This window comes from Melitaea cinxia, chromosome 16, assembly GCF_905220565.1.
Source record: "Melitaea cinxia chromosome 16, ilMelCinx1.1, whole genome shotgun sequence".
Taxonomy (NCBI): domain Eukaryota; kingdom Metazoa; phylum Arthropoda; class Insecta; order Lepidoptera; family Nymphalidae; genus Melitaea; species Melitaea cinxia.
The window spans coordinates 15,713,436-15,785,524 of record NC_059409.1 but is presented as its reverse complement, the minus strand read 5'-3'; the positions used below and the strand labels follow the sequence as shown (position 1 = coordinate 15,785,524).

Genomic DNA, 72,089 nt, shown 5'->3' with positions numbered 1-72,089 from the left:
AATAACGGTAACTGAAAATAGAACAGAATATGCTTTATCGAACACTACGAAATGCATTAAAAAGCCATTTAAACATACATGTGATGTACAAAGGCAGCGTTATCGCTACGTAGCGATCTCTCAGACAACGCTCAATGCCTTTAATATATATTAAGTGTCTTATAATACTAATTATTAAATAATAATACGCATAATTTTGTTTAGATGTTTTTTGTGATACCGTAATAAGCATACAGGCAGACAGGTAGATAAATATTCTAAAAAATATAATACGAACGCTGCTATTAGCCTTTCCTTACTATTTCTCATCTACAGACATCAACCGATTACAATTATAAGTACTATCTGCATATAAACAAATAAAAGTAGATTAGCAAATTGTTTTTTTAATTCAAGTTATTTTTTATTTTGTCCTTTTACTCATTGAAAACAAAAATAAAAATAACCAAAAATTTACAGAACCAACTGAACATGAACTGCCCATATTCGCAATAAAATAAAAGAAAATAAAAAATTATGTGAAGAATATATTATTTTAATTTTTTGTCTTCATATTTCATTTTCAATATTTCATTTTCCATCACTTATACATCTATCTAACATTCTTTCCTGCATGTTTTAAGGTTGGGTGGTAAATAAGGGTGTTGTGTTTTAAGTCCGCCTTACTGAATATAATAATAAGCTTTACACTCAATGACCAATCAGTAGGATAGATATTCTCCTATAGATTTCGTCCTGTGCCACGTATGTGTATAATGTAGATGTATATACAATTGTTATATATTCCTTTTTACTTATTTATATTTATATAACCTTTATTTAAATGTGCAGTAAAGTATATTATTATTACCCAAGCACCCACGATAAACATATATATGGCCAATATAAATGATTGCGCGTATGATGGAACCATTGCGTCAACGCGTCGCCAAAATGTATATTTATAATGCAATAAATTTAAAACAATAAAAAAAGCAGTGTTTACTATCAAGTTCACTCATCTCTTCAAAAATGAAATAATTTTAATGTTCCTACGATTTCAAGAACAGTAAATAAAGGCGTATTCTCCATTTACCTAGGTCTAATCAATAGTCACCCAAAGGTAACATGTACACTGTTTCCGTTAAGTAAAGGACGAATCCTGGCAGTTAATTTCGAAAGGGTCCTGTATGTTACGAGCGGAATTAGCATATTATTAAATGGAGCCAATATAACAACGGAAGTGTGGTATTATTGTAGAATTTAAATCAAATATTACTCATTTTATTAATTATTTCATTAAGGTTTTAGTGGCTTTCAGCTTTTTAAGGAAAATGCATGAAAAATGTGTCGAGTAATGTCATTTGTATGTTTGACGACGTGTTCGTGCCGTGGTCATAGCAATCAACTGATTGTCTTAAATTCAATTCCTTGAATTGACAAATGTAACGGCCATATAAATATACATACATATACATAAACATACGGTCGTCTTTGCCTACGGCAAGCGACTTAATGCTTGTGTTATAGCTAACAGCCGGCTGATATAGTTAGATTTTTTTTCTATAAATTCCTGTAAACAATATTTATATATAAATAGATACATAATATATATCACACCCAGACTCGCTGTTGGAATCGAACCCACACCCCTGAAGCAAAAAGCAGGGTCTCTGCAAACTGCGCCAACGCTAACGCGGTAGTCATGCTAAGTATTACTAAAATATTACATTAAATATAAAACATATATACTAAGACCTGGGTGTTAATGTTTGTGTGCATTCTGTTTTGTAGGACTCATGGAACAGAGTTTTCATCCGGAAGATAAGTGTTGGCTTATTTATCCAAATGAGTACCTCATAAGTTATGATCATCATTATCATCATTTCAGCCTATCACAGTCCACTGCTGGACATAGGCCTCCAAAAGTTGTGTGTTTTGCCCATAGTCACCACGCTGGGCAGTCGGATTGGTGACCGCAGGGTTGGCTTTGTCGCACCGAAGACGCTGCTGCCCGTCTTCGGCCTGTGTATTTCAAAACCAACGGTAGGATGGTTATCCCGCCATCGGTTGGCTTTTAAGTTCCAAGGTGGTAATGAAACTGTGTTATCCCTAAGTCGCTTCTTACGATACCCACGGGAAGTGAGGGAGAAGATATGATATCTCAAATTTATTAATATTTATGATATACGTGTCCTTAATAAATCGTCATTGACCTTCATGTACATATCAACAGTTAACTAATACTGTTTTCAAGCAGTATTATGTTCCTGTTGGTGAGTAAGGTGACCAGAGCTCCTGGGAGGATTGGGGATTGGGTCGGCAACGCGCTTGCGATGCTTCTGGTGTTGCAGGTGTCTATAAGCTACTACGGTAATCGCTTACCATCGGTTGAGCCGTACGCTTGTTTGCCGATCTAGTGACATAAAAAAAAAGTTATTAATCTAGAAAAAACTATCCATTTCTGAATTTTCAAGTGTCCGCTTTTAAAACAAATTTCGTCTTCGAAAATTCACCCACGCGCCCCGTTTCCCATCAACCATCACGGCCCAAAAAAGAGGTAACGGACCTTTTCATTCATAGTTTCGGTCAAGTCTTAAATTAAATCTAACATTTTTCATAACCCGATCCCAATCGTACGCCTCATTACCATTATTTTCAAATAAAACTAGGGTAGGTAGGTAGGCAGGTAGGTAGGTGTAGGTGTAGGTAGGGTAGACATAGAGATAAATTTAATGTATTATACTAATATTATAACTCTGAAGAGTTTGTTTGTTTGCTTAAACGCCCTAATCTCATGAACTACTGGTCCGATTTGTAAAAAGGAAGGCTATAAGGCTATATATCATCACGCTAAAATTAATAGTAATGGAGCACCAATGAAGAATGTTTCAAATTCGGGTTTTTTTCCTTTTGAGAGATTCCCTCAAAAGGAAAACTATTCAACGTGGAGGAATTCGCGGGCAGAAGCTAGTTATATATAATTGTGTTTTATCGAAAACAACAAAAACTGACTTCAATCTACATTGACAAATAATACGGATCGAAAAAAAGTCAATTAAACACGAATTATTAGGTATAAGTCAAAAAATAACTTGACTCTCGATCAAATTTAAGTAAAGAAGCACCAGCTTTCGATTCAAAAAATTATCATAAAAATCGGTATTACCAGTAAATAAGTTATGAGGTAAGCACGCATAAAAAATACAGTGGAAATTCGTACCTCCTCCTTTAATTCGGTTAAAAGGACACAATTGTAACTAAAAAATCGTGAATCGTCGACGCAAACAGCAATTTGGTATTCTAATTTGGAAAACAGATCCAATTCGCGTTATTTTATTAAACTCCTCAAGAGCTGGATGCCCAGCCTTTGTTCGATAATAATCCCATTACGCTGATTTATTTTTAGATTATTTGACGTCCGTGACTTCTGTACGGCACGAGCTTTCATAATTTAATTGTGTGAGGCTGATATTGGGGACCAATTGCCGTTGATTTTACGCAATATCGAGGTAATCCCAAACCGATATAAGTTTTCTCGTAAACTATTGAAAACAATCCGACCAATAATGTATTTAATTTTACTACAGGTTTCTTGTGCCTTAAGTTGCTTTAAGCTTTCATCGTCTATAATACAATCAATCCGATAAATTTGTTTTTTATTTATTTATTTATTTGAACATATTGAGTAATTATCTGTTTATATTATACTTCCGGTGTCACCTGCGTTATTAGATTCCATGAAAATGTCAGGGTATAAAGTAATCCTTATGTAAATCTGAATCTCCAGCTAACCACGAACCAAATTTCATTGTGGTTAGTTCAATATTTTTTGCGTGTATAAATCATCACAGTTATCTCGCCATCGATCGGCTTTTTAAGTTCCAAGGTGGTAGAGGAACTGTGTTATCCCTTAGTCGCCACTTACGACACCCATGGGAAGAGAGGGGTTGGTTATATTCTTTACTGCTGTAGCCATACAGCCTATAGACGCGTGCAACACCAAACGTATCCAAAGCGCATTGCCTTCCCCCGATCCATCCCCAGGAGCTCTGGTTACCTTACTCACCAGGAACACAACACTACTAGACAATAATACAACACGCTTACAGAAATAATAACAAAGAAAAATACTTTCTATTCTGAAAGCTTATGCAGAATCTTATGAGCAGTTCACGAACTATTGTTGACACTAATTAGCTATTGTTCATTCCGTAAAGAGCTTTCTTGTTCGGTTTTGTTTCAAACTTTAAAGTGTTTACTGCAAAATTAAATTCCATTGTCGATGGTAAACATTGCATAAGTTATGAAACGTTAAATTTTTCTATTTAAATTCAAGATGAAATTAGCTTAACAAATACAAAGATAGTTAACTACAGTTTATTGTGTGTTTAGGTGTAATTTTAGGGGCTTTTGTACTACACAGACACGCCTGTCCCATTGTAACTTTTACAAAATAATTGCAACAAGCACAAAAAAAAAATTAAACAAAAATACCTCAATTACTAAAATCTAATTGAATTAATCAATAAAGGATGATTTATAATAAATAGAATACTTTGCACCGCCCTAACATCGAAGTTTATTGTGTAGTTAATATTATAATATTATAAAAAAATCTCACATTTAATTACCATCAATAGAATAAAATCCTATATTGACTCTCCGGAAACACTCAACGCATAAAATCCCAGACAGTTTTAATCATTAAAAAAATTATCACCGAAACGTATGAACGCATAACTTCCAAAAGGCGAAACAATTTGGATGTTTCTTTTCTTTTGTATTCGTTATTATCAGAATAAGGTAATATATATTCACAAAAAAAAGGTACAAAGTTAGTCGATTCAACTAGTGTTAATAAAAATAATTGTTTTGTTACAAAAAAGGCTTTAAGCCCGCAATACGTGGTATTTCCGCTTGATAATAGAAGGCTTAGGTGTGCCTTAAAGCGCTTGACGCTAGATTACTGTGATTGATTAAAACAATGTATTCTTACTTATCTATATAATTATACTTAATATTTTTGTAAAAATTCATTATTTTTCTGTTCTTATTAGCGTGTCGTGTTGGTGTTAATGTTAAATAAATAAAATTAAAAAAAATATTTTATTACGTTACCGTATTTTTATAAAATTTAGAAGTATTTTAGTCATATTGAAAATTTAAGGTTCAATGAATAGAAACTATTATTTATGTAGTCAAAACTTAATGGGGTGTTCGAGGATTCGAGATTGTTTACTGATTTACGTGGTACAATGTTGTGCTAATTCGCAATATTCTTTTTTACTCCTGCGTCGCTTTCGGTATTTGTCGTTCAAATCAAACGAGTGGACGCGAGTATCAAATTGCTGTAACTTATTAAATCAACAGAATCTATTAACATTCTAGAGATGGAATTCACGGTCTATCATCTTAATAAGTAAAATTATTATTACTTATTATGTACTTTAACCAATCTAGACGGCTTGCGGGTTAGATTTCCGCTCGGGATGGATAATAATAATAATAATAATAATATATTCTTTATTGTACACCAAAATATAAACAAACAGAACTAATTACAAAAAAAAAGATGTACAAAGGCGATCTTATCGCTGAAGAGCGATTTCTTCCAGATAACCATGATATAGTAGTGACGGATAGGAAGTGTACAATATCCTTAAGGATGAATAAAAAAATAGTGTATAATAGATTCATTAGATTATTCAGATATTTGTATTAGTACAAATATTTCTTTCCGGTTTAGATGTCTGTCCGTGTGGTCCTCCCCACCGTGCCTCGGAGAGCACATGAAGCCATCAGTCCCAGTTGTTATCATAAATACCTGATAGCGATCGTTACACATACTAGGGAAAATATCCGCCAAGCCGCAGTGGAGCATAATTGGCGCCGTGGTGGATTAAGTTCCAATCCTTCTCCTACACGGAGAAATGGGCTTTTACCCAGCAGTGGGATTTTATAGGCTGAAAGCGGTGTACTGTAACCCTTTTTAAGTGGACAGACTGTAATCTAGTGTCAGATTTTTGTTATTATATTGTATACATATATAAAGTAGGTAAACATTCTGTTGGTAGCAGTTTGATAAAATATATCTTCAAATTGAAGGCAATAAAAAAAATTACAATGTAATCTATCTTAATATGAAAATTGACCACCGAACTAGGGCCGATAAGGGACAAGTAACCCCGCCCAGGCTAAGACCGGCATCGAACCCGCTAGACCATGCTGTTAGCGCAATGGTTGAATTCCTAGCCATAGTAAAAGCCAATCGAGAAGTCAACTTGGCCACATGCAAAAAGATCTTGGAGGCCCATCAGCGAGGCAGCGAAGGTCTGCTAATGGTGCTGCTCGATGAGGCAGAGGCAGCCATATATAATAACGACACGTCCCAGGTTATCAAAGGACACATGTTAGGAAAATATATGGCAGCCTATAGTGGCACGGGTGGTTTTGTGGGCACGGCCGAGGCTGCGGGGCGGGAAAACACGTCACCAAAATTTTTAACACCTCCGAGGGACCCGGTTTTGGTGGTTGCCAAGTGCACGAGAGTAATGCTGGATGACAGGATGCTTGAGATGGCAAAATCCATTTCAGTTGATCTTGATGCCGACGCGGGCCTCGTGGGCTGGCAATTGCCGAAGCTGGAGTGGATAAACGGGGTACCTGGGTGCGGAAAAACGACACACATAGTTAGGAACTTCGATGAGAATGTGGAAATAGTAGTTACCACGACGGTCGAAGCTGCCAAAGATCTTAAAGAGAAACTAGCCCGCGGCTTTGGCGACAAAATCAGGTCTAGGGTACGTACTATGGCCTCCATTTTAACAAATGGATTCAAAAGGGGCACGAAATGTAACCGTTTAACGGTGGACGAAGCCCTTATGAACCATTTTGGAGCTATAGTAATGGCGGCTCGGCTTTCGGGGGCAAGCGAAGTTGTTCTCATCGGAGATGTCAACCAGTTGCCTTATATAGACAGAGAAAATCTGTTCGAAATAAGGTACTGTAGACCTTACCTGACAATCAACATCTCACGTGAGTTGTCCTGCACATACCGGAGTCCCATGGACGTTGTATATGCCATCTGCGAGGTATATATAAACATGTACTCGGCAAATCCCACCATCCACTCCCTCAGAATGAATGGATACACTGGCGCGCCAATACCAAAACTTCAAAAGGCCACCCTATACTTGGTCTATACGCAGGAAGAGAAAAAATTCCTGATGGACCAGGGATACGGTGCTGGAGAGGGATCGCGCGTCATGACCATTCATGAAGCACAAGGGCAAACCTACAGCGAGGTCATCATCGTCCAGACAAAGACCGAGAGGCTACAAATCCACGACAGTGTGCCTCATGCGGTAGTAGCGTTAACAAGACACACTAACACCTGTGTCTACTACACTGACGACGGTGATGACGCAATCGGCAGGTTCGTTAGCCGAGCGCTGGGTGCCTCGACAAAAACAATCTTGGAGCACAACCTGAAAAGAACCATCCACAAGCGTGATATGTCGTTGGCAAGGGCTCTGCTCAAGATGCTGGGATCAGGCGTGGCTCATGATATAGTAATAAGAAAGTAGATATTTAAATATATAAATTCTTATATCCTTTTGGTTTATCAAATAGTTACAAATAGCAGTTATTTTGCATGTTGATATATTTATTTAAATTTTAGTTAAGCTAAGTTTGATTATTAATATTATCTCAACTTTACACTTTATATAAATTTGATTGATGACCTTTTTAAATGAATTTTATTATTAACATGTAGTATCTTTACTGTTAATTTTTTATGCGAAGTAATTTTAATTATACTTGCTACATGGCATTAATATAATGTGGAATGTTGTGTACCCCGTGATGGGATACATATTAGATAATAATGTAATAGTGAATTATATATAATGTTCCATATGTATTTTGTGGATGTACCTATAAAAAAAAATAAAAAAAAATAGATAAATAAATAGTTATGTAGTGAAATTTAAGTAAATAACAGAAATAGATAACTTATACATAGATAAACAAATAATAACTATATAAAAAATAATATATATATAAGAAAAAAAAAAAAATCCTTACTAACAGTAACATAGGTTAAGTGTACATTGTAAGTAGAACATAAGTGTACATATATGGTAACTATTAAATAAGTGTACATATATGATAACTAGGCAAATAAGTGTAAATATAGACATAGATAAGAAAAATAATAATGTTAGAAATTAGAAAGCAATTATGTGTATACTTCTGCATAAACAGTATTTAGTAAGGAAAAAAAAAAAAAAAAAACCGTCGGCGTCGGACCACGTCCTAGTTTTACTAGGCAGTCACAGGACTGTCGATCTGTAGTATAATAAGTAGAAAAATCGCCTGTAGTATTATAATGCATGCATGATAAACAAAGGCACGGGCATTTTGAGCCCGTGGATCAAAATTAAAAAAAAAAAAAAAAAAAATAATATGAAAATTGAAGTTTTCATAAAAAAATCAATCAGCTCTCACCTCATATTAAGAGTTAGTATATATATGGCAACACTTTTAAAGTTTTAGTAGTACACAAAGTTAGTGTATTTGAGGCTTATGAATAACTAGCTTCTGCCAGCGACTTCGTCCGCGTGGGATAGGAACAATTTTGTTATACATGATTTTTGCGAAACTTTAACTGTTTACGCAGCGCACGTGGAACGTGCGTATTCCTCGATAAATGGGCTATCTAACACTGAAATAATTTTTCAAATCGGACCAGTAGTTCCTGAGATTAACTCTTTCAAGCAAACAAACAAACAAACTCTTCAGCTTTATAATATTAGTATACACTAGCCTAATCTATAATGCTTCATTAATAATTCATTTGTAATACACCTTCCATACATAATACATGACCAACTGAGCTATTTTGATTAAAGCGATCGCTTAATATCCAGCGATTCATTCGACAATTGTCGCAGCCTACAGTCTAATTGAACAATAGCATCATAACGTATTCTCAGCACTTCCATTGGTATGGTCACACGAAATTCAGTACTGGTTTCAGGCTTTCAGCTGATATTAGATTAAACTGCACTAAGGTTTAACGGTATGCATGTATGTAAACCAAATTGAATTTACGGAAGATCTTGTTCAAGGGTTGTTTTAATTTAAGCTCTTAGAGTATTTTAGTTTAATGTTTTAGTGTTGTTATAATTATTAATATATTGCAATGCGTTGTTTAAGTAATACAAATATTCAGAGTTTATGGATAATCGTATGGATAATCCATGGGAATTTTTCCAGGGAAATCTTTTTTAGTTAATATTATCGGTAGGTATTGGGTTTGGGTTAATAATAGGCGTTTATATTCTAACTTCTCTATACTTTATTCTGTACACGCGGACTTTACAAAACCAAATACACAGCAGAGCAATTAATTAACAGACATCTTTAGTCGCCATCGATGACAAGAGAACAGTGAATGATACCATATACAATAATATAAATTAGAGTGGATGAGCACAGATAAACAAATGTTTTTATTGTACTTTATCCAACAGTAGGGAAGTCCTATATAAAAAATGGGTTAGAGCTTGATCCATAATGGTCGATCGAGAATTTTTCTACCTATCGTGAGCAATGATCGTTCTTAGTTGCTTAAAACATAAAACGAATGCGTCAGTTTTATACATTCTTCTAAACAAGGTAGGACAAGCCAAGAGGACAAATACCCACTCAGAAATAAATATTTTTAAAAGTACATTTACTACCTTATAATTACACCTTACACCTTACACCTTATAATTTAAACTCTTATTTCAAATTGAAGTTGTGTCTGTCATCTGTTTGCCACACACTATGTTTTCTGTAAACACACACTATGTATTCGATGTAATTGAAGTCGGTTTTTTCGTTTGAAACCCAATTATTCGTTGTCGTTTTTGGTCAGTTTTTTTTTTGTCAGAAAATATATATGTAAGGCAAACTATTTTGCCCAGAACTAGTATGATTAGCCTGTTCGGACATACTCGTCAATTTTAATGTTAAATTAGGTGATAATTATATTTATATATAATTGCCATATTATACTATATACTAATATAATCTGGCAAGTAATAAAAATAAATCATTTATCAAAGTATAACCTAAAATGCCTTCATTCACCAACGCTAGAGCAATGATGTTCGAGTAACATTGACACTTCACCGCCACTCCTTCGAGATTGGTTTCAGGTGAAAGCAATTTTTCCATCACTTCAGTCGAACGAAATGCAATATCACGAAATTCCTCTGCATCCGTTATATTTAATGAGATTGCATTTGCTCAGTTGAAATGTAATTTTCGTATTTCGCTGCCGTCTTAAAGAGCATTGTTTCATTTATTTGGTTTTTCATCTTCCTTTGAACTTATTATTTAACATTCACGTTTTCTCCTTGTTCTTGATTGTTGTTTATTTGATTTGAATAAAATGACAAACGAGTTAAAATAATCAGATTATTTGTTGAAGAATAAAAAGCATCTTTAAGTTTTTTCTACTGTGTAGAAATCAGAATCTTAGAGTGATTATTTTGTGTATTATTTAGAAAACCAAGTACGTTACGTTTACGTTTTTTAGTATGTATATATATTACAATAAAATGTATTATTATTTATTATTATTATATTATAAAAAAGATGTTTAATTAATTTTCGATAAAAGAGCTTAATTTATATTGACGGACACTAATTTTAAACGTAACTCTGAAGTTTTATATCGATTTGTCTCTGTAGAATTTACATTTTAAATCAATAGTTGCTTTATATAAACGATAATTAATTTATCAAAGTCTAATCTTATTTTTATTTTGCAAATTAGCGCTTTTTAAGTCTAATTCAATACATTTTTATTTTATTTTGCAGATTGTTAGAATGTTTTATTACATACTGATCCGACATTACATTTTTATTATGAATGTTTTTATCGATAAAAATAAAAATAAATATTTATTTATATAAAATTAATAATTATCGAATCATATAATAATAATAGCAAACAGAAATAATAATAACAGTCAGCACGTAACCTATACATTAGCTATAAGATTTTAGATTAACATGGGATATTTACCATGTTTTATATTTTCATTTTGCGGAGCTCGATATTTCGACATTAACTGCGAATGTCTTGTTCACTAGACTGTATAAATATGCGGGTAGATTTTGACGGCTTTAGCAATGACCATACCGGACTACCTCATTTCTCACACGTTTGCTGCGTAACACTGGTTACCACTACCGTTGTTACTTTCACTTTTATCAAATGACGAAAGTCTGGCCTTCCTGGGATCTCGGTCTACAACATGTAATACAAATAGCTTCCGTTTCATTGCCACTTAATTTGCCACGTTTATTGAATGTTAGTCATTATTTCTTCTCTCTGAATCTTTCTCCATTAGTTTCCGTGTAACACATTTCTGGAACATTCGATTATGAGATATTATGTGATAAATTACATAAACACCGTCTTGCGGAATAAATGATAGGTCTTGAACTGACTTGAAATACGAGTGAGAATTCTACTTGATTTCATGATATACTCTTCTACCTTATTACGTTTATATGTACATAGTTACATAATGTTTATTAAATGTTTTTTTTTTTTTTTAATATTATATTCATTCTTTTTTTCTCCTTTAACTGTTAAAACAAAGTTGGTAATGTCCTTATTGCCTTTTAGTACATAATGCGTATTTATTTGACTAGTTTTTCGTCTCCTTATTAACCGACTTTAAAAAGGAGGAGGTTACTCAATTCTACCGTACCTATATAACGTCTTCGATTATGAACCGATTTCGAAAATTCTTTTTTTATTGGAAAGCAGATATACCAAAAATAGTACCATTATAACAAAATCAGGATCTGGTGATGGAATCCCAGAGAAATCGAGGGGAACCGTCGAAAATCGTAGTGACGACTAGTGCGTTTGTTATTTTTTAGTCCACTTATGTTGTACTTGTCGATATAATTGGTCAATTTTTTTCGTTTGCTAGCAAACACAATTATGTTGTATTACTGGTCAATGTAAATAAAGTCGGTTTTTTTTTTCGTTTGCAAGATAACACATTTCTTTAATAGAGAGTGTTTCGCGATATAAAAAATTAAAATCTTTCAATTAAAATAGGTATATATATATATTTATATATAAAAAAAATATATTTTTTTTTTACTGTGGTACGGCACAACAGGACCCAGGAACATACCCTGATATAAATCTGAAGCAGTCTGTTTGGGGAAATTCTTCAAGCTAACAGAAGATCATATAGCTAAATAATACTCGTCTCAAGTAGTGATGTTCCTGTGGCGAGAAAGGTGACCAGAACTTCTAGGGGAGATTGGGGGTAGGGTCGAAAATGCGCTCGCAACGCTTCTGTTGTTGTTATTATTGCAGATGTATCATCACTTCGTCATCATCATCACTTCAGCCTATCGCAGTCCACTGCTGGACATGGGCCTTCACCAGCTTGCGCCAAAGTGGCGTAAACTCATATGTGTTGCCCATAATCACCACCATGACCGCAGTGAAGACACGCCTATTTACAGATATATAAGCTACGGTAATCGCTTACTATCAGGTGAGCCGTACGCTTGTTTGCCCTAGTTGCTTAAAAAATATTTATGTATGAGAACAACATTGGGTAACACAGCTAGTATATAAAAAGATTTCAAAGTACAATACGTCTTTTATTCCGTGACATATTTACATCTGGAACATTCGCACGTAGAAACTGGGGAACGAAATGGACTCCTTGGGAAATAAGATAGGTATCATGTCTCGACATATCGTCCTATTGTGTTGCCTTTTGTGGCACGTTCTAGGCTTTCGAATATAATCCGGCAAATTAAAGAGGAAAATGCATTATACGATGAAATATGTTACCTTAACATTATATAATTTCCATTTGAATTTTTTCGTGTATAGCCGGTTATTTGTCATGTGGTTTTATTTGAATTATATCGAGATTTAACTAGATCTTTTTGACTTATCTCTAATAAAAAGCATTTATCGTGTCGATGTAATTGAAGTCGGTTTTTTTTTTCGTCTGCGAGCAAACACAATTATTATATAAGTATACACATAGATACGTGTGTACTGGGAACTATGAATTAAGTATATAAATATACGAATTTGAAACTAAAACCCGACTACGATATAAAAATTAAAAGAATATAAAAATAAAAAATTAATAGGTACGTCACCTAGTCGTTTAAAGGGCCACATTCAATTGAATGTAACATCATATAGCCTATAACCAGCGAACAATTAAAGCGCTTCTAATGATACCTAATTTGTCTAAATATGACCAGTAGTTAGGGTATGAGGAAACAGATCGACACCAGCAACTATACTAAGCTAACTCGTAAAAGTGAACTTTGCAATAGAGGCTTATGAAAGGAAGAAACGTGATATCTTTTATTTTAATTACGAAACTTATTTGAAATTTGGTATCTTTAATAGTCAATTTATTATATGCAATTTCACAATTTTTTTATTACATATAAAAACACATTTTATCAAGTTCGCATTACAAAAAGCAACTTATCAAAAATTCGAGTTGGCGTTGTATAAATTGTTGGTGTCGAGATAACCATACATACCTACATAGACTGATAAAATTATAACCCTCCTTTTGGCTTTGCCGTAGTCGAGTAATCATAATTAGATAGCAGTAAAGTTTATTCTTATGGTTTCTCCACCGTGCCTCGGAGAGCACGATATGCTGTCGGTCCTAATTGTTATTATAAATATCTGATAGCAGTCGTTACTCTTCATCATTACATCATTACAGCCTATACAGTCCACTGCTAGACATAGGCCTCCACTAGTTTACGCCAAAAATAACATGAACTCATGTGTTTTGCCCATAGTCACCACGCTGGGCATGCGGGTTGGTGACCGCAGTACTGGCTTTGTTGCACCCCGAAGACGCTGCTGCCCGTCTTCGGCCTGTGTATTTCAAAACCAGCAGTTGGGTGATTATCCCGCCACCGGTCGGCTTTTAAAGTTCCAAGGTGGAAGCGGAACTGTGTTATCCCCTAGTCGCCTCTTACGACACCCACGGGAAGAGAGGGGGTCGTTACTCTTAGTAAGGAATATATCCGCCAATCCGCAGTGGACTAAGCTCGTACCTTTCTCCTACACGGAGGAAGAGGCCTATGATATCAGTGGGATTTTACAGACTTAATCTTGAAATTCGGTTCATTGAGTAATTGAACGTGTAGTTATAAACTAGTTTTCTAGTCTACGGTAATCGCTTACCACAATATAAAAAAAACAGTGTGCTTCAGACAACATGAACTGAAGTAAAACTTTTTAGTTACCCCTACAGTAATATACGAAACGTAACTCGCTCTCTTTCTTACTCCACTAACTTATATCACCCTCTCACATTCCGTTCACTTCACCCGATCACACTTTTCTCAACGCTCTCGTCAAATATTCACCAGCTTACTTCCCAACTCAAGTGTTTGTAAAGAAGTTTAACTTCAAAAATAACAAAAAACCTCCCGGGCTCCCCACTTACAAATACAAACAAATTACTGCTTTCTGCGACGGTTGAGTAGCAAAAAAATCAACAACAAGGCAGATTAATCTAAGCAAATCTAATTAATCTTAATTGACATATGATTTCTTGCCGAGTTTCGTACACCGAGTTCTTTGAACAAGATTAACCTACTTATCTTCAAGTAATTTTATATATCAATAAAATGAGATTACACATAATAAAGATAGTCACATATTTAACGACAGAATAATACAATGAAGCGTGATAAAATTAGTCGTTAGCGTGTGGACATTGGAGTAGTAAAAATGTTGTCTTATTAACTAATTATTGATGGAGATTGCATGTATGATTCGTTTTCTCTTCTTTTCTTTTCAATTAAAATAAAAAAGCGTAAAGTTTGAGACACATTATATAGTAATTTCTGTGGCTTTAATTATTTTATACTTATGACAAAAATATTATCCAAATTAAACATCTCTGTTCTTTTTTATTTGTAATTTAATTTTTTTGCAGCACATTAAAATTGAATTTCGTAAACGATTACAATTATTATGAAATTTGTTTGTAAATATTATTCTGTAATTACTTCGTTTGTCTCTTTGTGTCAAGGTGTATATTACTAAATTTGCGAAATAGTATAAAACAGGCGTGAGCAACCCGCGGCCCGAATAGAGATTTTGTGCGACCCGCCAGAGGTTTTAAAATTTTCAAAACTGTCAATTTTGTTATAATAAGGGACACCATAATTCAATACTTGTACCATCAAGTATTATTATTCTCCATCATTCTGTGCTTTTGGCCCAAATGTCAATTTTTCAAAATTTTGCGGCCCTCTAGTAAAAAGGATTCAAATAAAATTCTTTATATACATTTAGCCGGTTGCGGGTTCGATCCACGCACATGACAAACATTTGTATTGGCCATACAGTTGTTTGCCATGGTCTGGGTGTTTGTGCAGTCCTTGCCTCGGAGGGCACGTTAAGCCGTCGGTCCCGGTTGTTATCATGTACACCTGATAGCGATCGTTACTCATAGTAGGGAATATATCCACCAACCCGCATTGGAGCAGCGTGGTGGATTAAGCTCTGATCCTTTTCCTACACAGGGAGAGAGGCCTATGCCCAGTAGTGGGATATTACAGGCTGTAGCGTAATATACATCTATACAACTAAATAAAATTGGAGTGTATGTTTGTAATATTAAAATAGTCGCTTTTTACTAAATTCATATCTATGTAGATATTTGTGTAGTCACGGTACATATACCAAAATAACATTTTTTATAATTTTTATCTGTTTGTCTGTCTGTTTGTTTGTTCCGGCTAATCTCTGAAATGGCTAAACCGATTTTAACGCCACTTTCACTGCCAGATAGCTCATGTAATAAGGAGTAACTTTAGCTACTTTTATTTTAGATTTTTTTTCTTTATTTTATAACTCTGCGAACTGAACAATAACTATTTTGTTAAATTCCACGCGGGAGAAGTCGCGGGCACAGCTAGTCAAATATAAAACTGATCACACAATAGCTTGTCGTAGCTCAAGCTTGACAAATCGCTCGCTCGCTTTCTGTTTGACGTGCCTTTGCGCTCGCGGGTAGTATGAAAAATGTCAGTTAACGGAATTCAAACCGGTTTTATCCGGGTATTTCCAGGAACTCGGAAAGACGTTGATTTAAAACTAGTTCAGTGGGTTTGTTTTAAGGGATATTTATTTATTTATTTAAATTCTTAATTGTGCAATAAATACACTAATACAAGGGTGTATAAAAGGTGGATTTACGCTAATGTATTTTCTATCAGCCAACCTTCGTATGTGCAAGAAAGTATAGTGTGTAAGGTGTACAACAAAAAAAAGTAAAACAAATAATATAATGTAACATTACATATCATAACATAATACAAATAATATAATATAATAATACTAGCTGACCCGGCAAACGTTTTTTGCCATATATTTTATTAACCTTCTCAACCCCCCCTCCCTTATAACTTCGGGGTATTAAAAATAGATGTTGGCCGATTCTCAGACCTACCCGATAAGCACACAAAATTTCATAATATTTTATTAAACCACTTGTACTGTGTGGCTACGGTACTAAAAAATTTAGCCACCCCCTCTCTTCCCGTGGGTGTCGTAAGAGGCGACTAAGGGATAACACAGTTCCACTACCACATTGGAACCTAAAAAGTCGACCGATGGCGATATAACCGTCCGACTACTGGCTTTGAAATACCCAGGTCGAAGACGGGCAGCAGCGTCTTCGGTGCGACAAAGCCAGCCCTGTGGTCACCAACTCGCCTGCCCAGCGTGGGGACTATGGGCAAAACACATGAGTTCATTCAATTTTTGGCGCTAACTTGTGGATGCCTATGTCCAGCAGTGGACTGCGGCTGAAGTGAGTGAATTTATATGTGCATATCGAAAAAAAAAAAAGTAGTTATATCAGCCGACTGTTGCCTATAGCACAAGCATTGAGTTGCTTTTCTTAAGAACAGACGACCGTGAGTGTATGTTATAGATATCTGTATACACTTCATTAATTTGTTTATATATGTTGAAAATAACCGGAATCAGTGGCGTAGTATTGAGTTCTACCACAAAAGGAGCCCAACACGATCTCAGATAGCGTGAAAGTTTATCGAGGTATAAACTTCGCTAAATTGAAAATGTTACCGCTGTTACGAAAACGCAAATTCCTTTAGAAGAAGTCTCTAAAACTTCGGGTATTAGAAACTAGAAAGTACGAAGTGAATCACGTAGGCCCTGCGCACCCTTGCTTCCTTGGCAAACTCTCACATACAAATACACCCACATATATACATCTATACCAATATGATAAAGCTGTAGAGCTGAAGAGTGTGCTTGTTTAAACGCGCTAATCTCAGGATTTACTGGCTCGAATTATTTCTGTGTTGGATAGTCCATTTATCGAGGAAGCTTATAGGCTATATAATATCAATAGATTTTTCCTAAATTAACGCGAGCGAAACCGTAGGCATAACTAGTACATACATACACGAATCCCAAAATAAAACCTTTTAGGTCGGTCATGTAAAAGATAAATTTTATTTAAAACCAATTTATCGTTTGCGAAAAATCCTCGCTTCAATCTAAATAACAAATTTCCAATGTTTTAGACATAAATTACGAAGATACGGAATATAGGTATGTATATGGGATACAGATATCAAGTAAATAATTTATAAATCTCGATGTATAAATTGCATTAGAAGTTTTGTTTATTTATGAGAGGGGGGAGGGGATTATATGAATGCATATATTGTCAAATCATCATCAATGATCAATCAACGAACGAACGAAGAATTCAGCCCGACTGGGGTAGTAAACCAATCGTACAGAAGATCATCTGTCATCATCATTGGCCTTAGTTCGTCTATTTCAGACGATTTAGACAGTGTCAGACAGAAACTGTATCGCCTAGGACACTCTTCAGGAAAACGAAGAGTTACCCAAGCTCTGCGCCACCATCTCGACCTCACTAGCTAGGCCCACAGGAATGACGAGTTGATATGTCTGGAGTCAGTTCGGCTGCAGGAGTCTTTCGCATTTTAGAGCTATGCCACGAATGCTTGACGGAGACCCCATTCCGGGTTTCAAATGAAGTTTTCCTTCTCCAGGACCCTGATGATTTCGAGCCAGGTTTAGGCCTCCGTCGCCTTTTACGACCCCCACGGAAAGAAAGGGGGTGGTGCTATTCTACTCGGCTGACACCACACGGCATCGTACAGAAGATCACATCTAAATAGTACTGTTCCATAGTTGCGTATTATTTCTGTGTTGAGTAAGTTGGTCTAAGTTGGGTAAGTAAGGTCAGGGATAGGGTCGTGAACGTTAGCAACACTCTCGGTTCTGTTGACGTCCACAAGCTGTCTCGTGCGGATCGTACGTCTGTTTGTCGTCTTTGTATTAAAAGATAGTAAGCTATTTATGGTTTGATTAAATATTTATATATCTACTTTTAATCTATGCAAAGAAATTGAAACTAGCTTGTTAGCTAAGTATCTAGTCTTGAGTACTTTAGAACTCAGACTTTTTCTTATATAGTAAAAAACTGTAGCGATATAATAGTCGATCTCTTATAAAGCAAAAAATAATTTGTAACTCACTGTATCAATACGAATTTCATCTTTTTGGATAACAATAGAGGCCAAAGTAAAAGTTTTAATATTTTACGCGATGTTAAGCTATTTCGTTACGTTCTAACATTCGGTATTGAAATAACGAAAATATACACTTTCGAAGTTTCCAAATAAACAACGAGTTACGGGAACTTCAACTTTGGAATAAATATAAGTTTGGAGAATCCTGTATTGTAAAGGTCTTCCCTGTAATGTCGGAGTTTCTCGTGATATATTATTTGGAAACGAATGTGTAGCTGTAAGTTTTTAAGGATGTTTTGTTGGACAAATTGTTTCACATTATTAATATTATATGTCTGATCTTATTTTGTATAATTTATACACATAATTATGTGATAACAGTTAACATTATAATAGATAACTTTTAGATATTAAATTAAGGGGTTTTTAATGAATAATTCATGACTTATTTAATTTATTAAAAGCAAACAAAAAAAAATTAGCAAACGCACTAGTCGTCACTAGTTTTCGAGGGTTTCCCTCGATTTCTCTGGAATTACATCAGATCTTGATGTCCTTATCGTGGTACCATATTGGGATATCTCTTTTCAAATAATTTTTTTATCAAAATCGGATCATAAGCGACGAATTTATCCCCGAACATACATTAAATATATATATATATACGGTCGAATTGAGTAACCTCCTCCTTTTTTGAAGTCGGTTAAAAATAATAATAATAATAATAATAATAATAATAATACTGATGGTCGCGCGTAGATCGTGTGTATAAGCGCATACAGCATGAAAAAATATAAATAAATATATACACAATACACACACGGTCGACTGTTTCTAAAGTAAGCAACTTGCTTGTGTTTATAGGTAACAGCCAACTGGTATAGCTACTTTTTTCCGATAAACATACTTATAAATAATACATATATAAATAAATAAATATATTACACCCAGACTCGAGGTGTGTGGAATCGAACCCACTACCCCCGGAACAGAGAGCAGGGTCACAACAAACTGCACCAACGGGCTAATCGTCTTATATATAATAACTAGCGGCCCGCTCCGGCTTCGCACGGGTATAAAATATATATAAGCCTATGTCATTCACTGAAAAAATGATTAAAATCGATCCAGTAGTTTTGATTTATTCATCACTGCCCGTGGCCCGCACGCGTTAACTTTAGACTAAAACAATTCTTTTTTCCCTAAACCATGAAGATTTCCTGCTATCTTTGGAATACCTATCTAAATTCATACACTACATTTTTACTTATTTACTTTTTATACTATACTTATAGGCACGCTCCCGCCGCTCCGTCCGGCCGGAACCGCCGCAAACGCTACGTCCCGCAATTTTTAAATCTGTAATATCTTCGAAAATATTCATTTAAATTATATGCTGCGAAGGGCCATAAAGATCTATATTAAATGAACAATGTATTTAAGGTATTTAATAAGATAAGTATTAATGCTGTATTGGTTAAAATCGCTTCGAAAATTAGCCGTTATTTGTCTTAAAAAGTAAACGACAAAAAAATGTTATTGTGGGATATCCATAAGAGATAGACATATAGCATAGCAGAGTTTTCTATATACCTTTTCAATGTGTACAATTTTTAGTACATTATTTTGATAGATTTCGTAAGGTTCAGCCTGCGTTTACAATGTAAGCGGAAAAAATGTAATTATTTACGACATCACATTAGAAACCTCAAAAATAACAGTATTTCTCAACTATTTAATGTATATTATTATACATATAAACCTTCCTCTTTATACACTTTATCTATTAAAAAAACCGCTTCAAAACTCGTTGCGTAGTTTTAAAGATTTAAGCATACATAGGGACATAGGGACAGAGAAAGTGACTTTGCTTTATACTATGTAGTGATGATAGTGATAATGAATATTTACTTTGAAAGATTCGTAAGTGAATATTATAAATTTTTATGTACTTTTTTTTTAATTTGACTGCCACATTTATGTGTTTGTTTCTTTATCTTTATTTCACAATAGTGCTGATAGAAAATATTGTGTTTACTCTCATTAAGTACCTCAGTATTCAATACCCGTTTCCATCAGTCGCAGTTTCACATGTTTCAAAAGATCCTCTGAACGGTATTCGATATTCTGTTTGCTGTAGTTCGGTACTGAGCACTCACATTTTTGCATTCCCATGTTTGTGGGCGGAACAAATTGGACTCCACTATAGAGGTGAGTGGAAAAAATGAAACGAGGTATCGGACAGAAGTTTTACACGCTTCGCCGTTAGTCGGTTTAGTTGATTTTTAAGCGAGGCTAACAGGAAGTTTTTAATTTGACGAGTGTATTTCTTTTGTTTCAATGTGGATTAAATGTGTAAAATACGTGTGTGTGTCCCATGTACATGTTTTGTTACAGATCGCGTAAACTTTCACTAACAACAAGCTTTTTCTATTTTATTGATGGCGTGTAGGCCAGAGAAGCGATGACATACACAGAAAAGATATTTGAGGTAAAAGTCCCTTAAGTATTGAGTTCGACTACCCTTTGTCGCAGTTTGTAGTGGCCCTACTTTCTGTTTCGCGGGTTGCGGGTTCAATTCCCACCTAAGTCTGAGTCTTTCCATGTCTATTTATCAAAAAAAAAGTTATAACAGTCGGCTGTTACCTGTAACACAAACATTAAGTTGCTTTCCATAGGAACAGACGACCGTATGTATGTTATAATATTTAATTGAAAACTTGCTAATACTAAATTTTAATCCAAAAAAACACACATTTCAAAGTGTAAATAACCACAGGAACATAACACTGCTTAAGAGTCTTATATATCTGCTCAATGTAAAATCAATAACTTTATTTATCTTCATCATTCATCATCATCATTTCAGCCTATTACATTCCACTGCTGGACATAGGCGTCCACAAGTTCGCGCCAAAAATTGAATGAACTCATGTGTTTTGCCCATAGTCCCCACGCTGGGCAGGCGAGTTGGTGACCACAGGGCTGGCTTTGTCGCACCGAAGACGCTGCTGCCCGTCTTCGACCTGGGTATTTCAAAGCCAGTAGTCGGACGGTTATATCGCCATCGGTCGACTTTTTAGGTTCCAATGTGGTAGTGGAACTGTGTTATCCCTTAGTCGCCACTTACGACACTTACGGGAAGAGAGGGGGTGGATATATCCTTAATGCCATAACCACACAGCGAGCAGTGTTATTTATCAAAGAGCAATATTATTTAGCTGTGATCTGGAAGGTATTTCCCTAATAAGGCTGCTCCAGATTTTAAGAAGAATCCTGCTGTTCTCTACCTCAAGAGTTTAGTGTATTTTGTAAAAAAGACAAAATTTTGAGAAACTAATTAAATTAAGTAAACTAATTATATTAATTAATTATAGTTAACTAACAATACGCTGTCACAACGGTGTGACCTAACAAATCAAGAATTAACGTGACAACGTAGACAGCTTGTTAGTCAAATTACTTTGGAAACTTTGTTAATACATTTCAGAACTTCTGCTCAAAAGAATAACAATAAAATCAATTACTGATAAATTACATTAAAATTTAACAATGTTCATAATATTATTATAAACTAGTTCTGCCCACGACTTCGTCCGCGTGGAATAGTGACTTTGGATAGCATTTTTTGGATATATCTTTTGGTTTATTTTCGATTATAAACACCTTCGTTTGGGTATTTACATGTTTAACGTGATTCTTTAAATTGGCATAACTTTTTTATTTATGAACCGATTGACATAAAAGAAAACACAATATTAAGTGAAGGTGACCACAATACATTAATGAAAACAACATCTAAATCGTATAAGCCGTTTCTGAGATTAGCGTGCACGAATGCGCAGACAAACAGACCAAAAATTTAACACTCATTGTTTTGGTTGCTATTTGCGTTGTTAAAGGTCCCAATAACATTATTTCTCAAATAATTATCTGCCATGTACAGACAGCGATCCGTTACATTTTTATTATATGTATAATGGCAGTTATAAGTACTTCTGTATGGTATATCACAAAAACATTAAACAAAAGTATTACTTGATCAACGCCAACTACGGATAAGGTCTTGTGCCCAAGTTTCTTTCAAGATAAACCTCGAGTTTATACAAATAAAAGGAATTTTGTTCCATTTTCTTCAAATTTGATTAAATCTAGATTTCAGATTTCTTAAAATATCCATTTAAAAAAAATACAATTTTTTTTCTTGTTGACAATTTTATTTCTATACACATTCTAGAACCGCTTAAGTGTATTGGTGCGAGTAGTTACCTAAAACGCCAACGGTTTGCGGGTTTGATTCTCACTCGGGATGGATGTTTGTATATGAACAAATATTTCTTCCCGTTTTGGATGTATATCCTTGTGGGTTTTCCCAGCTAGTCGTCGATCCCATTTATCATATAATACCTGATAGCGATCGTCACTTATAGTAGGGAATAGATCCGGCAACTCGCAGTGGAACAGCGTGGTGGATGACGCTCCAACCTCTCTCCTATATGGAGAAAGAGGCCTATACCCAGCAATGGAATGTCTAAATCTGTGTAATAGTCTGTAGCTAAATGCATTCATATACATATTTTATATATAGCCTCTAATAGAATGAAAATGTTATGTATATTAAAAAAAAAAACGAGAAAGTAATCGGACACATCCTTCTTTCTCTGGAAAAGTAGACCTTAGCACCATAACAACACTCTGAAACAAATTCCTCTATATAAAAATTTAATATAAAAATAATAGCTGCCCCCGCAAACATTGTTTTGCCATATATGTAATAAACCCCCTTAAGTCCCCACCCCTAATAACTTAGGGGTATGAAAAATAGATGTTACGATTGATTTATCCAATATGCACACAAAATTCTTATATTGTGACACGAGAATTTTATATATAAGGTCATTTCATAAAAAAATTAGTAATCTTCTGTAAATTGTATCATTATTTTTCTTTTTCTCCTACGTTATCGACATCCAATTGCGTCAAACAAATATTTTTAATACGCCGATAAAAAAAATACTTGCCGATTAAACGCCTCTCACTTCTTAATGGATATCGGAGATCAATCTTTGACATATTGTTCGAGATGGGAAAATAAACTTGGGAAGGCTGTTGTGTTTTTATTGATTACATTTTTTTTTATTTTTTTTTATTATTATTTTTTAATATATATAGACTAGCGCTTGACTGCGATCTCACCTGAAGGCAAGTGAAGATGAAGCCTAAGGTGGTGCGCGCTTGCCTAGAAGATGCCTATTCACTCTTGATTTAAAGATACCCAAGTTATAGTTCGTTGGAAAACGGATTACATATATTACTTTGATATAATAATATATATTACTTTTACCACGACAGATATAGTTGTTTTTGATAATTATTACTAGTTAATTATATTCGAGAGAGAACGAAAGTAACCGACATATCCCACAGCATATAGCAAGCTGAAGTGGGAGTGGGCTGGTTAGCTGTGCCGCAGGACTGATGGCTGGACCAGACGTATCATGGAGAATAGACTGCGTGTTGGCAAACACAATGTGGGATGTTCTCAGGCCTATTGGACCTATGTTAGATTGCCGGTGAAGGCTAGAGGATGAGAATCATGGAAAACTGGGATGTCTGGCGAAAACTTGGGGAGGCCTATGTCCAGCAGTGGACTATAACAGGCTGAAATGATATAAATAATAATGGGTATGATGATTACCAGTTCTAAGACAGCATACATAATTTTACATAGAGTATTCTAAGACAGTGATAAATCAGTGCACTTGAGGTTACAATTTCAAAAGAATTTTGAAGATGTAGAAATCAAGGTTCGATTTTACTCAAATCACAAAGGCCATGATTATCAATTAATTAAAATGAAACAAAAAACATATTGGGCTCGTCCGGGATTTGAACCCGGGACCTCTCGCACCCTAAGCGAAAATCATACCCCTAGACCAACGAGCCGCTTGTATGTTTAGTTGAAATAATTGTATCAATTTTTATTGCAAGCAATCTCCTTTCACTTATCTTATACTATTAAACGAGCAATTCTTGTATATATATATAGAATCTGAATCTCGGAAACGGCTCCAACGATTTTCATAAAATTTAGTATTTAGGGGGTTTCGGGGGAGATAAATCTATCTAGCTAGGATTCATTTTCAGGAAATGTCGTTTTATCCCTGTTTTTAGGAATTGAAAAAAATATCGTTAGAATACGAAGGTAAATTTCGCATAAGTCAATGTAGTTGCAATAGCTCGGTGGGAAATCTGCCGCTCGGGATCAACCGAGAAGATCATGGTTCAAATCCCCATGTCCCTGATCAATTATTTTTTCTTTTTCTTTTTCTAATTGCATTCGTTATTTTTTATTTAAATAGACTGTTCTTATTTTTTATTATTATGTCGGTAAAATCGAAAAATATTATTCATATTTTATCAATATGTAATTCGTATTTATACTTTATGATTTCCAAAAAACACGATTTACTAAAAATACCGAGCTTAGCTCGGTCACCCGGGTACTGAAATATGATAAGAGCAAATACATGTATATTAGCTGCATCGCGCGGTTTCGATCGCGTTATTTTGTGGAAAGAAAAATACCTATCACAGGTGTACATGATAACATCCGGGACCGAGGGCTTAACGTGCTCTCTGAGGCACAGTGGTGAGACCCACAAGGACTGTATCCCCAGATCACGGCAAACATTTGCATGGCCAATGCTAATGTTTGTCATGTGCGGGGATTGCACCCGCAATCGCCAGCGCAACAGCCACAAACCAGTGTCGTGACCGTTGCACTAACGCATTGTTACGAGTGTAATATTATATACCTAGTATAGATTAAATTTATCTAATAAAAAACACACATAAGTTAAAAATTTAACACTAAAAGAATACAAATAAATGACATTCAGAATTTAAATCACTAATTATTGGTGGAGTGGGGCAAATTATTTTGATAGATACAGTACTACTATTACATTTTTTTTGATAAATACCTATGCACAGAAATATTACATTTATAAATATAAAAATGTAATATTCCTGCTGGCTTTGAAAAAGATAGGCCGAAGACGGGCAGTAGCGTCTTCGGTGCGACAAAGCCAGTACTGCGGTCACCAACCCGCCTGCCCAGCGTGGTGACTATGGTCAAAACACTCGAGTTCACGTTGCTTTTGGCGTAAACTTGTGGAGGCCTATGTCCAGCAGTGGACTGTATAGGTAGGCTATAATGATGATGATGATGATGATGAAATATATAAATACAAATATTACACCCAGAAACAGGCGAGAAACGAACCCACAACCCGCGGAGCAGAAAGCAGGGCCACTACAAACTGCTCCAACGAGATAGTCGAGTTATTGGTCTAGTTTATAAAAAGGGAATAAATCTTCAGGCTTAGTTTGTCAATAATCATGTAACACCCACGCAAACCAGGATTGATCAAAAGTCTATTACAATAAAAATTCAATAGTTTCAAAATTTTATCGCCTAGCTTAGAGAGCTTATGTTATCTTTATTACCACCATATCTATCTATACTAATAAACGAAGAGCCGATTGTTTGTTCAATTACACCGCGTAAAATACTGAACCGATTGGAATAATACTTATACCATAAGAAACAGAGTGTTTTGGAAAAGGTTTTAGTATATGATACTTATCGTGTGTGGACGGACAGAGGTCGCTAGTATCTATAATATATCAATGGATATTATCGATTTATCTCTAACTATATAATAGCATGACCAATTCGGCTAATTTATTTTTATGTATGTTCGTTAAGGCCCACGGAAGGTTTTAATACTAAAAAAAATAAAATGAAAAAAATATATATTTACTTTTGACAGAACGAAGTGTGTCCGGGCAGCTAGTAATATAATAAATACAAATTACCCGAACTGTATGAGCGGGCTCACTTTGTTTTTTTTTTGGGGGTATAGGGTTGGCAACACGCTTGCGATACTTCTGGTATTGTAGACGTCTAAGGCTACGGTAATCGCATACCATCTTGTTCGCCGAACTAGTTGTACAACCTGCACCTCGCGGTTTTATCCACATGACTTCCGATCTCTTGCGGATGTCGAAACAAAAAGATGCATGTGACTTATTTTGTATCTCCAGATATCTATGTATCAAGTTTCTTTACAATCAGTTTACGAGTTTTGAGAAAAAGTAACGAACATCCATTCATTTTCGACACAAACTTTCGCACTTAAAATATAATTAAATACTAATGTTTGGATATGAACTAGTCATAAACTAGAAATATATCTTGTTTTTGAATTTATACTTCTTTTGGCGTGAAAAATTATGAGAGTAAATTTTTACGATGCGCGCGCACACCGTCGAAAAAAACCGACACCCGACAGCTAGTCAACGAAGAAGTTAGCAATGTGAAGTTAGCTAGCCAATGAAGTATAACTTATTTTAGTTTTTTTTTTTGTAATGCATGCTATATCCGCATCTAGTAGACTCAATTGTACATACATACTTTACACTTTGTAATTTACTTTATATGTCTACTAGCTGACTCGGCAAACGTTGTCTTGCCGCTAAACGCTATTTAAAAATAGGGGTTAGTGGTAGAAGGGTGAAAATTAAAGGTCGTATGTAATTTTCAACGCCAAATCATAATAAAATAAAAAATAAACAATTTATCTAAAAATTAAAAAAATTAGGGGAGGACTACCCTTAACATTTAGGGGGATGGAAAATAGATGTTGTTCGATTCTTAGACCTACCCAATATGGACACAAAATTTCATGAGAATCGGTCGAGCCGTTTCGGGGGAGTTTAACTACAAACACCGCGACACGAGAATTTTATATAGGGGAAAACCGGGATAGATGCCTCACTTTTTGAAATAGCCACCTAATTTTAAAAATATGATTTTTATACGAATAATTTTTATTGATGTAGCTAGTTCAATCCTTTATGTTGAATTATTACTATTTTTTTTAACCTACCCAATGCAGATTAAGCAGAAATTAGCTTTTCGTGAACCCTTTTTTTTAGGATAGATGCCTACCGATATGGATAGTTGCCTCACCACGAAAATAGTGAGTAGGATAGATGCCCTTTAAACCGTGTAAACGAAAAACCCAAACCAAATGTTAGGTAGTTCTACTCCTAAAACATCGATTGTCTCCAAGAAACATGGGCCATAGTAATGAAAAACATTTTGTGTTTTTTTATATCTTTTAATTGTTATAATTAGAATATATATATAAATTTAAATAAATTTTACAAGCATTTATTCAACAAAAGTATAAATTCTTAATTGTTGGTCTAAAATTTTCATATCAAGTGTCAACATGCACATTGCACAATCATACTTTCTCATCGAAAGCTGACTGTAGGTTTTCTATAGTCCAAGAACATACTCGAGCTCGCATTCCTTCCTTTCGTTTATATTTTCGTGGCATAGTTCTGCTAGAATCAGTAAAACATGCAAACATAAATATACGTAAATACATAAAAAATATAACAGACACAAAAAAATTAAACGTATAAACTTACTATGTATATGGTGATTAAGGGCACCTATACCTCAAAAAATCAGGGCAACTATCCTTTGTGATTGGGATAGATGGCCACGTATTTTTTAAATAAATGATAAACAAAATAGCATCTATTTACAACTATATACAGACTTAATGACCCAGTATATAGACGTGATAAAAAATATAACGGAATTTATCACTATTTATAAAATTATACAACCTTAAATATTAACCTTTAAAACTTTGACGTGTTTGTAAATTTCGCCACGGAGACAATTACACACAGGAGCCAAACCCGTCCTTGCCACACGAATATTTGTGGATATCTGAGGTACGGGGTGACTTCGACTCCTACTTATGCGATTATTTTTATTTGTGAGTTCGGGATGTTAGGGTTTTAGAACATGAGGCATCTATCCCACTGCGGCATCTCTCCCGGTTTTACCATATTAGATATTAAATGATTATAGTCGGTTCTGTGGACTAATAAAATAAAAAAATAATAATTAAAAACATAAAAAACTTCTCACGTACAAGTAAACACACGCTTTTTTTAAAAAGATTAACTGCGCAGTTTTTTACGGTTCTTCTCTGCAGAATCTACACTCTGAATAGGTGGTAGCTTTACTTTTAAATATTAGTTATAATTTAATTTGTAAAATGATGATTCGAAGCTTTGAAATCTGTTTGAATAAACTTATGTAGGAATACATACTAAAATTACATTTTTCTTGTACCTCACCACGGTAATGCTCCTGGGAACCACACGCTTCCCAAATTAAGTGTCCCTATATTTTTGCCGGGTTATGAGCTATTCCCAAGCTGTTTACGAAATACCGCCTATCTACTAATAGCTTTGTGGGAAAACGGAGAATATTGGAATAAATTGGCCAATGGAGGGTTTGTACTGTGAGGGAAGTCCCACGTCATATGATGTACAAAACCACTCTAAGCGTTTTTATAGGTCGGCTTTCGGTTTAATGTTTATTTATTGAAAATTTTTAGTCGAAAACTGGTGTTTGTCGTATGGTCTCATTTGAACTTGAACGAGATTCGACGATTATTTTTGGAACGAAGTTCCTTATGGGGCATTGCAGAGCGCCCTAGTCGGTAAATAACGTCTGTAATGTTAAAAAAAAGCGTAAGATTTTTATGTATAGTCTATGTATGATGGCTATACAGTGTCTAATGTATAGTCTACGTGATCATTGTTATTATTATTGCAGTTTACTATTATTGCTATATCATTCGATGATTATTATATATTTTTATAAATCATTGTAAATAATATAATAATAATATAATAATATTTTTCTTTATTTCAGGTAACAATTGACCCATAAAACAATCCTTCTTAAACAATTCTTATAACACTAATACAACTAAAAAAAAAATAATGAATATCACGACAATTTGCAAAATACAACAATACAATAATAAAATCACATTAATAATAAATAATACCAAATACAAATAAATAATTTTAACAATAATTTCATTATATTAAAATAAAAAAATTAAAGGTGTTAAAATAATTTTGTAAAGTAGTTTTTTTGATTTTTATCAATAAGAAATCATAATTAAAAAATTATACCCGAATAATTATTTTCTTCATACCTCTAATACAACTTGATATTAATATCTATACAAATAACTAAAATTGGAGTGTCTGTTTGTAATATTAAAATAACCGCTTTTTAATAAATGCATATGGATGTATACATGGTACATATACCTAAATAAAATTTCTTAAATTTTTTTTTATCTATTTGTCTGTTTGTCCCAGCTAATTTCTGAAACGGCTGGATCGATTTTGACGAGAATTTCACTGGCAGATAGATGATGTAATAAGAAGTAACTAAGGCTACTTTTATTTTAGAAATTAATTGATTTTATAAATCTGCGAAATGAACAATAACTTTTGTAAAGTCCACACGGATTCCAAGTCGCGGGTACAACTAGTTTTATAATAAGGAACTTCTGTCCCATGACACCACACTGTTTTTTTTTAATATTTATAATAATGGGTATTTAATTGACTATTTATTCAACTAACTACGTATTACTTGTCAAACTAAATTGAAATTGTTTTTTTTTTGCGAGCAAACACAATTCGAATGTCTTTTTTTAAATATTAGTCGATATTATGTAGACTGTTGTAAGTACTTGCCCTGGATACAAATCTGTGATAATTAATTTCAGCTGTCTCGCTTTCCATCAAGAGTCTCTCAGTAACGTCATCAGTTTTGTCAACACAAACGGTATTTATTATTTGCGTTTCATTAACAAGCACTGAAGACTAAAGATCCCTACAGACGAAACGCGACACACACTGCAATCACTGACTGACTTTCAAAACCTTAGAAGCCGTTAGCTGTTTATAATTTAACAGGACCACACGACAAATACGAGCTATTGGATGAAAAATGAATCATCAAAAAGTTGAATTGTGAATCTCCTCCTTTTTTGAAATCAGTTAAAAGAAAAGTGACCAAGCGCTTCTAACTTGTAAGTCGGTCAAAGAAATCGTAAATTGAATTTAATGTTTAGAGCCCATTAAGTTACCTTTACCTAAAATAATGTACATACATGGGCCAAGTAACGTCACGTAATTATTTAGTGTACAATGTCACATTGAATCATTGCATGTGCTGTATCATTGTATGTTATACTATTCTCGTCGTATCATTTATGTACACGCTTTGATTTATTACGAGTACGGTAACAATAATAAAATATAATTGTGTTTGTTTGCAAACGAAAAAAAAACGACTTCAATTACTTCGGCCAGTAATATATAACGGGTAATGACAAACATCAGCCTTCGATTAAAAAAAGAATAATTTATATTAATCGCGTATTAAAAAAAGTTATGAGGTAACACAGATAAAAAATACAGTTGAATTGAGAACCTCTTCCTTTTTTGAAATACTTAATCCCGCAAGATCACGCTGTAACGCATTTAGTGTGACTCGCTCCAAAGGTATATCTAGGTTGACTCATTCTATGTTCTGGCTTACATCTAGACGAAAAAAAAAAAGAGACATTGAACGAAATATCGTACCCGAATTAATCACATAATGACCAGTGACATTTCTTTTTCTGTGTTTTTAACATTGTAACAAACTAGGCTTTTCGCTCGTAGCGTTGATAAAAAAAAACTAATATAACTTTTTATATCGTAAACTAGCTGACTCGGCAAACGTTGTCTTGCCGCTAAACGCTATTTAAAAATAGGGGTTCGTGGTAGAAGGGTGAAAATTTAGGGTTGTATTTTTCAACGCCTAATCATAATAAAATAAAAAATAAATAATTTATCTAAAAATAAAAAATAAAAATTTAGGGGTGGACTACCCTTAAAATTTAGGGGGATGGAAAATAGATGTTGTTCGATTCTCAGACCTACCCAATATGCACACAAAATTCCATGAGAATCGGTCAAGCCGTTTCGGAGGAGTTTAACTACATACACCGCGACACGAGAATTTTATATATTACATTAATATCATTGATATAAACTTTAATGAAGCTACCTTGACTAATTATATATATATATATATATTGTCTATATAACAGTAATATCATAAAACACGATTGAAGTGTCTGTGTAAACGTATCATCTGGCTTTTGTTGGTAAGAAATTTTCTCAGCAATCCTCTTGCACAAGTTTGACTTCGATTTGAGGTCAGGAATATTGACTATTCGACGATGTTTTTATTTTTATTTTATAAGAAATAATAAGTAATAAATTTTAGTTCAGAAGGATGGATTACTCTCATTCTTGACTTTGTTTTTTTTTTTTATTTAGAAATTTTTGTTTGTATTTCTTTGACATTTGATACTACGAGTATCAAAGTTAGGTTCCATTTCTGTCTATGTACGCTGTATGTGATATAATGTGAGTTACTTGTAACCAATGAATTAATTTTTCTTTGACTGATGGACACGGATTAAAATCCCGCTTAAAATGCTCTATTTGTAAGTAACTACGGAGTTTCTTAGCCAGTCTACTTTGCTGAATTTACATTCGTAAACATTATTAGCTTCACTTTATTCATAATTAATTCATTAAAAACAAAGAATTATTATTTTCAGAGATAAAATTTAATTTAAATGATAAAAATTTTATTTATGATTTTATTTATAATTCCTTTATGTTTAAAAAAATATATTTTGATTGGTTCAAATAATAATAATGATAATAATAATAACGTTTATAAATTTAACTTTGAATATTATAATTTTTTGTAATTTAAGACATTTAATAGGTTGTGAGTTTTAATATAATTTTGAATCTTACTTTGATTAAGTTGCAGACATTGTTTCTGTCAACGAAAAATATAAATTTTTACATTAATTATTTTAATTAGGAGGACTGGAATTATAAGTTTGCAAGATTTGTTTATGCAAACTGTTTAACTGTTAAAGTATAAATTGTAATTCCAATTAAGCACGTTTCGTTAATAAGCGACGAAAATGAATATCGTATTGTTTATGAGATGTATATTTAAGCATCGTATAATTGACTAATTAATTATTAATTTGGATACAGTCCAGAACTCGACCGAATAATCGAGATATTTGACTAAACTGGATAAATAATTAAACCCTAATACGCTTGGACAATTACGGGGTGGCCTTTTAGGATATTGGATAGTGTATATTCACGGGTAATATTTTTAATCTCTTATGTAAGTTACTGATAGACTATCGGGTATTTTATAAGTAGAAATTAAATGAGGTGGGAGAGAGAGAGAGATTTTGGTTTCAAGAGTTTGTAAAAAGAAATACATATTTCTTGTGTCTACATATAAAAAATACATAGTACTTGGCATGTAAGGTTGGATTTGATGTTTGAAAAAAAAAACATTAGTCTGAATAAATAAAATAAAAAATACCTGTAATTTTGTCAGTTCTATACTTTCATTAAGATAGCCAGTATCGTGTTTTTGTGTTTAATTATTACCATATAATTTTGAATTAAAATTTTTAATACCTAATATCGGTACATTAGATTTACCTATACCTACATGTGATGCTAGGCAGATCATGACTTGTCACAATATGCCAAACTTTTCTGACCTCCTTTTTTATTGAACATCTTTGACTAAATTAAGGATTGTCTGTTGAGGTTGAGCGCGGCACTCCTGATGGACACGTTTAAAACTAAAAATCGTAATTATATTGTCCTTTATTTAGTTCCGTAAGAACTAATTACATTACAGAACGGTACTGAATTTTAAGGTCAAATGTAACCAGCGACTTTGCTTCTATGATCTTATGTCGTGCTAGTTTCATTCAAATCTTTTCAGCAGAACTAAGTATAGTCGAATCCAGTCAGTTATCAATTACATTTCAAAAGTTTTCGAAATATTTATCATGTATGAATACAGTTCCACTACCGCCTTGGAACTTAAAAAGCCGACCGATAGCGGGATAACCAACCAACTGCTGGCTTCGAAATGCACAGGCCGAAGACGGCAGCAGCGTCTTCAGTGCGACAAAGCCAGCCCTGCGGTCACCAACCCGCCTGCCCAGCGTGGTGACTATGGGCAAAACACATGAGTTCACGCCATTTTTGTCGTGAACTTGTGGAGGCCTCTGTCCAGTAGTGGAGTGCGAAAGGCTGCTGTGATATGTTTATCTATTACATGTATTAACCACCAAGACCATCCAAGACAATATAGATATCATTTTCTACATTTCGATAAACTTTATTACAGGAAACTTAAAAACTAATCTGTAAATGACTAAATGAACCCCCAATAGACATCTTGATAATAGTTACTACAAGTTTAATAACTGTGTTAAAAAAACTCACTTCAATTACACCGACAAGTAATATAAAGCAGGTAGTCGAAAGAATAGTCAAGTAAATACGCGTTATCAAATATTACTCAAAAACTAGATCAGATATCGATCAAATTTAAATGGATAATCCGACAAGCACCAGCTATCGATTAAAACAGAATTATGAAAATCGGTACACTCATAAAAAAACGTAATGATGCATATTTAACTGACTACTTTTTCGACTACTTATATTACTCGTTAATGTAAATTGAGGTCGATTTTTTTCCATTTGCAACCAAACAACGGTCCGTATTATTAATCGAATCACATTTCGCCAACATTACATTGACCCTTAAAGCCTCAGTTCAATGTGACAGGGTTAAACGTCGGTATTTGGGTATTCAGATCATTCAAGCAATTTAAGTTGAGCGTCAATATGTGAAAATCAGATCAGGGTTAAGCTTTCATTGGAAATGTCAACTTAGAATGTCTATTAATAAATTTTGATTTATATCATACATACATTATTATTACATAGTATAAAATAAAGACGCTTCCCGTTGTATGTATGCTTAGATTTTTAAAACTACTCAACGGATTTTGATGCGGTTTTCTTTACTAAATAAAGTGATTCCAGGAGAAGGTTTATATTTATAATACATGCATAATATAGTAGTTGAACACTGATAGTTTTTATAACCGTGCGAAGCCGGGGCGGGTCGTTAGTTAGTAAATAAAATCTGCTTTAAAATTAACTAATACACAATTTCGATCAAACAGTTGTGATCGCATATATATACATATAATATGCCTACAATATATCTATATGTATATATACTTACAACATTGCTTGGGAGCGATGTTGTTTAGCTGTGATTTTCTGTAAGGTTAATTTTGAGCAAATGCCTCAATAAAATGTATGTTTTTCTTATTGTGATGTTATATTTGCTAAACATGTTTTTTCAGATATTTGGATATCTCAAAGGTATATTTCAGTCATAGTTGTTATCACAGATTTCTGAAAGAATATAATATGTTCTTATCATACGTCATAAGTGAAAGGAGATTGCTTGTAATAAAAACATATATAATTATTTCGACAAAATATATGAGCGGCTCGTTGGTCTAGGGGTATGATTTTCGCTTAGGGTGCGAGAGGTCCCGGGTTCAAATCCCGGACGAGCCCAAGTGTTTTTTGTAGTTTTTATGATTACCAATATTATGTGATACTGTAGAGATAAGGTTGGAAACGTCTGAATTTAAGTTAATTTACTATTATTAATTTAAAGAATATTATAATTATTTTGTAGAGGACTTTTTCACCACTAGCAGATATAATACATCTGGCATATAAGATGCTGATAGTGTTTCAGATAAGCAGTGCAACAATAACAATAAATAGTGCAGCACTGCAAGGTTTTATCATAACAGTCTTAGAATAATAAATATATTCTTCTATATTTAATTGTGTTTGCTGGCAAACGAAAAAAAACTGACTTCAATTACATCGACAAGTAATACAACGTAGGTAGACGAAAAAATAGTCAAGTAAATATGCATTATCAAAGATAACTCCAAAAGTTGTAATAAGATCTCGATGAAATTTAAATCTGATCACACGATAATATCAATAACATCGGCTTTCGATTAAATTAAAAATCATCAAAATCGGTACACCCAGTAAAATTTTAAGCGGATTGTCGAGAGTTTCTCTCGATTTCTCTGGGATCCCATCATCAACTCCTGGTTTCCTTATCACGGTACCACACATAGGATATCTCCTTTCCAAATAAAAAAGAATTATCAAAATCGGTTCATAAACGACGAAGTTATCCCCGAACATACCTCCTCCTTTTTTGAAGTCGGTTAAAAATTGAATAAAATGGTGTATGCAATTCAAACACGGCAGAAGTGAAACTTCTGAAAAGTAGTCAAAAGAGATTTTATTCACCGAGAATATAAAATACGGTGTAATGTATTCTATCTCATTCTCTCCTTTACGTTTATGTGTTTGTTTCTTTATCGTGATGCATTTTCGCAGATACAATGCACACACACAGACCCACACACACACACACACACACACACACACACACACACACACACATACACAAACTCACTCTCTCTTTCACTCACACTTTTACTGGCGGACAGGCACACATCACTCCAGATACATGTCATAAATATAAAAGATATATATATAAATAATATATATAAAAACGTTTGTATAATAAGACAAAACACCAAACATGCCTATATCTAACTTGTGCTATAATTGCTGGAGGAATCACTGCCTGCCTAAGATACAGGACTTTCCTACTTTAGGCGGCAGGGGTTTAAAATTCAGTGCACAGATATATTATTAAATATTTAAAATAAGCATATACAAAATAAATAAGCATATAAAGTCTATGAATCCAAGAGTCTTAAAAGACACCAATAAGGTTCTTTATAGTATAAGCGAGCATTTAAAAAGAAATTAATATGATTAAAGGATTAAGGAAATACGTAATGAATAGATTATAAATAGAGCTTCCTTACATATATACTGTTTTGTCTGTATTTTATAACGTAACTACAACTATATGTCTGAAATTGTAAAATATTTTCTGTTTCTCTTTAATAACTTTCATTTCATTTCATTTCATTTTCGTTTCAATACTTTTCAAATAACAACGGCTCTAAAGAAGTTCACATCAAAAATGTCAAGGCATGTGTATTTTATTTATCAATTGACCTAACTAGTAAATATCTTTATTAGATAACAGAAAATATGAACCGAACTACTTTATATAATGTAAACCATACAATAGATATAAATACATATATATAAGAAAGAACTCGTACAAAGCAGGTTTTATCGGTCGAAAAACGATCTCTTCGAGACGATTTGGATGTGGGGTACAATAAAGTAATAGGGTTTGAAAGCAATGAGAAAATTTGTAAGCGGACTTTATTTGTCGTGGCCGTACTTCTTTTGCGGTTTATTTTTATACGATTTATAAATTATCCTCGAATCTTATTTTATATGCTTAGATAATTGATAATAATAATAATAAAAACTCTTTATTGTACACCAAGAGTGAGCAAAAATACAAAAATAAAAACAGGAGTTAAGTACAAAAGGCGGCCTTATCGCTAATGAGCGATCTCTTCCAGGCAACCTTTGGGTAAAGGAAATGGTATATATGTAGACAGTTTAGGTGTACCTAAACATATACAATATTTAGACAAATAAATAATGTAAAAAAAAATAATAAAAATTAAAATAAAGTATCTGTATGTACATGGCATATATAAATGGAAAGTTGTAATAGACAATTGATATTTGACGTTTTAACATTGAGACTTTCACGTGTACAATAATACTTTGTTTTTTTTTTTTTTTTTTTTTTTTATATAAATCAATCAGTTCAGACTATTGCAGTCCACTGCTGGCTTCCCCAAGTTTGCACCAGACATTCCGGTTTTCCGCAATCCTCATCCAGCCTACACCGGCAATCTTACGTAGATCGTCGGTCTAGCGGGCCGCAAGTCATTTCACACTGCGTTTTTATATTTTCTACATAAATAATAAGAAAAAAATCGTACTAAATGTGAGTCTGGATTGTCGTAACAGACAAGATATGAGACAAGACGTTTTAGGGAATATCTCGCTCAAAACCTAGAGACCACCTAGGACATATAATAAGCTAACATAAGTCTCACAGCTAAATAGCTCCTGGAGGTAAGCTGTGTTGACAGCGGGGTAAAGTGCGGCAAGGAGCTTTCGATGTTCTGGTTAGCGTTTACAATCTAGGGAATACGCTTGTTTGTTACCCTAGAGGTACAGAAATGGCTTGTGTCCCTCTGGTGGTCAAATTCTTTTACTCTCATGTAGAAGATTTATACGAGCAGTCTGCGGGTCAGCTATATGCAGAAGTCGTATAACACCCTGCGTGTACAGTACAACAACGCCTTCAAGGCATTGCTGGGGCTGCCGCAAAACTGTCTTAGGGTTATTGCCGATAGCAGAGACTGTTGCAGTCGAGCATATAATTATGTTATATTACGAGGTCAATTAGTTTTTAATTACTAACAATAGCTATTAACCTTTTATCTTTATCTTATTATTTTTAGTAACAATTATAGATCTTTTCTCGTCCGACTAATAAATATTTTTATTTATTTATTTTTATTTTATTAGAGTTTAAGCCACACTGGTTTATAGTGAGCTGATTTTTTTGGTTAAAAATCTCGTAATTTCAAGTTGATATTGTGATACATTAATATCAAGAAAACCTTAGAATTATTTAAAAAAAAATATGTAATTGAATGTAGAAACTAAAAAAATTATTATATCCACCTACTGTAACACAAAACTAAACACCATCAAACTCACCGTATCGTAAGTTCACAATGAAATTTAGAAAACATGATGTTATTCGAAAACGATAAAATCATCATAAACCAAAACAGGCGAGGGTGCTTTTAAATATATTGCTTCATTTTTCAGCGTCGATCGTCGGCTTTCCCGCGGAGATAGGGTCTTGAGTTAGTGTTGCCAACTACAAAATGTTACCCATGGCTTGCTAGCCGTGGTAGAAAAATTTCTTAAGACATAATGTCTTATAAAATTATTATATTATCTACTAGTCCTATTTTAATAGTTTAGTACAGTGCAAGATGGCCATGGTATGTTAAAAGTTATAGGCTTTACAAAATCAGTATAAGTCTTTTTTTTTCTTTAACTGAGGTAGGGCACAGCAGGAATTTCCTGCTCAAAATATGGAGCAGCCCGACTGGGGTGGTACCTCGACCTTACAGAAGATCACAGCAAAATAATACTGTTTTCAAGCAGTATTGTGTTCCTGTTGGTGAGTAAGGTGACCAGAGCTCCTGGAAGGATTGGGGATTGGGTCGGCAACGCGCTTGCGATGCTTCTGGTGTTGCAGGCGTCTATAAGCTACGGTAATCGCTTACCATCAGGTGAGCTGTACGCTTGTTTGCCGACCTAGTGACATAAAAAATAAAGTCTTCTTGGTATTAAGTAATATCCATCAATATAATAACAATCAATTTGGCAAACTAATCTGGAATAATTGTCGACTTTCTAAACAACTCTTCTCAACTGCGTCCATCGCACACTCGCACGTCGTGCGGTCTAAAGCACACTCGTTTCTTTTTAATTTATTTTGGTGGGGAGAGTTCTTTGAGTTGGCATCCCTGAACACTAAACTCTATCATCCCTCACGTACAATGTTTACGTAAAACAGGGTGACCTAGTTATGGTACTGGAGGCATCGACTCGGATTTTTGTGGACAAACTTTATATACAATAATTTTCCTTGAGTAGGTTCATTAATTCAAATCGACGAGGAAAATGTGCCCTAATTTAAACAATTTCCAAAAAAAGCAGGAGATTCTCAATTCGACTGTATTTTTGTGTAGTGTATGTCTCCTCAAACTTTTGACTGCGTGAACCGATTTCGATAATTTTTTTAATCGAAAGCTTCTGCTTGTAATGGGACCATACCCATTTAAAATTGATCGAGATGTGACAAGTACTTTCGAGTTATTACTAATAATGCGCATTTACTCGACTATTTTTTGTCTACCTACGTTGTGTTACTGGCCCGTGTTTTTTTTATATCACTAGGTCGGCAAACAAGCGTATGGCTTACCTGATGATAAGAGATTACCGTAGCTTATAGACGCCTACAATACCAGAAGCATCGAAAGCGCGTTGCCGACCCAATCCCCAATCGAGCTCTGCCCCAGGAGCTCTGGTCACCTTACTCACCAACAGAGACACAATAATGCTTGAAAACAGTATTATGATCCCAGTCAGGCTGCTCCATATTTTGAACAGGAAATTCCTGCTGTGCCCTACCTCAGTTATTGTATATATGTGTATTTGCTGTTGGTCTTTTTTCGTTTGCAAGCATCATTATATGTATTGGGTAATATTGTTTTTTTTGGAATTTACTCATTAATAATCGATTTTCATATAATACCCCCGGTATGAATAAAATATGAGGAGTAAAATCTACTAAACGAATGACCTCGTTACGTTTCTCGCAACGCCATCTATCGAAACCCTGTTGGGTTCCGATATATTATGACGTTTTCTAATAACGATATCGATCGATGTATAGATGGTGTTATGTGATTCGTTTATTTACCATTTGATATGATATTAATCTTTTTCTTAGACTAGTAAGCCTTTTTTGTGCCTATTTAGATCTGAATATATTTTAATCTGAATGAGTAAATTCCAGTCGTGCGTCGGAGCGTACACACACTTTTTTTTTTACTAGTTGACCCTGCGAACTTTTTATGACTAAATGAGTTTTCAAAAATATATCGCTTTTGTACAAACCCTGTCCTGAAAATAACGAACAAAAAAGAATTGTCGATTTTGTTGCAGTCGTTCTAAATTTATCATTTATCAATTTTATATTAAACAGAAATAAAAAAGCAAAGAATACGGCTTGAAATTTCCTCGAGATTTTTACGTGTTATTTTCTTTTATAAGCTTTATATGTTAGTTCAAATCTGCCGGAAATCACGAAAATTGCTCCGAGGGCAATTCCCTTAAGTAAATTTAAAAAATGTTGTTGTTTGTTACACATTAGTGTAAGCCGTATTTTTGTATTCCCCACTGTCGCTATTTATTTTGCGTCAACATTATTTTTGTGTCGTTACATTTTATTTTCTCGTGAATATTCGGTTTGTTGTAATGTTTATTAATTTTTTCTTTTTTTATATTTATTTATTTTATATTATATTTATATAAGATGTATTATCTTGATAAAATCGAAATGAAATCTTTTTATTTCAATTTTTATTTTGTGTTGGATAGTCTATTTACCGAGGAAGCATATAGGCTTAAATAATAGGCTTAATAATATTTTCGGTACATTTTTTTCCTCAAATTAACGCCGATGAAACCGCGGGGAATAGCTAGTAATCAAATAAATAATTTAATAACCAGATACGTATCAATAAATAAATAAATTTCAAATTAGTCAATTGACGCCGATTTGGTGTTCAAAGTATTAAAAGTTCAATCGGAAAATGAAAAGCGGTTAATTTAATTTACGATTCAAAGGAAATATTAAAACTCGATCGAGAGTCCATTATCCAATCTGAAAAACAAATGATTGAATGATTGAAAAAAAAAGATCACTATACGAATGCGGTCAACCCAATTGATTGAACGGTAAATAAGCCTTTGTTCATCGTTTTTAAGCCATTTTGATTGAAACGCGTTATAATCGTTTTGTAACGAAACAGTTTCATCAATTTCAATTGAATTTAGATTAAATAACACTCGTGATTATTTGAGCTTGTATGTGATTACTTTAACGATATATATATATATAGATATATATATATATATATATATATATATATGAACAAATGAGAATGGTCATGGTTCGCTTAACTTTAATAAGTAGGTACTATAATATAAGTAAAGGACGTAAGGACGCTTCTTTAGGACCTCTAGCTACCTTACCCTAAATACACAATACCACTTAAGATCAGTATGATTGTATTTGAATGTGATCTGTAGAGTTAAGGTACTTCCAAAGTCCGGCTACTCTGTATTCTATATTACCTGTCCTAGCGTGTATTAATTTAAATGAAATCTAAAATCAAACTAATTTGTCAAAATTTATGTTGTTGATTCACTTTTTTTCTTACTGTTACTTATAATGTTGAATGTATTTCTACACCCGTAAAGTCGTAGAGATTGCTCCCTAGCGACAAGATCGTCTTACTGTCTGTCTAGTTTTAAGTTACATTAATTTAATTCTGTTTTATCAATTATTTAAAGTGATTATTTTCTTGTAATTATTTGTTTATTAGCGTTTTTATTTTTTATTTACTTTACAGACCACCATCGGCACATCATATAGTAATTGTGTTTGCACATAAACGAAATAAACCGACTTCTATTACATCGACAAGTTATACAACGTAAGTAGACGAACAAAATTAACAAAAGCACTAGTCACCACTACGATTTTCGAAGGTTAGCCTCGACTCCTCTAGGATAGCATCATCAGATCCTGGGCTCCTTATCATGGTACCGCCCTTGAGATATCTCCTTTCTAACTAAAAAAGAATAATCAAAATCGGTTCAAAAACAACGAAGTTATCCACAAACATACACTAATATATATATACAGTCGAATTGAGACACCTCCTCCTTTTTTGAAGTCGGTTAAAAAACATTATTGGTGTAAAAGGTACGGTTGTACATGATTGTACATACAGTTTAGTATGATTTGTCTTTACAGGTGCATATTTACTGTGCAATAGTTTGTATGCAAATAAAGTTAACAAAAAATAAGCAAAACTGTAGTATGACGAAACTTTTAATGAAATACAAAAGTCTGAAACAATATAAACACAGTCAGTTAGTAGCTCAGCCTATTGTAGTCCACTGTTGCACATAGGCCTCCCTAAGTTTGCGCCAGACATCCCTGTTTTCCGCAATCCTCATCCAGCCTACACCGGCAATCTTACGTAAATCGTAAAAATATATAAATATAAAATAATTTAATTTACCTCATATATAAACACATGATAATTAAATTATATTACCTAATTATGTTAATAACTTTCTTGTTATTTTTTCATTTCTAATTATACAAAAAATACACTTATCTATACAAATAAATAAAATTGGAGTGTCTGTTTGTAATATTTAAATAACCGCTTTTTACTCAATGCATATGGATGTATGCACGGTACATTTACCAAAATAACATTTTATACAAGTTTTGTCTATCTGCCTGTCTGTCTGTTTCTTCCGTTTAATCTCTGAAACGGCTGAATCAATTTTGACGACACTTTCACTGGCAGATAGCTGATATAATAAAGCGTAACTTGGGCTACTTTTATTTCAGACATTTTTTATTTTATAACTCTGAGAACTAAACAATAACTATTTTGTTAAATTCCATACGGACGAAGTCGCGGGCACAGCTAGTTACCAAATATATAAAAGAAAACATGTCAACGATGTCACAAGATTTCGTTTCGTGTTTCATATCATTGATCCCGTAAAATATGACAAACTCCTCGTGCTACTTAGCCCTTTAGGTCAGGTTATGTTTTTATACCTGTCAGGTTAATTGACCCATCCATCGTACATGAAGACACCCAAACAGAACAAACTTTAAATCTATATAATTTCATAAATGTGATATCCTAATTTTAAATATAGCTCAGAAGTTAATAGCCTTACCATATTATTATGTTTATCTCCGAAATTCCTGTTTAAATGAATTAAGATATGAAAGCCATTATGAGATAAGTTTGAAAAGGAAATTAGATAACTTGTGATCCTCTAAACTATTTATATCAAAAGATTCTTCAATTCTAAATGATTTATAAAAAGTTTACAATTATATATATTACATATATGTACAATGAAATGAAATGATAATGATATATATATATATATATATATATATATATATATATATATATATATATATAGCATACACACACAGTCGACTGTTATACTTAGTTTTTTTTTTATTATAAATGTACATAGAAATAATACATATATAAATAAATAAATACAAATATTACACCCAGACTCGGGCGGGAATCGAATCCGAACCGATAACATAAACTACCATCTTGGAACTTATAAAGCCGACGGATGGCGAAATAACCATCCAACTGCTGGCTTTGAAATGCACAGGCCGAAGACGGGCAGCAGCGTCTTCGGTGCGACAAAGCCAGCCCTGCGGTCACCAACTCGCCTGCCCAGCGTGGTGACTATGGCAACACACATGAGTTCACGCATTTGGGTAACTTGTGGAGGCCTATGTCCAGCAGTGGTCTTCAATAGGCTGAAATGATGATGATGATGATGAACGAACGTCTAAAAAAATTACATCTAAATATGTATTAGAAACTAAGGTAATGTACTCAGTGTTATCCAGCAATCTTAACTTAGTCTCAATATTTAATTAACTCAAAATCCTTATGTCTCGGAATATATTACATTTCTATAATAGCTCCTCTCTACTGTATGTGTATTTATGTGTTTCTTTGTACATTCCTGTTACGTAAATTTTTTTCACATCTTTCCAAACTCCCAACGTTAGTGCTCTGCCTAAAGGTTGCCAGAAAGAGATCGCTGTATTAGCGATAAGGCCGCCTGTTGAAACTGTTGCAACATTTATATTCATAATCTCATGTATTATTACCATTTTCTGTTGATCTACGAAAGTGTGAATTAAAAAAATGAAATTAAAAAGCAAAGACCTATCTTCGCATTTAAAATCATTTTTTTTTTTAGAATGTTACGTTATCACTGAACGACAACTGTTATATTTCACTGGGAGTTACAGTTACACACGAGGGCGAAGTCGCCAACGAGACGCCAGTACTATAAAAGCTAAGCGGTCTTATTTCACTCGTGTTGCTATAACGCTACTTCCGTTAGTCATATTGCGACTTCATATTTATGTACAACGGATGCAATTCTATTCAGCCTTCGAAATGATGTACAATTTATAGATAATAATGTGTTGCCTCGATAAGACTAGTGATAAAAAAATGTGAGTAATATAAATAAATAAATATATACACAATACACACACAGTCGTCTGTTCGTAAAGTAAGCAACTTAATGCTTGTGTTATACGTAACAGCCAGTAGTAGTTAAGAAAGTATTGTAAAGTAATTTAAAAAAAGTACCAATCACTTAGCTAGGAAATTTATTACAATGCGATCAGCATAAATTAAAAATCTCCCTTCTCAGCAGAATCTTGGGGCTGAATAAATTTAGTAAAGTTCCGCGGGACTCGATAGTAAAAAAATATGTCTTCTTTTTTTAAATTCTATTGTTTTATTTTCACGCCTTTTTTTTCATGTCACTAGGTCGGCAAACAAGCGTACAGCTCACCTGATGGTAAGCGATTACCGTAGCCTATAGACACCTGCAACACCAGAAGCATCGCAAGTGCGTTGCCGACCCAATCTCCAATCCCCCCAGGAGCTCTGGTCACCTTACTCACCAAAAGGAACACAATACTGCTTGAAAACAGTATTATTTTGCTGTGATCTTCTGTAAGGTCGAGGTACTACCCCAGTCGGGCTGCTCTAAATTTTGAGCAGGAAATTCCTGCTGTGATAACGCCTGATATTTTACTTGTAATGGGTGGCTGTTTTTTATTCTTTATGAAATTTAATAAATCATGTATAGTAATCATATTGTTTTCTAATGTTTACGCGAATGTTGCTCACTATAATCAAATAGCCTTTTCGGATTTTACCTGAAGTTTCAGATACCTTATAGCCACCACGGTCATGGGAGGACTTAGCCTACTACCTTGTGGTAATCAATTAGAAATGTTGATTCTGCTGAGAAGAATCGGTAAGAATGTATGCGGTATCTATCGGAACCAATAGGTATCCAGTTGATGGTGTAACGACTTTTTCTAATAACGCCATCTTAGACAGATGGCGTTATTTGATTAGTTTATTTACCATTTGATATGGTATTAATCTTTTTCTTAGACTAGTAACCCTTTTTGTGCCTATTAAGAAGTCGATCTGAAGACACACATTTCACATTTTCACATCTGACACACACACATTTTTTTAAATCTGACTCGCAGATATTCTCATAACTCTATATCTTTATCTACTATCTGATTCCTCGATTTTTTCCCGAAAAGACATCAATATTTATTAAAATTACTTTAATGCAAGTCTTATCCTAATAATAACGAATAGATTAAAAAATCCAATTTGAAGCAGTCATAGATTTCTCATTTATATATATAACTAGATAATACAATACCAATTTCATATATAATTAGATATATATTTACTCCGCAATCATAAAAAGTACATAAAATAAATGAAGCAAGAACAACAAACCCGAGTTCACTTCGTCTAACGTCGAAGTAAATAAGGCTTCACGGAAGAGCGCTCGCTACCGTCACAAACACTTTCCAGCGCGTCTTAATAGCTGATCGTTACAATAGATTACGATGATAGTGCTGTCCCTCGACGTTATCGATAGTGTTATAAGATATATCGATATATAAAAGTCACTATACCATCACATTTAGCCAACATTTTCTGGTTCTCTGGAAATTATTGTCTGCACTATGCTATACTATATATACTTTACTATTTTAGAGCGATACTTAACCAAACAATCAAGTTATAGACGTAAATGTCATGTTTTCATCACGCTTCCAACTACATCATCTACATTTCCCACGAATGCTGTATTCCTCCTTACATACAAAGGAATATTTTTGTAACTTGTGGGTTCACCAGTTCAGCAGGCTAAAATGACGAAACTAAATTAAAGCTGTAAGTCAGGACTTATTTGACTCCATGTAACCTCAAATTTTTTTGCCTAAATTTCGGTCAGTGCCCAATTTTCCTCATCCATTATTAAATATTTAAATAAATCAGTTGTCAAAAGGTTGAATTTAAATATAATAATCATATAATAATAATAGGTCATGAGATGTGAAACACCAGCAACTGCTAACCAATGTAATACATAAAAAAATTGTGTTTGCTGGCAAACGAAAAAAAAAACCGACTTTAATGACATCGACATACTTGTCGATACAATAAATAAATACAACGTAGGTAGACGAAAAAATAGTCAAGTAAATACGCATTATCAATATTACTCCAAAAGTTGTAAACAGATCTCGATGAAATTTAAATTTGACCACATGATAAACATTGGCTTTTTATTAAATTACAAATATTCAAAATCAGTACACCAGCAAAAAGTTATTAAGGATTTTCGAGGGTTTCCCTCGACTTCTCTGGGATCCTATCATCAGATCCTGATTTTCTTATCATGATACCACACTTATATACGGTCAAATTGAGTAATCTCCGACTTTATTGAAGTCGGTTAAAAATGACATCATTCAAAGCACTTTTCAATTGTCATTTTTTAAATTTAATCTACCACAAATTAACAATGTAAATTTTCGGTTAGTAATAAAATAATTATTATAAATATAAATGTATCGATAACGTTACAACACTAGAACTAAAGCGGTCGACGAATAGTAATGCGTGCGTTAATCACAGGTGAGCCGCCAGTAACAAGCTCACGGACCGTAGTATTATCGTCAGTAGTTCGAACAACACGTGCTAAGTTCTTGTTAGTACTGTACTAGTACTGAAATACTAAGATCTCATATATTAGACTTGCTCATTGGCGCAGTTTGTAGAGACCCTGCTTTCTGCTCCAAGGGATGTAGGTTTAATTTCCTCACCCAAAGTGGGTGTAATATATATTCTCGATTCTTCTCTACAGAATCAACATTCCGAAATGTTGGTAGCTTCATATTTAACGATTTTGCTCAAAATATGGAGCAACCTGACTGGAGAAGTACCTCGACCATAAATAAGATCCTATCTACAAAGATCACAGCTAAATAATACTGCTTTCAAGCAGTGTCTTGTTCTTGTTGGTGAGTAAGGTGATCAGAGCTCCTGACGGGAATTGGGGATAGGGTCGGCAACGCGCTTGCGATGCTTCTGGTGTTGCAGACATCTATAAGCTACGGTAAACGCTTACCATCAGGTGACCTAGTAATATTTAAAAAAAATAAGTCGGCTGTTACAACACAATCATAAAATTGCTTACCATTGATACATCGATCGTGTGTGTGTGATATAAGATATTTATTTATTTTAGATATTATACTAAAGAAAAGTAGATGATTCTTTTTTTAATTGGAAGCTGGTGATTGTCCCATGGTCAGATTTAAATATGATTGAGATCTGACAAGCGATTTTTGAGCTATTTCTAATAATGCGATGAATGGTGTAATGTACGTTGGTCGATGTAATTGAAGTTGTTTTTTTTTTTCGTTCGCAAGCAAAGACAATTATTCGTATCTTGTTTTATCCTATCATACCGTTGTAAAGATATACTTTAAATTATTACTCAGTAGACGATAATAACTTCGATTCATTTATCGATATTAAAGACAATGTCTTATCATAGAAATTACAAACATTCTTAATATAATCGTGCGGTCAACAATACAAACATTATAATCCTGCGGTCACCAACCCGCTCAGCGTGGTGACTGTGTGCAACACACATGAGTTCACGCCATGTTTGGCGCTAACTTGTAGAGCCCTATGTCCAGCAGTGGACTGCGATAGGCTGAAGTAATGATTATGAGTGATGAATATCAGTAAAGAATCTTAATATTCTAACACTCAGAATGTATAAAACATGTTGTAACTACGGTTCATCAAGCTGATGTACTTAATTAATCTTAAAAGAATAATAAAAACGACGGTAATTTTGAAAGAAGTCACGGACAAAACTAGTGCGTAACACGTGTTGTGATTTATTTCGTCAGCATTCACTTTTTACGCATGTAGGTCAACAACTTTCACCATATATCAACTGGCCGCGTATTACGTTTCTATTTATCAGAAATTTGAAGCTTGTGTAATAGCGGCTCGTTGGTCTAGGGGTATGATTTTCGCTTAGGGTGCGAGAGGTCCCGGGTTCAAATCCCGGACGAGCCCAATATTATTTTTGTATTACAAATATGACTTTTAAGCTGTTTATTCAGTACATTTCGTTTTTGCATGTGTTTTATTGTCAGTCAAAACTGTTTCTAATATTTAAATATTTTATTTTTAATGTAAATTTTATGAATGAATGAATATGAATATTATATATATTATTTAGAATCATCTACATAATTATTTATATACATATAGATTTAAGAAAGGAAAGGTAAATAAGCAGTTCACGCCCACAGTGATTCTAGTTTTAACCTATATAGTGTAAACAGAAATATACCGTTAGTCCACCGTTCTTTTAAATAAAGAATTCCGTTCATTTTAAATAATAAAAAAGGGTTAACTAGTTTTCATACATTCTACAACTTAAAGGTTTTTGCCTACAGAAATCATAGCCTTGCTTTCTTGCAAAGTCTCAGCCATAACCATAAATTTCAACAAATCTGAAAAGTTACAGAATACAACGTCTAGTATCTACATTATATATACAATTATACATGAAAAAATATACCAGGGGACCGTGTACATAAGGGAGGGAATGTCAGTGATGTTTCATTTCTTTCCTTATATTGTGTGGCCACTTTGACCCAGTTCTGTGCGAGCTCGTAACTCGCAAATGGGCCAGATTACTCGGCGACTGTCCGTAACAGTTTAAAGAGCCTTTATTTTATCCCATTATCCTCGATTCCTTATCATGTCTTCTCCAAAGAATTCACGTCTCAGATCGGACGATGTCAACGGACGTGACAAATTTAAGTTTTTGAGGCGTTTTCCCGTTTTTCCTGTGGTACATGACAGAATGTCAGATTAATTGACATTTAAATTTAATATATTGTAGCCTAAATTCCTTTGCAAATAGGTTGTAAAAAAAAATGAGCACATTTGTGTTAATATAATTTAATAATGGTTTATTACAATTTCAGAAAAGTTTTAGGACACCTTAGAAGGGTTTAACTGAGGTAGGGCAGCGCAGGAATTATCCTGCTCTAAAAATATAGCTAAATAATACTGATTTCAAGCAGTGTTGTGTTCATGTGATGAGTAATGTGACCAGAGCTCTTGGAGGGGATTGAGGGTAAAGGTCGGCAACGCGCTTGCGATGCTTTTGGTGTTGCAAGCTTCTCTAAGCTACGGTAATCGCTTACCATCAGGTGATCCGTACGCTTGTTTGCCGACCTAGTTGTATAAGTGCCATTTAGGCTCCTAAACACAACCTGTTGTTTGTTCAATTCTCGCTCCGAATGGATATTTATAGACTACCCTTGTAGGTTGTATCTTTTGACCTCGAGAATACGTTAAGCTGTCGGTCTCGGTTGTTATCATAGACACTCTAGGCCTTATTATAATTATCCCATACCGAGACAGAGGCCTATAGTGTGACGTTACAAGCTCTATCAATAAAGAATTTTGTCTACGACTTCGTCTGCGTGGAATATTTACTTCTGTCATTTTTGAAGTAAAATTTCTTTACGCACGCTTGACTTGGTGAGTAAGGTGGTGAATGTATGACGAGAGATGAAGATATAAGTAAGATGGAACTAAAAAGGTTTCTTTCGCGTTTATTCGAGGAAACGACGCACTAAAAATTTTATATAGCCTGTGGTCTTGCGCGGTAAACGGACTATGCAATACAAATTTAATTTTTAAATTCGAACCTGCAGTTTCTTGATTATATGAGCGCATTTAAGCAAACAAACAAACAAACTTTTCCGCTTTATAATATTAGTACAGATAATGATGAAATAGTTATACGTACGCTTTATACAAGTCAATCTTGCTAAGATTTTGCTGAAAAAAATACGATTTTTTAAATTCAATTCTTCGATAAGCGGCTCGTTGGTCTAGGGGTATGATTTTCGCTTAGGGTGCGAGAGGTCCCGGGTTCAAATCCCGGACGAGCCCAATCAATTTTTTTTTACTAACTCCATTGAAAATATGACAGGTTCAAATATAAAATTTTATATTACAAACAACCAAATAAATATTTTTAACATTCATACACGGTCGCCTTTTACTTAGTTATATATTTGAAATCCATGCTTTGGGTATATAATTTAAATATAATTGAATTAGTAGGTTAACGAGCTTGTCAAAATCTACAATAACCCCAACAGGCCCCAATCTAAATTTGGGTACCTACGAATTACGGCCCAAGTGCTAAAATTAGTTTATAGGAGTTGGGGACCAGGCCTTAAATATCCCTCCCGCAATCACCTGATATCGCCCTTATGTAGTGGTGCGTGTGCCGTGTATGCGCTCAGACACTGGTGATTCCGGATTCGATTCCCGCTCGGAATGGATATTTGTATTAGTCCAAATATCTTTTTCAGGGTTGGTTGTTTGTCCTTGTGGGTCCACCATGCTTCTGAGAGCACATTTAGTCATCGTTCCTGGTTGTTATCATGAATACCTAATAGTGATCGTTACTCATAGCAAGGAAAAGATCTGCCAACCCGCAGTGAAGCGGCGTGTTGAATTAAGCTCGAATCCTTCTCCTGCATGGAGAAAGAGGCCTATGCCCAGTTATAAGACTGAATTGTGATTCACCTCCCACTGTGAACGCACCGACTCTTTATTTAAAAAAAAAATGAAGGGTTGACACTGTAAAAATTAAAAACGTGTTGAAGCGCGATTTGATAACATATTGATACAAGTTGATATAATTATGATGGGTTTCCTTACGTAAAAAAAATAAGTTTCCATCTTGTGTAATTTTAGGTCATTAGGCCGTCATTTCATAATTTTGGGAACTGTATTGCCGTAAGATTTGAATATTTTTGTAAATTAGGCCTTCGAGCCTTAGAAGGTTAAGGATTTGAAGAAAGTCATAATAAACCAAAACGTTGACACCGATTACTAATCATTTATCTATCATCATGACAGCATTATAGAAGATTTAGGGTCCAGGCTTATGGCTTAGATAGAAACATATAGATATTATATATACTAATAAAAGATTAATGTTCGCAATAAAAATTAATGACCTACCTGATTAGTGGACGGCGATAAATGTTTGGTTTGTGTTCTTTAATTTCGATTAAATTCGTAAGTGGCTCGTTGGTCTAGGGGTATGATTTTCGCTTAGGGTGCGAGAGGTCCCGGGTTCAAATCCCGGACGAGCCCATGTAATTTTTGTGAAAATGAAATTAAACTGAATTTAAACATATTTTAATGTTTACTTACAACTTGGGTATTTATAATTTTTTATGTCTTATGCTTTATATCGAACTCACTCTTAGACTTTTTTAGACTCCGTTTGTTTCTCCCGGTTTCCCTCGTCGTGTTTTGATATTTGACAGTGCTTTTGTATATATATAGTAATTGATTGATTTATTCTGAAATCCACCAACCTGTTCTACTGCAGGTTGACGAACACAGTAATAGCATAGCCGAATTTTAGACACCTGGTCACGGGGACTTTCTCTTACACTGGAAAATACCCGAAGCTTGTATTTCACTAGGCAATAGGCTGAGCTGATGTATTTCACTATACGCTATATTCAATACCTATAAGTTTAATAAAAGGTTTATGAATTACGTGTCTGGGGGATGTAAGTATGTGTTTCCAAATGATCCAATGAAGACAAATAATATGTATACATATAGAACATTTTATCGTTTGCTTATTTGTTTGAATATTTTAGAATACTTTTTGAAACATTCGAGTTTCGAGTGGAGGCATGCAAGCACAAATATAAATTCAATACAACCTACAGGGCCAGGCCCATTTTGTTTCAATCATTTATCTGGTAATTTTTTGACAATAATTTTATTTATCCTGTTCTAGGTTGTACGTTTTACGTTTTTAAATATTCCTTGGTAGCCTATGGGAAATTCAATATTCTTTTTAATTATTTTCTGGTGAACTGGGTTGAAAGACAGGTTGATAATTCAATTCCCATTCATATCACCTCTGTGTTTATATAATTTAGACATCGAAGAACACGTTAAACCGTTGTTACCTTTTATTATAAATTACATATCGTATTAATAATTTTCGAAGTACCTTTTACCAAGAAATGGGACATTTTTAGGGTTTTTCAGTTCATTTATGTTCAGTTTTAAAAAACGTCAAAATCATATAATTAATCATAAAAATGATTACTTGTTTAATAAATCAGAATCTTTTGGCCTTATTTGGGATATACTTGGCCTAATAACTTCGGTTCCATTTTAATTCAAAACGAAACGTCAAAATTAGTTAGGAAGGCGCGAAGAGGTTTCAATATGGCGGTCGCGTCCCGCCAGAAACAATTTCACGCAGCATGCGACTCTGAAGTTATAATGGAGCGCTTATGGCGTCAAAAGTTCGTTAATTCGTATAGTTTGAAAGTGACACGCAGTATTACGAAATCACAAGATGTCCTCTAATATGATAGCTAGTGTTTAGTTGAAGTGGTCGTGTTGTGATTTTTTTTTAATTTTTTTTTTTGGGAATCGTTGTATTATCATATTATAAGATATAGTTTATAGTCACTTCGAAGATTCCGCAATGCTTGAAGACAAAAGTTTTCGAGCAATGCGTCCTGCCTGTGTTAACATACGGAGCCGAGACGTGGACACTGACGAAGGGACTGGTCCACAAGTTTAAAGTCGCTCAATGTGCAATGGAACGGGCTATGCTTGGGGTCTCTCTCAAAGACAGGATTAGAAATAAGACTATCCGCGAGAGAACGAAAGTAACCGACATAGCCCCACAGAATTAGCAAGTTGAAGTGGCAGTGGGCTGGTCATCTGTGTCGCAGGACCATTGGCCGTTGGAGTAGACGGGTCCTAGAGTGGAGACCGCGTCTTGGCAAACGAAGTGTGGGACGTCCTCCGGCCCGATGGACCGACGATCTACGTAAGATCACATTGGTGTAGGCTGGATGAGGATTGCGGAAGACCGGGATGTGTGGCGCGAACTTGGGGAGGCCTGTGTCCAGCAGTGGACTGCGATAGGCTGAAGTGAAGATATAGTTTTATTTATATTGGATAAAAATAATATTTGTACGTATACCATTACCATTACCTATCATTACCCTAGCAAACTATAAATGTTAAAACATTTAGGCTACGTATTAAGCTAAAAATACTAAACGGATTTGACTTTTTATGCGAAAATTCACGTGCGTGCGTACGAGACGTGCAATTGTGAATGAAGTAAGTGTAAATATAATAAAAATAATAACTATAAAAAAATAAAATAAAAAACAATAATGTACTCTACATGCAGTGTTGGTCAGTGGACTCGCGTCAATTTTTAGAAATTCTAAGGCTAGTTCTTAAGTTTTCTAAAGTTGCAGTGAAGTACCGATGCATGTTCAAAAAAAAAAAAAAAATATGAAATAACAAAAGCACGGGCATTATAAGCCTTTGGATATGTCACATATATAATAAAAAAAATCGTGAACGAAGTCATAGTTACTTCATTTTCAAAAAAACTATGTGGCGTCATGGGGCACCAGGTAGGAACGAAGTTCCTTCGGATAGCATACAAGAAACACAATTTGAAAAAAATGTGAATTTTATATATATTTTCTAGTTCTTGATTTTTTTTTTAAATTTTGTTGATTGGTTTTTAATAAAAGTATTTAGCAAATTTAGTATTTTAGAAAATAACAAATACCGTAAAATAAAATAAATCAAACAAAATAATAATTATAGTAATAATTCAAACTATTAAGTGAAATAAATAAACATAATTGTCTTTATTTATTTTTGTCGACAGTATAAAATTACATAAATAATTTAAAATAAAGTTTACTAATAATATTTTAGTTTAACAAACGTCATATTATACAGTCGCGTGACTGATATTACGTCACTTCCGTTATATATTTTTCTTACGGTTTTAGTATCACATTTTTTTCAGTTTGCGCGCCCAGCCAAATGTCAAGCCAGCCGTAAGGAACTTCGTTCCAATATATAGAAATATAGAATGTGTTATGAATTGGACAGTGTTTCGTTTTGCCAAAATAACAAACTGAATGAATCAAATATTTTTTTCTAATACGCCCCCTACATTCATCGAATATACTCATCTTCAAACAAATTACTGTCTGAATGAGAAAAGTAAGGTACCCTAACCCACGTGTATGTTTGTGTCTATTTTAATGTGTGTTCACAAGCATAGATTTTTTACGATTTATCATTAATACGTAAAGCAAAAAAAAATCCTTTTTGTGAAAATTGCGCGGACGGAGGAGTATGAAACTCTCACAATTATATATAGTTTATATAAAAAAGGTGTGCGGAATGCTAATATTATTTTTTTTTACCTTTGCATAAAACATATTAAATTAATAACAAAACACAATAACAATAACAACAATAACAATAATTGTGTTTGCTCGCAAACGAAAAAAAACCGACTTCAATTACATCGACGAGTAATACAACGTAGATCGACGAAAAAATATTCAAGTAACTACGCGTTATCAAAGATTACTCAAAAGGTAGTTATCAGATCTCGATAAAATTTATATGTGACCACATGATAAACATCAGCTTTCGATTAAATTAAAAATTATTAAAATCTCTACACCTAGTAAAAAGTTATTGCGGATTTTCGAGAGTTTCCCTCGATTTATCTAGGATTTCATCATCAGATCCTGGTTTCCTTATCATGGTACCAAACTAGAGATATCTTCTTTCCAAAAAAAGAATTATCAAAATCGGTACACCCAGTAAAAAGTTATTCCGGATTTTCAAGAGTTTCCCCCGATTTCTCTGAGATCCCATCATCAAATCCTGGTTTCCTTATCATGGTACTAAACTAAGAATATCTCCTTTCCAACAAAAAAAAATTATCAAAATCGGTACATCCAGTAGAAAGTTATGCGGTATAATACAACGTAGGTTGACGAAAAAAGCGTCAAGTAAAAACGCATTATTAGATATAACTCGAAAAGTAGTTGTTACATCTCAAATAAATTTAAATGGGACCAATTGACACACACCACCTTTCGATCAAAAGAAAATTTGTCAAAATCGCTCCACCCAGTCAAAAGTTCTGAAGAAACATACATTAAAAAAAAATACAGTCGAATTGAGAACCTTCTCCTTTTTTGGAAGTCGGTTAAAAAGACACACACTACCATGCATTTGCTGCTGTGCTGTGTGGCTACGGCACTAAAGAATTTAGCCACCCCCTCTCTTCCCGTGGGTGTCGTAAGAGGCGACTAAGGGATAACAAGGTTCCACAACCATCTTGGAACTTAAGAAGCCGACCGATGGCGGGATAACCATCCAACTGCTGGCTTTGAAATACACAAGCCAAAGACGGGCAGCAGCGTCTTTGGTGCGATAAAGCCAGTACTGCGGTCACCAACCCGCCTGCCCAACGTGGTGACTATGGGCAAAACACATGAGTTCACGTTATTTTTGGCGTAAACTTGTGGAGGCCTATGTCCAGCAGTGGACTGTATAGGCTGTAATGATGATACCATGCATTTGACATATACATACTCTTTTATTACCCGACTGCCAAGGAAGGGTTATGTTTTTCGCGCGTATCTTGTATGTATGTATATTTGTATGTAATATTCTTTACTACCTCATATTTCCAGAACCACTGAACGGTTTTACATAATTGAGGTATCGTTAGGTTCGTCTTAGCTGCCCAAGTGTTCTTAGATAGGTGACATTAAAAAAAAATCAAACATGGCGGCTGCGCGAAGCCATTGTAGTTAATGAAAATAAAAAATTTTTCTCGAATACTACAATATGGGTATCAAATTGAAGGGCACAATACAAGGATTTTAAAAAGGTATATCATAATTATTATTACCGTAATACTAATAAAGAAATACAATATTAAAGTATAAAAAATGTGGACTTTGCTCTTTCCCACGCCTTTTCCATGCCAAACTTGCCTCCTAGGCAACGATCAACTTCGGGGTGTAGCCTTTCTAATAAAATACAATGGTTAAAAAAAACATACAATTAAAATTACAAATAAAAATCAATAAATGTCACACCAATTTACAATTACATTAATAAAATCAATAACAAATACATAATACCAAATACAAACAAATAATTTTAATATTAATTTCACTATATTAAAACTAATAGTTGTTGACTTAAGCAGTCACCTATTTGCTAGGTCAGGCTTACGTTGCTTTGAGCAGAGTGAGATCTTTCTCCGGGCTTGCTATCAGTTCTCTTGACCCTAAAAAATTACTTAATCAACCACATGATGTAAACTGTTTTAATGAGTTGAACCGATTACGTAATTTGTCTGACTAAAAAGACATAAATAAAATAATTATTAAAAAAAAAACAAAAAACCCGCCTGCCTGAAGAACAACTAATAGAAAATCAACTGAAAAAGCTGGAACAAGATAAAAATTCAATATGCACACAAAGTCAGCGAAATAAATAGAAACAATATCAAACATTTTGTGCTGTACATTTAAAATATATTAATACGGTAGTCCTTCGAAACTTTATGCAACGTCGTAGATAATATGCAGTCGGAGGCATGAAATTGAAGGATAAGTCAAATCATTCTCTCTTTGTGCATGTCTCCGACTGCATGTTATGTACGACGTTGCATAAAGTTTCGAAGGACTACCGTATTAATATATTTTAAATGTACAGCACAAAATGTTTGATATTGTTTCTATTTATTTCGCTGACTTTGTGTGCATATTGAATTTTTATCTTGTTCCAGCTTTTTCAGTTGATTTTCTATTAGTTGTTCTTCAGGCAGGCGGGTTTTTTGTTTTTTTTTTTAATAATTATTTTATTTATTAGTACAGAACTATAGTCTTCGGCAACAGAGCCTTAACAATGTTCAAACATATACATAATTTAAATTAATTATGGTTGAATTTCGACCACTGGATAACCACTTGTTCTATTAATAGTAGGTACATGTGTTGCTACTCCTGCAGACTAAGCATGTTTGCTTGTGTATGTCTTTTCAGTAATATAATATCATTGAAAACTTTTTTCTCCACAACGCCCGACTCCTCTGGTGTTGTAACACGACATAGTTCTACGTAATGAATAGAAGTTATATTACAAACTCATCTAGCCGCAAGGGTTTCCTGACTCCCACGTCGTTATGAAGCAAGTACAATGTTAGTAGGTACGGATGTGACATTTTTGTTGTTTTTTTTTAATATGATCATTTTAAAACTTGTGTACATTGCTTAGATAAATCTCTCTCTAGTATTAAATATTTTGTATAGCTGTGATGTCTGCGATGAATTACATATTTGTATTTAATTCGGATAAGTTTTTGTTACATTGATTTTTACCAACAATTTTGTATTTTTTTTTTTTATAAACCTAAGTCGGCAAACAAGCGTATGGCTCACCTACGATGGTAAGCGATTACCGTAGCGTAGCGAGCTGCTCCAGATTTTGAGCAGAAAATTACCTGATGTGTCCTACTTCAGTTAATTTGCCTTTTGACAACTTTATGTTATAAGATATACTGTCGCCAATATATTGAGCAAACGAAATTTTGACTAATTTGCTTTTATGGAATGTGAATAAGCACTCCACAAGTCGCATAGACTGCCTTTTACAAGTCGGAAGAGTGATAGTGATATCAAGAAACTTGCTAGTTTTTAGTGGAACAGGACCGAGAACGTTGGAAGTCTATGATGGTGGTTTAAATAATAATAATAATTATTATTATTATTATTATTTATTTCAGACGTATGTCCATATTTTTGTCCAGTATTAAATCAATTATGTCCAGCATTGGACCGACATCATTTAAAGGTGACCAGTGGTTCGATTTCCACTCGGAATGGATATTTGTATTTAAACAAATATTTGTTTCACGTTTGGGTGTCACACACAACAAACAAGGATATTTGTTGGTCTCCCCAAAGTATCTCTGAGTGGATGTTAAGCTGTCAGTCCCGGTTTGTTATCATACACCTGATAGCGATCATTACTCATAGTAGGGATATATTATCCGCTAGTCCACAGCGAAACACTGTAATTGATTATCTTTCAATCCTTCTCCTACATGGAGAAAGAGGCCTATGCCCAGCAGTGGGATTTCACAGGCTGAAATGTGTATACTAATACATAAAGAAACCGCTTATTCCATGAAACATACGTAACATGAACAATATAATTTTGTACGAATGAAAATAAAAGTTAGGAAAAGTAATAAAGGGCACGGTAACCTCACAATAACAGGTGCAGGTGAAATAGCAACTGTTAAATTAATCTAAAAACACTCGCAGAGCCGACATCGTAAATTTTAACTTCGGAATTTATTTGAGGGACGAAAATTTGAAACTTTTACAAGATTAAAAAATGGATGGTTTTATTTTATATTGGATTTCGTCCCGGCTTTCCTTGTAGGTCGCAATTTTTACGAAGTATTATGATGAAACTTTAGTTTTAATTAAAGGCTTCGAATACTTACAAGCTTCATCGAAATCGTTTCATTAGTTTAATCGTGAAGGTGCTAAGAAGACTTATGATTCTTTCCTTAGACTTAAGATTAAAGATTAGATTTAAGATTATTTTGAAGTAATATAATTATATAAAAAACAATGAAATTAAAACATTAAATTTCCTATGCCAAGCAAACAAAACTTTTCTAATTACGGCATTGCTACAATTTATTTTTATAAATTTCATAATTGCAATCAACGATCGTTGATCGAACGACGTTTAATTACGATCAACTAACAAACTGCACACTTAGAAAAATATCCGCTTAATTATAGTATAACACTTTTACTTGAACAAATGCACTTATAAAAGAAGAAAAAAAAATCATTTTAACTTTGATGAATTCGATTCCAAGCGTTTAATTAAAAAAAAAAAAAGTTGTTACGAACCAAGAGAGCAGCGTGCGAAGAACGCTTTATTAGAGTTATTACGAGTTGGAACTTGTTTTGAAGCCTGGGTTTTCTTCCTTCAGCTGGTATTATTTTTATTTTATATTTTTTATCCGTCTTCAAAAGGAGGAAGAAGAAGGAACTGGGTCAGCATACAAGCGACCTAGCTTCTTTCTGGGATTGCCTCAACATAACACAAGTATTACAACCTATATTTTTGTAGTGGGTGAAGTAAATGACGATCACGATTCATCAAGATCTTGTTGCTGAGTATAGGCCCTCTTTATGCACGTAGGAGTAGGATTGGAGCTTAATCCACAACGCTACTCCATAACGCCCCGAGTAGAAATTTTTTCGTCTTCCTTAGAAGGACCGGACCAGGCATGCCTGATCAGGACTAGATAAGGCATGTAACGCAGATGATTGGTCTGGACCTGATCAGGATGAGATGAGATTTCCTGATCTGGACCTGATCAGAAAATCTCATCTCATCCTGATCAGCGGGTTCGGTTCGGTCCTTTTAAAAAACACGAATGTATATTTTTGAGAAAATTGTTTAACAAAAAAAAAGCGAATTGATATAAATATGTATTAACATAATTATTATAATATTTATTTCCGCTTATTTTTTCCAATGTATTATTTTTATTTATTTATGTTTTTACTTTAAATATTAATTATTTTTACTTATTTTTATGTTATTAATTAATTATTATTATTAATTAAATTTTATTTATTAACTTCTAATGATTAACTACTAACTACTATTTCCTATTACTTACGACTGCTCCACTGTGTAGAAATGGACTCCCTGCTAGATTGTCCTGATAACTGTATATATACTAAGTGCGCTTAAAAACATTAATAGCGCGATTCAGGCTCAGTTCGCGTCATTTCTTTCAGGCCATCCTGATCTGGACCGGACCAGGTCCTGATCCAGTATGCCTTACCATACTTGGTAAGATTTTACATCAGGCTAGCCTTGTCTGGACCGGACCTGGTCCTGATCCAGTATGCCTTACCATACTTGATTATATTTTACATCAGGCTTTCCTTGTCTGGACCGGACCTGGTCCCGATCCACTATGCCTTACCATACTTGATTATATTTTATATCAGGCTATCCTTGTCTGGACCGGACCTGGTCCTGATAGAGCTTGCCGGATCACGCATGCCTTATTCTATCCTGATCCGGTCCAGATACATGATCTGGTTGAGCCTGACCTTTTTTCTACTCGGGGCATGACGCACTGCGGGCTGGCGGACTTGTTCCCTACTATGAGTAACGATCGTTATCAGGTATTTATGATAATAACCGGGAGCGACAGCTTAACGTGCTCTTCGAGGCACGATGATGAGACTCACAAGCTCGGACATCCAAACTGGAATATTTGTACACATACAAATATCCATCCCGAGCGGGAATCGTACCAGCAAACGGTCTATGTTTAGAGGCCTACACGACCACTAGACCAGAGCGGTTGTTGTTGTACTACCATATATTAAGTAACCCAAATAACAGCATTAAAAGCGTAGACATGTAGTAGTAGTAGTAGTCCTCCTCATCGATTTCGATGACGGCGACCCAGGGAGTCATGACTAATTTCTCTGATGGGCCCTAATATGGCTCGCTAATCCACATTTAGTTTTAAATGTCCTAGAGCAAGTGCGGCAGTAAAGCTGACCCGCAAAGTTGTATGTGTAAGTATAGGAAGGTTTAGGTCTCTGTTTATTAACATGGCGTTTTGAATCAAGCGCTAGAAGTCGATTTTCTTCAAATGATTTAATATTATGATTGATAGTAGATCGCCAAGATGACCTATTTAATGCGAGTTCCTCCCAGCTTTCGGGATCGGGCGTAGACATACATATTACTAGAAATATATATGATACATATCAGACAGTAATCAAGAACAAGGTGAAAATTTATAACGGCTCCTGAAACTGTGCTGACCTGAGGGTCGTAATTAACGATAGTTTGATAAATGTGTTAATGTTATATAGTTACAAGCTGACTCGGCAAACGTTGTCTTGCCGCTAAACGCTATTTAAAAATAGGGTTTGTATGTATTTTTTAACGTCAAATCATAATAAAATAAAAAATAAATAATTTATCTGAAAATTAAAAAAAGAATGGTGTGGACTACTCTTAACATTTAGACGGATGAAAAATAGATGTTGTTCGATTCTCAGACCTACCCGATATGCACACAAAATTTCATGAGAATCGGTCAATCCGTTTCGGAAGAGGTTAACTACAAACACCGCGACCGCGAGAATTTTATATATTAGATAAATCAGTTCGAAAGCATTCAAGAAACGCTTCAAAACGTTCTGAACTAAGTATAATAAAATCCTTTCTTTACGTTGCCTTACGTCATAGATGATTTTGTTTTATTTATTATTTTTAGGAAAACTTACAGCTAGACAATTATGTTATAGTTTTAGAATTACTACTATAAGGCCAATTACAAGTTTTCACTCTTAGGTAGACATTAAATAAAGTATAAACTTAATTGCGCTACAACGATTACAAAAATAATTTTATTAGGACTTCAAAACATCACGATATAGGCTTTATTACATCAACCGTCGTTCACGAGCAAAAATATAAATAAAAAATCAACACGTATATGCGCCCCTACCAACGGAGTATTCAAACACAACCGTTCCCCTACCTGTGTTTGTCCACTTAACATCCCTTATGTATTTCATTGTTCTAACTCGCCGACGTTACAAGAACACCAATAACCCTTGTATTGTTGTTTAGAAGTACGATAATTATGTTTTAATTAATCGCCACGCCCTCGGGCTTATCTACTTTAAAATTTTAATTGGATACTTAAATATTAAAATATCACCTTTGTTCCCCGGATTTTACATAAATACCGATTACTTAATAATTTTGTTACAAGAAGCTTTTGATTCCCGCCCTATGCCTATTTGAGTTAATCTTTAAAAATATATCTCATCTATACATTTATACAAATAAATAAAATTGGAGTGTCTGTTTGTAATATTAAAATAACCGCTTTTTACTCAATGCATGTGGATGTATACACGGTACATGTACCAAAATAACATTTTTTTACAATTTTTGTCTCTGTTTCTGTCTGTCTATCTGTTTTTTCCGGCTAATCTCTAAAACGGCTGGACCGATTTTGAGAAGAATTTCACTGACAGATAGTACACACCAGAAATTTTTTTTCTTCTAATTTTTAGATAAATTATTTATTTTTTAGTTTATTATGATTTGGCGTTAAAAATTAATACAACCCTAAATTTTCACTCTTCTACTACCAACCCCTATTTCTAAATAGCGTTTAGCGGCAAGACAACGTTTGCCGAGTCAGCTAGTATTCTATACTAATTAAAAGAATGGTTTGAACTGTACTAAAATCGTCTGGAAATATATCGACGGTAGACATAAACCGATTCTCTATATATAAATGTAAATACATAGAATATTTAAAAAAAACACTGCAAATTAATGGTGCTATTTAACGGACGGTTTACGAAGATCCTGATAAAATAAATTAGTATTATTTTAAAATTTAATAAAATATCTGTGTGGTTACAGTAGTTAGAATTTAGCCACCCCCTCTCTTCCCGTGGGTGTCGTAAGAGGCGACTAAGGGATAACACAGTTCCACTACTACCTTGGAACTTATAAAGCCCACCGATGGCGGGATAACCATCCAACTGCTGGCTTTGAAATACACGGGCCGAAGACGGGTAGCGGCCAGCCCGCCTGCCCCGTGTGGTGATTATGGGCAAAACATATGAGCTCACGCCATTTTTGGCGCGAACTAATAGCAATAAAACCTTAGGCACAACTTGGTATATCCTGCTTAAAATGTAGAACAGAATGACTGAGGAAGTACCTCGACCTTACAGAAGATCACAGCTAAATAATACTGCTTTCAAGCGTTGTTGTGATACTTTAGTGAGAAAAGTGATCAGAGCTCCTGGAGGGAATTGGGGTAGAGTCGGCAACCCCGTAATCACTTAACATCAGGTGAACCATACGCTTGTTTTTCGACCTATTTATTAAAAAAAAATCTGGAACAGAAAGAGACCTGAGCGAGAACCGAAATTACAAACATCAGCGTTAATAGAACTTTCGACATCACAACACCAGAACAGTCGTTTAAAACAAAACGGTTAACTTGACCGAACTAAAAACTAATTAACGAAACGAGACACGTATTCAGACTGTCCCTTACGCAAACCCAACTTTGATACATTAATTTCAATAGTGTTGTTAAACTATTCGTATGTGAACCTTGGTCCTTACTAATATCATAAACGGTTAAATAGCTTGACTAGTAAAATGTTAGTTAACTGTGTATTACTAAGCGTTACTGTTGAGATTGTTGTAAGTTATGTTCAGGACTATTTCAATCTTTGCTTATTAATCAATATATTATATATTTATACGATGACAAACATTTGTGTTGGTCATGCAGATGTTTGCCGAGGTCTGGGTGTTTGTGCTCCTTTTGGTTCTCCCCACCGTGCCTCGGATAGCGCGTTAAGCCGTCGGTCCCTGTTTTTATCATGTACACCTGATAGCGATCGTTACTCATTGTTGAATATATCTGCCAACCCGCATTGAAGCAGCGCGGTGGATTAAGCTCTGATGCTTCTCCTAAATTAAGAAAGAGGTCTATGAAAGAGGTATATGATCAATCTTAGATACTATAATTTTATTTATATACAAAAGGCAGTCTGTTTGTATGTAAATTATCAAATCGTAGTTATGTATGTAAACATAAATATAATTACATCTGCTAAGAACAGAAATGTAACCCATGACTTTTAGTAAAATATGTATATGCAGCACTACAATATAACCAATCTAATATATAAAATTTTCGTATCGCGGTGTTTGTTACCGAACTCCCCCGAAACGGCTGGACCGATTTTTATGCAATTTTGTGTGCATATCGGGTAGATTCGAGAATCGACAAACATCTATTTTTCACACCCCTAAATGATAAGCCTTAAATATATATTTATAATTTTTTGAGATTTTTTTTATTTTAATTTTATTATAATTTAGCATTGAAAAATACATACAACCCTAAATTTTCATAACATATATGGCAAAACAACGTTTGCCGGGTCAGCTAGTTTAACTTTAAAAATGTATTTATCGTGATAGTAAACGTAGGTTTAGTAATATAACTAATAATATAGATAGATTTATTTTACAGCTATATTTTTCTTATCATCTTATCTTTAATAATTTATTGGATCATAAATTGTCAGTCGTGGAAACGTGATCGTATTAATATAATATGATTTTAATTTATTACTTTACAAATATAGAACGTGTGTACAGACATAATGTACGTGTACGATTTTTTACAATTTTATTTTTTTGTATTTGGGCGACAAACCGTACAACAGTACATAAAAAAAAAAACTATAAGAGACAATAAAAAGATATCGCGTAAGCCAGTCAAGTTTCCACCAAAAACCAATTCAAACAGGAAACAGAAAGTAAAAAATTTGATATTAATCTACATAACAATTTTTTTAATATATATTTATATAGCAGCATATATAAGTAACCTTAAATATTTCTATCAAATAATTATATGGCACATTTGTTTAACAGCAGTACTTTTAAAATAATTTGAGGTAGTTTTCAGATTTTTATTCATAATTTTGTAACTCCAGTTGGCCACAGCAGTAAATATCTTGCTCAATAAATGGGGTAGCCCAACTGAGGAAGTAATTTAATCTTACAAAAGTTAAGAGAAGAGAAAACAACACGCTTGTTTATGGGGTTGCATGCGTCCATATTGTTTGGTAACCGCTTGCCATCAGGGAGAGCATACACCTATTTGCCACCCTTGCAGTAACTCTTAAATGCGCTATTCAATTGTTTTAAAAGCATACAATATATCCTAACAAGTAATGTGTGTAAATATACATATATAACAGATAAATAAGCCCCGAGATTAGAATATTAAATGAAGATAAAAAATAACTTCCCGTTATTAGGTTATTCCAGATAAGATAAAATGAAATTATAAGTGTGAGAATAACAAGTGATAAAGGTTCAGTGGGGAAAAAATCGTAACTGATGTCTATTACCGCATTACCGAGGTACGGGGAAATGAGGGTGAAATTTGACATTTTTTCTTAAAACGTTGTCTTACGTGATTCGTGTACGAACAGACGAATTTATTTCGTTTTATAGAATAAAACAAGTAAATTTGAAACGGTATATTTATACCATTGTCGTCATTTTAGGCTGCTTTGTGTTTAATTTTTTTAAAACTTGCTATACAGCTCATCGCGCCAGATATGAATAAATTTAATTATTGACAGTTATTTTTTAAAGAGCAACTATGGAGTTTCTTTCTAATTCTTCTCTGCAATATCATCACATTTACTATAATTAATTAATTAAATTAAAATTGAAAATAACTTTATTCAAATAGGCTTTAAAAGCATTTTCGAACAGTGATTATTATTTTTAAAAGTGAAGCCACGAGTTCTTCGGAATGTAGATTCTGCAGAGAAGAATCGGCAAGAAACTCCACAGTTACTCTTTTGAAAAATAATATATAAACTGTGTTTTAGTATAAAATTAGTAATATCTTGCATGAAATACAGCGTCAATATTGAAATTATTTAAATTTGTAAAATGACGATTCTTAGTCTTAGATGTACGTTTGTAATAGTAGAAAGGGCTAAGTAAATTATTTCATGGCTTCTCCTATCATATGGGTCATCATAGCGTGATCTTTTATTGCGTGTTATTTTCCTTGTCATAAGTAGTGATATGTTCTTTGATAAAAGCGTTCGAAATAATAACTACACATCGTGCGAGGTTAACTTCCCGTTTATATGAGGTCCAGTTGTGACAACATTCGAATATTGTAATATATTCTAAGAAATTAAAATTAATATTATAAACTAGCTGACCCGGCGAACTTCGTATCGCCTAACATAAACTTTATCGTATGGTATTAAAGTTCAAATTGACTTTTAAGTATTATCACAAATCTTTTGTATGGGAGTATAGAAAAGTGTTGTTTTTAGACTTTTTCAGGAAATTTAAATTTTTTTTTTTAGAATTTTTCTCTCCGTAAGAACCATCCTCGTACTTCAAGGAATATTTTAAAAAAAGAATAAGCGAAATCGGTCCAACCGTTCTCGAGTTTTGCGCTTAGCAACACATTCAGCGACTCATTCTTATATTATAGATTAGTATATCTTTTAAATAAATAAAAATGAAATGAGCCATGGATTGTGCTGGTTGCGCTGGCGGTTGCGGGTTCGATCCTCGCACATGACAAACATTTTTATTGGCCATACAGGTGTTTGCCGTAGACTGGGTATTTGTACAGTCCTTGTGGGTCTCCTCAACGTGCCTCGGTGAGCACGTTAAGCCGTCGGTCCCGGTTGTTATCATGTAGCGATCGTTACTCATAGTAGGGAATACATCCGCCAATCCGCATTGGAGCAGCGTGGTTGATTAAGCTCTGATCATTCTGCGTTAAGCTCTGATTATTCTGATCATTCGGCTGAAGCGTATAAATAAAAATGAATGTTGCTAAGCGTAAAACTCGAGAATGGCTCGACCGATTCGGCAATTTTTTTTTGTATGTTCCTTAACGCCTACGGGATGTTTAAAAACTTAAAAAAAAAGTTAAAAAAAAATACTATTAACCTCTAACAGAACGAAGTCTGTCCGGGCAGCTAGTATACAAATAAAACTGAATGTTGCTCAGCGCATATCTCAAGAATGGTTGATAATGATATCAGTACCTGGGTGACCGAGCTCCGCTCGGTATTTTTAGTAAATCGTGAAGGATTAGTAGTAGAAGAGAGAGTTAAAATGATTCGCTGCCGGTTGGGATGAAGTCTTTTATAACCGACTTTAAAAAAGGAGGAGGTTACTCAATTCGGCTGAAGGAAACTCAATATATATATATCGCACCTTCGGTGCAACAAAGTCACAATTCAGGACACTTTTTTTGTTATGTCTTTTATTAGGACTTTTTGATAATTTAATATAAGATTTTTAAACTATAGCAAAGAAAGTAAACTATTAATTTTATAAATATTTCAAACCTACCATAAATAATAATCCAGAAATGAGGAAGTAAAAGCGAAAAAAAAAAATTAAAAGTCCTCTCCTGTAAAATTAAGAAATGAGCTGTTGTAACTTTGTTGCACCGAAGTTGCGATATATATATCACTACATAGTATAAAACAAAGTCGCTTTCTCTGTCCCTATGGCCCTATGTATGTTTAAATCTTTAAAACTTCGCAACGGATTTTGATGCGGTTTTTTTAATAGATAGAGTGATTGAAGAGGAAGGTTTATATCTATAATAACATCCATTAAATAGTGGAGATATACTGTTATTTTTAAGGTTTCTATTGTGATGTCGTAAATAATTACAATTTTTCCGCTTACATTGCAAACGCAGCCTGAACCCTACGAGATTTATCAAAATAATGTACGTATAATAGTATTGTACACATATATAAGTATTAACACATAAGTATTAAGGTATATAAGTATTGTACACATTGAAAAGTTCTACAGAAAACTCCGCTATGGTATATATGTCTATCTCTTATGAATATCCCACAATAACATTTTTTTGTCATTTACTTTTTACGACAAATAATGGCTAATTTTCAAAGCGATTAAATACCTTAAATACATTTTTGATTTAATATAGATCTATATGGCCCTATACAGTATATGATTTAAATAAATATTTTTGAAGATATTATAGATTTAAAAATTGCGGTACGTAGCGTTTGCGGCAGTTCCTGCCGGCTTTTACTCTAAAGTTAACGCGTGCGGGCCACGGGCAGTAATGAATAAATCAAAACTACTGGATCGATTTTAATAATTTTTTTTCAGTGAATGACATAGGCTGTAATTATATTTTATACCCGTGCGAAGCCGGAGCGGGTCGCTAGTATATATATATATTAATGTATGTTCGGGGATAACTTCGTCGTTTATGAAAAGATTTTGATAATTTTTTTTTGGTGGAAAGAAGATATCCCTGGTGTGGTAGCATGATAATGAAACCAGGATCTGATGATGGGATCCTAGAGAAATCGAGGGAAACTCTCGAAAATCCTCATAACTTTACATTAACTACATAATACTTAACATACTACTGGGTGTACTGAATTTGATGATTTTTAACTTAATCGAAAGCCGATATTTATCATGTGGTCATATTTCATCGAGATCTGATTACAACTTTTGGAGTAATCTTTGATAATGCGTATTTCTCGACTACTTTTCCGTGTACCTACATTGTATTACCTGTCGATGTAATTGAAGTCGATTTTTTTTTCGTTTGCCTGCAAACACAATTACTAATAATGAATTAACACAAAATAAAAATAAAAAATAACGATAAATTAAAAATTGATATAAAATACACAATTACAAGATTGAGAGTAATTGCTTCTCAAAACTGATAGGCGCTCCAACCAATCGTGTTTTTTTTTGAAAATCATATTTATGAAGTACATATTTATAAAATATGAATAATATTTTTTTTACCGACAATAATAAAAAATATAAATAAATATAAAAAATCAAAAATACAAAATAATTAAAAAATAATAATGATGAAATATGAATAAAATTTTTTGATTTTACCGACATAATAATAAAAAATAGGAACAGCCTATTTAAATAAAACATAACGAGTGCAATTAGAAAAAGAAAAAGAAAAAATAATTGATCAGGGACATGGGGATTTGAACCATGATCTTCTCGGTTGATCCCGACCGACCGATTTCCCACCGAGCTATTGCAACTAACTTAACAAATGCGAAATTTACCTTCGCATTCTAACGATATTTTTTTCACTCCCTAAAAACAGGGATAAAACGACATTTTCTGAAAATGAATCCTAGCTAGATAGATTTATCTTCCCCGAAACCCCTCATATATTAAATTTTATGAAAATCGTTGGAGCCGTTTCCGAGATCCAGATTCTATATATATATATATATATATATATACAAGAATTGCTCGTTTAATAGTATAAGATTATACTCAGATAACCTATGATCATTTCATAAAATAGATGTAGCGTGAAGTGGAGAAAGGCATACACTTAGTCTTCTAGACAGGATATTCACTAATACGATAGCCAGCTTAGCCTGTTCTAAGTTTTCAGATATCCTAAATTCTTTAACAACTCCATAGACTTTAATAAATAAATATCTATTATAGCAATCCTGAATGTCTTCTTAAAAGCAAAATTTCCACAATAGTTTACAACGTTCTCGAGCAAGAGATAGAAAAAAAAATTTGAGTTCAGCACTTCAATTGTCTGTTACAAGTCCAGATTTTAATCTGAAAGTTTGCATTGTTTTATCCATTGAACTGTTTAATTTCAAATATATTTTATACTTGCTTCCAAAGCATACAATAAAAGTTATCTAACAATATGCGTACATTTGTATCATAAGTAATTCCTGCTCTAATGATACGCAACATTCCATTTGTAGATACAACAGCTAATGAAATCTTAAAATGAAAACCAGCAAAAACAACTAGGACCATTTAAGGAACTAAATATAGTATAAAATATTTTATTTTTAACATTCAAGCAGATATAACCCGAGGTAGAGCACAGCAGGAAATTTCCTGCTCAAAATATGGAGCAGCCCGACTGAGTTAGTACCTTACACCTTACAAAAAAAAAATGAAAAAATGAAAAATGTTTTCAAGCAGTATTGTGTTTCTGTTGGTGAGTAAGGTGACCAGAGCTCGTGGGGGGGATTGGAGATGGGGTTGGCAACGTACTTGAGCTTCTTCTGGTGTTGCAGGCGTTCATAATCTACGGTAAATAATCGCTTACCATCAAGTAAACCGTATGCTTATTTGCCGAGTAGTTATTTAAAAAGAAAAAAAGTCCTGATTATCCGATTTCACATCTATCTACAATTAAACACAAAGGAATATAATACTTCATACAAAGAACGTATATATCAGAAGGCGTCAGGAGTTATTTTGTTGATTTGTAACCAATGTTCCTAAAAGCAGAAAGCAGCCCGGATAACAGAAAATCCCTCTGGAGATAAATCATTTTTTTATTATTTCTAACGTATGGCATGGAGTTGTCGAGGTTTTCCGAAATACTATTAATACCAATAGTCATAAAACAAGGAGCGTTCTTAAAAATCTTACGCAAATTTGCAAGAGTCGAGTTTGTTTTTTTTTTTATTTACATCGAATGGCAGTTGGCAAAAAAAAAATATGGCATGGTCAGGTATTTTTTTTAGCCAACGCATTCGTGATTTACTTTATTTATTTACTCCTTTTTTTATATACTTAAATAAATGAAAATGATTTTTATAAATTTATCAGATAGGTTAAATTCGTCTCCATTTCGGATCTCTTGCTAGAATATACAATATTATTACAAAGATCTAAAATTACGTTTTGGGCAATTTACACCAAAGGTGGCAAACGCAACCTTAATAAATCAAAATGGTCTTTTCTAGCTGTGCGCCGCGGTTTTACCCGTGTCAGTTATCATCTCGTGGGATTTTCGGGATGAGAGTTGCTCTTCGGGTAATTCGGTATTTACTTTTGGCAATTTTCTGAGAAACAATATTTACAGTAGGTTAAAATTTTTCATGTTTTCTTCTGTTTAGTAGTTTTGTAATCACCTATATATGTATATATCCGTTAACCGCATCAGATCAGTGTGGTGGATTAAGCTCTGATCCTTCTCCTACACGGGAAAGAGGTCTATAGAGGCCCAGCAGCGGTATATTACAGGCTGAAGCGTAGCGTACACATTTTAAAAATCCTTCTATTCTTGCAAATATACTCCACTTTTATTATGAATGCAAAAAGTTGTGAAAACCATTGGATATAAAATTAATTAAGCAATTATAAAGTAATGTAATTTTAATAATTAAAAAATATGATACGGAAAATAAAATTCAAATAAAAATGACAAGGAATGGAGATAAAAACTTGTTGATACTGCATGAGGAAAAAAACACACTCAGCTTACATCGTGATATAGACCCACGCTTGCTGATTTTCAGCTCTATTCGTTACTCGTTCACGTAGAAAATACTGAATTGATCGTAATAATAATTCATGTGTATATAGTAAATTATAATATACATCACAAAGGCTACTTATATCGAAATTCGTTCTACTAATTACGCAGACAAACCGTGAAACAAAGCCTAGTTACATTTAAATATTGTTTGTGAGTCTGATTGTAATAATTATAAAAATTATTTGTTCATCTATAATTGTATATATAGTTCAAAATGCTGCTATATTAGCCGTCTGATAGTTATAAAACAAGCATTAGATAGGTTGTGTATGTTTAAGATTTATTTATTTAATATCAATAAAATACGAGGCAGATTCCCACAATAAGAAATATTAATCAAAAATTTGCCACAAACTCGTTAAATTTGACGATAATTACATTATTTATTTACTTGGAATACCAACGTCATTCACAATGTGAAAACACAAATTGTTTCATAATTTAATCGAAATAATTCAATGCAAATTTTTCCATTTCATAATTCGAATCATCGAATGTTTAACGAACGAATCGTGTTAACGTCATCACTCTTTGTGTTTCGATTTGCAAGATAATGAGAAATTATTTTAATAGTTAAACGTTAAATTAACCGTTCTCATAATAAATTCTGATTCCATTTATATTTCAACGGCTAATTAGATATTCGAAATTTTAAATTATTTCGAATTCACATTGATAATATGCTAACTTATTTGAATTCGTTGTATGAAGACGTGATT

The 72,089-nt window shown here is 33.8% G+C and overlaps 5 non-coding genes across 5 annotated transcripts; 4 read left to right on the top strand and 1 right to left on the bottom strand.

Moving 5' to 3' along the window:
* Window positions 1-24,501: 24,501 nt before the first annotated feature.
* On the bottom strand, window positions 24,502-24,573 carry Trnap-agg. Its single transcript has one exon. It is a non-coding gene; the product is annotated as a tRNA-Pro (tRNA).
* A 10,455-nt stretch (window positions 24,574-35,028) lies between these two features.
* On the top strand, window positions 35,029-35,100 carry Trnap-agg. The gene has a single exon. It is a non-coding gene; the product is annotated as a tRNA-Pro (tRNA).
* Window positions 35,101-48,395: 13,295 nt separating this feature from the next.
* On the top strand, window positions 48,396-48,467 carry Trnap-agg. The gene has a single exon. It is a non-coding gene; the product is annotated as a tRNA-Pro (tRNA).
* Window positions 48,468-50,297: 1,830 nt separating this feature from the next.
* On the top strand, window positions 50,298-50,369 carry Trnap-agg. The gene has a single exon. It is a non-coding gene; the product is annotated as a tRNA-Pro (tRNA).
* Window positions 50,370-51,518: 1,149 nt separating this feature from the next.
* Window positions 51,519-51,590, top strand: Trnap-agg. The gene has a single exon. It is a non-coding gene; the product is annotated as a tRNA-Pro (tRNA).
* The last annotated feature ends 20,499 nt before the right edge of the window (window positions 51,591-72,089 follow it).